The sequence below is a fragment of the Lactuca virosa genome, chromosome 7 (assembly GCF_052849685.1).
Source record: "Lactuca virosa cultivar CGN04683 chromosome 7, Lactuca_virosa_CGN04683_v6, whole genome shotgun sequence".
NCBI classification, from domain to species: Eukaryota; Viridiplantae; Streptophyta; class Magnoliopsida; order Asterales; family Asteraceae; genus Lactuca; species Lactuca virosa.
Window position 1 is genome coordinate 87,881,990 of NC_136432.1, and position 72,089 is coordinate 87,954,078.

The 72,089-nt window shown below is 38.7% G+C and overlaps 2 protein-coding genes across 5 annotated transcripts; both read left to right on the forward strand.

Moving 5' to 3' along the window:
- The first annotated feature begins 25,470 nt into the window (after positions 1 to 25,470).
- On the forward strand, positions 25,471 to 26,060 carry LOC145126895 (uncharacterized). The gene is made up of 2 exons (XM_079062175.1): positions 25,471 to 25,561; positions 25,636 to 26,060. The coding sequence occupies exons 1-2, from the start codon at positions 25,471 to 25,473 to the stop codon at positions 26,058 to 26,060; spliced, it is 516 nt and encodes a 171-aa protein (XP_078918301.1).
- A 1,862-nt stretch (positions 26,061 to 27,922) lies between these two features.
- LOC145123627 (uncharacterized) lies at positions 27,923 to 29,637 on the forward strand. Of its 4 annotated transcripts, XM_079058829.1 has the most exons (6): positions 27,923 to 28,051; positions 28,145 to 28,224; positions 28,456 to 28,721; positions 29,096 to 29,183; positions 29,267 to 29,333; positions 29,404 to 29,637. In XM_079058829.1, the coding sequence occupies exons 2-6, from the start codon at positions 28,169 to 28,171 to the stop codon at positions 29,455 to 29,457; spliced, it is 531 nt and encodes a 176-aa protein (XP_078914955.1). In that variant the 5' UTR covers positions 27,923 to 28,051; positions 28,145 to 28,168; the 3' UTR covers positions 29,458 to 29,637. The 4 variants fall into 4 exon arrangements, 3 of the variants coding, with proteins under 3 accessions (XP_078914955.1, XP_078914954.1, XP_078914956.1); XR_013715216.1 differs by having other exon boundaries at positions 27,923 to 28,224; positions 28,451 to 28,721; XM_079058828.1 differs by having other exon boundaries at positions 27,923 to 28,224.
- The last annotated feature ends 42,452 nt before the right edge of the window (positions 29,638 to 72,089 follow it).

Genomic DNA, 72,089 nt, shown 5'->3' on the forward strand with positions numbered 1-72,089 from the left:
AATTGGTACGGTACACGGTTCGGGAAAAAAATACCTGGTACCGTACCAATTCCACCCCTAATATGAAAACCATCAATATCCAAGTCTCTAGGAGGTTCTTGAATATTCCAATTAATCCTAATGATTAATTAATATTCAACATCTTTAATTAATTTTATTAGTTTAATTAATTTATCAGAATGATTTCTGATCAATTTATTAATTCCTTAATAAATTAACATATTAGTTATCTCCTTTTCCTTATGCTATTTGGGTCATAAGGCCAACCCAAAAATACTCTATTATTATTAGAAATATTACCAATACAGTTAATGTGTAACATCTAAAACATCACAAAAATTTTAAACTTTTCAAACAACTCACAATCATAAAATGTTTACAAATCATTATTTCCAAAGTGTTTCTCAATATCAGAGTAACCCAAAATCATAAGGCCATAAACAAGAGCATGTGTACAGTCACACCTTCACCTTTCCGCGATCAGCAGAAGTATCTGAAACAATAAACTAAAACCGTAAGCCAAAGCTTAGTGAGTTTCCCCCAAAGTACCACCACACAAAATACATAACATAAATGAACAAACATGTTGGGTCCAATCAGTCATCAGACTGGAATACCCACAGGCCCACAACCATCGGGCTGGATTACCCTCGACCCTCAGTACGAGTCTAGCATGCTAATCGGGCCCTTGGCTCGTATCTGGAATGCTGCCGAGCCCTCAGTATGAGTCAAGCATGCTAATGGGGCCCTTAACTCATATTTGGATTGCTCCCGGGTTTGTTGGGTACAACACAAAGCAGTACAACCTCAACCCAACACAATATGTCGACATATACACAACAGATAAACATATAATCAGTCAATAGGCAAATCTACAGATCAGTACTGCATAACAACATCCTATAAACTAGGATACATATCTAATAAATCACTACATCATAGCAATATATAGTAAACCAGGATATCAATCCAATGGGCCGGCCTTGGTGCCTTCGACCCAAAAGTATAGTGAGGAAAACTCACCTCACAGTCTGCCGAAAATTTGAACGGTAAACTGCTCAAAATACTTGTTCTACAGGTCACCTATTCAACAGATAGAGACCAAGACTCAAATATTGCTCAAAATACCCAAAATACCCTTAATTCAAAATTGGTCAACCTTGGTCAAAGTCAAAGTCAACGACTTAACACAGCCGAGTTGACTCAGGCTTCATACATGGGGCGTACAAGCGTCCGAGGCATCGGGGCCATATCTGCGTACGCGCAGCGTACCCTGCGATACGCCCAACATACGCAGTTGCACACCTATTAGCCCATTCAGCTCTTATTTCTTCGACTTAATGCTTCCAAATACAGATCCAAGGCTAAAATATCCTCAAGAGTCATAAAGTTTCCAACTTTATGACTTTGCATGTCCATTAAGTGCTTAAAACACAAAAAATCAACATCTTAATGCATTGAGACCTTCTATAGCATGCATGGAGCAAAACTAACCATCAAGACCAAATTTTTATGACTTAAACCCCCTCATAAGGTCTGAAAGGACGCCTTATTGGGTCAAGAACATGCCATGATCAAGAATCACCATTTTTGGGACAAAAAGTGTCTTAAAGGAAGAAATTTCTAGATCTACAAGATGGAGTGATCAAGATGCAAACTTTATACTTCTTGGAGGTTGCTAATAAGAAGGAAATCCCATATCCAAGATGCTTCCAAGCTCCAATCTCTTCTCACCACCTTCCTCTTCTTCAAGAACACTTACAAACACTCTAATGGACTCAAAATACACTCTTCTCACTTAGGGTTTGCTTAGGGATCGTTTTCACAGAGGGAAGCTGATGAAGAAATGAGACATGAGGCTATAATGAGGTTTAAACATGGACCAAACCATAAAAATTAGGGTTTGCACATTCCTTACATACGCCCCACGTACGAGGTGTACGCCCAACGTATTAGGGAGCACCATAGTACGCTTAACGTACACAACGTACGCTCAACGTACTACACTTGGGCAAAATCACCATATTGCCACTATGGGCCATTTTGCAATCCTTTTCAATCCCAAGGCCCAAGATGCAATATTATTCAAACATAGGGTCAAAATTAGAAGTACCTCATCATTGGGATGTTACAATTCCCCCTCACTTGAACTAGACTTCGTCCTCAAAGTCAGCTGTGGCGAATAACTCAGGATAATGCTCCCGCATCTCAGCCTCCGACTCCCAGATCTACTTGGAGCCTCTCCAATGTTGCCACCAAACCTTTACCAAAGGTATCTCCTTGTTGCACAAGACATTCATATTTCTCTCTAATATAGCCACCAGCCTCTCAATATAATTCAGGCGCTCATCGATGTGAATATCATCCAAAGGGACCACTACCTCGTCGTCTAACACACACTTTCGCAACTGCGAAACATTGAAAGTGATGTGGATCGGGGTGTACTCACTCGACAAATCTAACCGGTAGGCCACCCTGCCTACCCTAGCGATCATATAGAACGATCCAATATACTTGGGACCCAACTTTCCCCTCTTCCTGAAGCGTATCACACCATTGCAGGGTGAGACCTTCAGCAGCACCATATCGCCGACCTGGAACTCCAACTCTGATCGACGTCGGTCGGTATAACTCTTATGTTGACTCTGAGTTGTTTGCAATCTCTTCCTGGTCTGTTGGATGAGCTCTGTAGTCTGGAGGACTACCTCAGTCCTCCCCATGAATCTGTGACCAACCTCCCCCAACAAACTGGGGTACGACATCTCCAACCATACAGAAGCTCGAAGGGTGGTGCACCAATGCTGGAGTGATAGTTGTTGTTGTAGGAAAACTCCACAAGAGGTAGATAGGAATCCCAAATCCCATCAAAATATATGACACAATCCCACAACATATCCTTAAGTGTCTGGATAGTCCGCTCACTCTGGTCGTCGGTCTACGGATGATAAGTAGTGTTGAAATGTAGCCTCATACCTAGTTCCTCGTGGAACTTCTGCCAGAATTAGGAAGTGAATCGAACATCTCGATCTGATATAATGGAGACCGGAACCCCATGACGAGCAACAATCTCCTGTACATACACATCGGATAATTTCTCGGCTGAGGAGCTCTCACGGATGGCCAAAAAAGTGGACACTCTTGGTCAATCGATCCACGATGACCCATATAACATCAAAACCCTTTGCAATCCTCGGTAGCTTGGTGATAAAATCCATGGTGATCTGTTCCCACTTCCACATGTGAACTTACAAAGGTTGTAGTTTTCCATTCCGCCTCTCGTGCTCGGCCTTGACCATCTTACAGGTCAAGCGCCTCTCAACGTACCAAGCTATCTCCTGCTTCATACACGACCACCAGTAACTTAGTCTCAAATCCCGATACATCTTGGTGGCTCTTGGGTGTATTGAAAAGTGAGACTTATATGCCTACTCCAAAACCATCTGCTTGACTCTGCCAGAAACCAGAACCTAACCCGATCACACCGGGTCAACAATCCTCGACTATCGGTGACAAATCTGCCGATTTTGCCCATGATCCTCTCCTGTTTCAATTTCTCCTTCTTGAATCCTTCTGCCTGTGCCCCTCTGATCAAACCGAAAAATGGAGAATCAATAGATATCCTTATACACATACCCCCAGTCGAAGATCCAGCCGACTTGTGGCTCAAAGCATCCGTGACCACATTCTCTTTACCCAGATGGTAAAGGATATCGCAATCATAATCCTTGACCATGTCAAGCCACCTGCGTTGTCTCATGTTCAGGTTCGGCTGGTCCATAAGATATCGTAAACTCTTGTGATCCATGTAAATAGTACACAAGACCCCATACAAGTAGTTCCACCAAATCTTGAGGGCAAAAACTACTGCCCCCAACTCCCGATCATGGGTAGGATATCATGCCTCGTCCGGCTTCAGCTGGCAAGAAGCATACGCAAATACTCGCCCTCTCTACATAAGAACCGCCCCCAAACATGTGATGGATGCATCACAAAATACAACGAAATCCTCGATACCCTTTGGAAGGGTCAACACCGGGGCCTCACATAACCTCTGTCGCAGTGTCTCAAACGTCGATTGTTGCTTCGGGCCCCATCATAAATCCACTCCCTTCCTCATCAGATGAGTGAGGGTTACAACAATCTTGGAGAAATCCTGGATAAATCTTTGATAATATCCTACTAAACCCAAAAAAACTAATGATCTTTGAGGGAGACTTCAGAATTTCCCACTGCATCACAGCCTCAATCTTGGCCGGAGCGACCAAAATCCTGTTTTGGTTAACGAGATGCCCCAGGAACTCGACCTCTCGTAACCAAAACTCACACTTCGAGAACTTGGCATACAACCGTTCTCGCCTCAACACCCCCAAAAGTTCTCAAAGGTGCTCCTTATTTTGCTCTCTGGTCTTGGAATACACCAAGACATCGTCAATAAAAACAATAACGATCGAGCATCGGCCTGCACACCCGATTCATCAAATCCATAAACACTGCAGGTGCATTGGTGATCCCAAATGGCATCACCCCGAACTTGTAATTCCCATAATGAGTCTGAAATGCAGTCTTCTCCACATCCTCCTCTCTAACCCTCACCTGATGATAACCTAACCTCAGATCAATCTTAGAGAACCAAGATGCTCCCTGCAATTGATCAAATAGGTCATCAATTCGCGGAAGGGGATAATGGTTCTTCACCATCAACTTATTCAACTCCCGATAATCAATGCACATCCAGTGTGAACCATCCTTCTTCTTGACAAATAATATCGGTGCTCCACATGGCGAACTGCTCGGTCGGATGAACTATTTGCCTAACAGCTCCTGAAGCTGAGAGGACAACTCCTACATCTCAGGCGATGCTAAACGGTACGACGCCTTGGCAATCGGAGCCACACCTGGCACATGTCAATCCTGAACTCAACCTACCTCTCGGGAGGCAGACCGGGTAACTCCTCCAGAAACACATCCGCAAACTCCCTGACAACTGGCACATCCAAAACCGATGTCTGCTCCCCAACCCATGTATCAACCACATAGGCAGGATAGCCATACAACCATGCTGAATATATTGTCGGGCCCCAGCCGCCGAATAAAAACTTGATTCAATCATGGTACCCTTCTCCATAGATAATCATTTCTCCCCCACTTGGGGTTCGAACCACCACTTTCTAACCCTCACAGTTTATCATATCACCAAATCTGCTTAGCCAATCCATCCCTACTATAAATCATACGTCCCCCGTGGGGATAATAATCAAATCAATCAGATAGGCACCCCAAAGATTACCAAGACACAACCCTGACCCATTACGGCCTATAGATGCTAGCATAATGATTCTAACAAGCTACTACATTAATGGCTATCCATTCAAAAATTAAACCGAGGATTAGAATTCCATACCTGTAATTTCTTGCGCTTCAACCTTGACCTCCTACAGGATGGCGGACATCTGGGCTTGCACTCCCTCCGCTACCCATGTAGGATAGTCAGGTTTGATATGACCCGACTGGTGACAGTGGAAACACTTCCGATCCTTCTTGCGGTAGAGAAAGACATGCCCTCTCTTTCCATACTTATAGCATTTAAACTTGTGACAATGAAACCTGTGGGTTTCCCTACACTTCCTGCATATATCATAGCTCCTCTTTCCTAGCCGTGTCCCCTCATCAACACCCCCCAACAATCATCTCAGCAGCACCTCTCGCAGTCAACAAAGTTGCAGTTCGTTCCTCGAACTTGGCAATTAACCTACCAGTGATCCGATCCATTATAACAGACAATTCTTCCTGCAATATCTGTGAAACGTCAATGGTAATCATTTCCTGAATTTGATCAACAGTCAACCCCTACCTATCCTGGCCATCAGCTCCAGATCTCGAACCAGATACTCTCGTAAACTCCATACTAAAAATGAATCAAGAGCGTCAGAAATGACACACCAAATATTTCTACAATCACATGACGAGACTACCCCTTGGGGTGTGTAACTTCCTTTCTACGCGCATGGGTCATGTGCTTTCAGTAGTACATGCCCATACTGTTGGATTAGGTGTCTAAGCCCATAACTATAATTGATATGTACTTGACCCGAAAGTAGCATGGTCCATTTGGGTTGCAATTCACTGGAACAATTTGATAGGATGGATATTTTAGAAAGAGTTTATTTGTGCTTAATTAAAATATTATAAGAATAATATATTAATTAAGAAATCATATTATTTAGTTAGTATTGATCAAGAATTAATTTAGTGATAAAAAAAGACTGATTAAATATACGGGGACTGATTATGTAAATTAGTGATACATATGGTTTGGGCTATTGATCCATGATGGGCTAAGTTTATGTGAGAATCCATAACGAGTTAGTCCATATGAATTATTGGATCATACGCTAAGTGTATGAATTAGGGTTTACAAGTGACCCTTGGAATTCTACACCAATTATATGTAACCCCTTAGCCAAAATCGACACACTAGTATTCTAAGAGAACCCTAGCCACCGATTTTGGTGGTTCATAACCTCTCTCACAAGCCTCCTTTTTTTTTGGTGTGTTGTGAAACATTTGAGGCATCACACTTGGGGTGATAAGCTCTTAAAGGCCAAATTCAAACAAGCTACAACAAGAGGTAATCTTCCAACTAGTTTTTATGTTGTATATCTTCATTTGTATGCTAGTTATAGGTTTCATGCTTTAGATGATTTTGTTGCATGTATAATTATAGAAAACTTAGATCTAAAGCATTAGGGTTGTATGTGCACCATAGGGATGTTAGAGTACATAAAACCCAACAGTGGTATCAGAGCCATGAGTTGTTTTCTGTTATATTGATGCATGACTAATTGTTCAAAGTTGAAGCAAGTCAAAAACTTCACTCTGACAGAAGGACTCGACGAGTCCATACATGAACTCGACGAGTCCATACATGAACTCGACGAGTCCATAAGCTGACTCGACGAGTCGGACACTCTGTTTGCAGTTTTTCGGTTTTTTTTGGCCTGTTTTGGATTAGGATCATTACCACAAACTATTTTGGTTCATAAAATTTGATTTTGTTGATATGGTAATGATTATCCCCATCCAATAACATGATGATTGCCAAATTTTAATATAATCACTTGATTTTGTGAAAAACTAATTATTTGTAAAGTTTGAATCATTTTGCTACAAGAGTTGAATTAGATCAATTTAGTAAAAGATAAAATGATATGATTATTTTATTAGTTTAAAATTTGATATAAATGTTTTGAAGAATTACAAAACTTGTCATCAAGTTTTGGAACTCAAAAGTTGTTTTAAGGAGTTACAAAAAAATATTAGTTAAATTGATCTAAATGTTTTTGAAGAAGTTTCATAACTTGTCCTCAAGTTATGGAACTTGAAAAGTCTCATTCATAAAACAAATTAACTCCTTAAGTTATGAAATTCAAAAGTCTTGAAAGATTACAAAGCTTGCCATCAAGTTTAGGAATCTAAAAGGTTTTGAAGAGTTTCAAAAACTTGCCCTCAAGTTTTGGAACTTACAATTTGATTAAAAGTTTTAATTGTGAAATATTAAATTTTAAACCTTTTGGCTTCATAACTTAAATTTAGTCTTAAAAGTTTAATTATGGTTTTGTTGATAATTAATTAAATATTAACTCAAAAAGTATTAATAAATCCATAATTATATGGTTTGAGTTTAACTAAATTAAAAGTTTAGTTTAATTAATAGATTAAACCACCTAGTATTTTAAAATGTATAAAATACACCCTTATACTATATAACATTAAAACTCAAATATATTATGTATGTATAAGTTAAAAGGGTCAGTCTTACCGTTAGTAGGCCTCATTCACGAAACTGGTCTATAAGGGGTGTTTAAGGAAGCGACCTGTAAAATGACCGTCATTGGGTATTCATTCTTACCCACCGCACCCTTGACCAATGGTGGGTCGTTAGCCGAACGGGTTTGACAGGACATTTAAATCATCATTAAAAGTATAATGAAATATAAAGTAACTAAACCTTTTATATATTCCCAATCTTAGTTACTTTAGGAAAAATGTGAATTTGATGCTAACCCATGAAATTGCACATTGCACCTTATTGGTCAGTTAGTGGAGTGTGTGTGGTTAACCGGCACACTAATGTGGACTAATGAAGGATGGCAATGGGTTTCTCGTAAATTATCATTGATCGATGGAGCGTGTGTGGTTAACCGACACATTGATTAGGGGATTAATGACATCGAGAGTACCAAGCTAATTTGCATGGTTATTCACACCTTGTTTGTGATCCTCGGTATCCCAGTCACAAACTGGGCATAATCGAGATTAAACATGCCATTGAAAAGTTCAATGAATCTCAAAAGAATCTAGGAATTTCAATTCATTTAAAACCTAATATTCATTTTCGTTTTTCATGGTGGAAATTGGTAAATCGTCATTTACCTACCTTCAAATATTTTTCAATTGGATTACGGCATCCCTTTTCCGAATTGTAGAATATTGTGTTGGGTCCTAGCCTTAATATTTCATTTTGGGTGTTATATTAAGGACTTAAATCAACTAAACTTGAATTTCTCCCTTGTAGATGTCTATTACTGATAACTATGGTCTTCCCGAATCTTTTGGAAAAAGCTTTCCACATGAAGATGATATTCCTCAATATCATACTTCACTTTCTCCACCTCCTCCAATAATTCTCCCTGACCCACATGTTCAAAGACTTGAAAAGCTCAATATCACTCAAGCCCTTTTGGCAAGCAAACATGAAGATGGAAAGTATGTGTGTGCACATATTTTGGAGATGAAGTCACATATTGACAGGCTGGAAATGTTAAGAGTCGTTGTCTTGAGAAAGTTGGTTGTTGACTTGGTTCTTCAATCACTTCCTAAGTCATATAGTGTGTTCATTAAAGATTACTATATGACAGACCACGACGTGACCCTTATCGATCTTACCTATTTGCTAATTGCTGCTGAATCAACAATGATTTGGTGCACTGATAAAGCAAATCTAATTGGAAGATCTACTTCTCACACTTCCATGGACATTGACAATGGAAACATTGGAAGTCCATAAAAGTCTTTTCTTCCCAATGGAAAGGAATCTGCCAAGGTCAAACCGTTTGACCAGATGGTAAAGAGAAAGGATAAGTTTGAGATTGTCTCGGGTACCATTTCAAAAGAGTCTGTTTGTTTCTATTGCCAAGAGAAGGGGCATTGGTTGCAAAGCTGTCTTATCTACCTGAAGGATCATAAGGATGGTAAAGTCAGAGTGTATAACTCTGCTTCAGGTAAGTCCACTATCTAACTCTGTTAAGTTTCTATTTGTAGATTCTTAATACATGATGTGATAAGATCACATTTTGATGTTTTGTAGGATCGAAGAAGAAAAAGGAAGCTTAAAGGAAGAGTAAGTTGAGTCTGATCGCGAAGAGATGGATTCGATCGCATGGTTCGATGAACAGAATTGTGAGCTGCTATTTAGGAGTTATGATAGATTTCTTAGAAATATGTAGTAACATAGTTTTCATTTGTAATTGCATTGTAAGGACAAGATTTTACGCAATTTTATAAATAAAGAAAATTTTGATTTTATCATGTTTCATATTTCCTTACAATTGCATTTGTGAAAATTGATGTTTGCATGTATCTATTCTTTAGCAATAAAATGGATTTGATTCTATCATTTGTGGTAGTGTCAGAGATTTACCAAATAAGGAAAGACTTTCATCGCCCAAGTTTCAATTGGACAGAAACGTGGAATCATGCGACTTCTATTGTATGATGAATGAGAACCTTCGTCTTTGGAAAATTAAGACTAATTCCTCGTTCACATGTATATGTGAGTCAAGTGAAGGACTATGGGATCGGGTACACTTGGTTGTGTACTGGTCAAGGAATGTTTCTTGACAAGAGAATCTTATATGTCAAGAGGTCAGTGGGAGTCTTAAAGATCTTGAAAAGGTTCAAGAACTAATCAAGAATAAACCTATTATTTATCACTAGCACATGACTTAAGGTTTACAACCTATCGTGTTGACATATTCTTGTTTCTGTGCCTATTCCTGTTAGTTTGACTATGCATGTGAGTTATATGAATTCTCATTTGAATGCATAAGGCAAAGAACCTTGATCAATGGAATGTACATTGATTTGTATAGGTGAGCTGCTCAACAACATGGAAGCAATGGTAGGACCCTTGTGCTACTAGATGGCAGGAAATTAAGATTGAACTAGTTCAGTCCATATCAGTTTGGATTTGTCACAAACCTTGTCTTGTGATTATGGTTTTGACAAATTCACATGGATAGGAACACATACATCATAAAATCTAAGTGTCATAAGGTTTCTCTCCAATTCATGAAAATGATTGTGAGGAAACGCTTTCACTAAGTAGATTTTAAAGAGTTAGCAATTGTGATATTTGCATTCTCAAATTCGGTTATGATTACGACATCCTTCTTCATAGTTTGAATTGTGAGAAATGGAAAATACTTTGAACATTCGGGACTTACTATCGTAAGTTCTGAAATAGTTTAGACACACATATGAGCTTTCTAATAAAAGGTGTGTGAGCTTAGATAAAGGCTTATCGAAGCATCTCGTATTAGAAATCTAAACTTTGGTAAGAAAGTCAATAAGTATTGATTTCTAGAAGTCCAACTGATTTTTGGATACACGTCAAAGCTAATGGGAGCATAAACGTTATGCTAGTAACAAAATAATTATTATGATAGTGGGAGCATAATTATTATGGTAAGTGTTGCGAGTTAGCAATGTTATTTATAGGAAACAAAGTTGTAATTTGCAAAGTTGCAAATGTTGAAAAGTTGTTTCACTATAGTAAGGGAGAGGATACTTATACTTTATTTCAAATCTAAAAGTTTAGATTAAAGTATTAATCAAAATTAGTCATGGATATATATGAATACCATGTTAAAAATATTTCTACATTGGAAATTATATATATGGAAATATTATAGCAAAAGACTGGTCAAGTATCATGTCTTTATGTAAGACATTATGAATCGTGTCCCATATGCTTCGGATATAGAATCGATTGCATATGCTATAATATTCACGTGTTCTAATTTTCCAAATGCCTAGGGATTAAGAGGGAAAAAGGACTAGAACCGGATATGACTAAAGTGGTTAAACAACTGTCAAGGACAATCTAAGGTTCGCTAAGGATTGGTCGCTTGTGGGCAGTTGGAAGAATAGTAATGGATGGACCATATTGACATTATTCTGAATAGATATGATTTTATTAGTAATGAGTTGTCATATAGCGAATATGGAAATATTTCCATAATGGGAGTTGGATATTAAGAATCCATGTGTAGTTTAGAAACTTTTATGCAAGAAGGATGTTCACAGGAATGTACTTTGAATGCAATACTTCTTATCTATGGAATTGTCTTGCAACAATCTCCAGTGGAATACTTTGTAATTTCATTGTCCAAGTCTCTGTGACTTTGGTACATTGACATTACAAAAGGATCATTGCATGATAGTTTAGAATCTAACACATTCTAATAGTGGCAAGAATTGGTATTCTTACACTTGTGATAAGGATTTGGAATTGTGAAATGAGAGTCATTGAAAATGTTTACAATTGATTTATTTCGCAAAGTAATGATCATAGGTAAACATAGTGTGCATGCTTGGAGCATGGGATGACTATTGTTTTAATTCAAGTATTAAGTTGATTAATCGAAACATTATACAATGAATAATGTGTAATCAATATGGTGATTAAATAAAATGTGTTTTATTTATATTCAAAAGTTTTGAGACCATATTGGATTCGATTATTCTTGTGTTTCATTTTGCATGTTTTACTTCCCAAATAACTAGGTTATTCAAACTTCCACAGTCAATCATACTTTGGAAGTAAGTAATGAGGTAAGACTGTCATGAATCCGACTGTAGATTGTCTAAGTGCTTAGACATAGCACAAGTTTGCTGTAGTGTTCATGAGTACTCCTGTAATAAGATTTGAGTATTGGATTAAAACCACGCTCATCAGAATCACTTCATGGATTTTATCATGAGTAATTGTGAGACGATAATATCTTATATTCTTCAAACGGAGATATATACTTGTAGTTTACAAGTCGGTTGCACATTAATGATATGTAAACACACCAGTAACTTGGTGTTATAAAACGTATCGTTATGTGTGATTTGATGAGTAAATAGAGCAAGCATATGAGTCGAAGTTTATATGTTACTTTTACCCTAAGAGGGATAAAAGCGATATCGATGGGCCCCTTGATGATTTAGTGATGACACCTTAAGTGCTTGGCCAAGCCTGTGCTAAATTGATGTGTTCAATTGTAGTCTGTTGTCAGTCGTCATAAATCGGAAATCAGGAAACAACACATGAACAGAGAGAATGATTATAATCCATGTCTCAGTTCATACGATATCTTGTAGAATGGAGGAATATATGATCCATTATCTAATGGACGCGTCAGAGTTCGACAACGACTTTAAAGAGCTACGATTGCTAACCGGATTTTGAAGTTGCATTTGCAATTATAGTCATTAGACTTATCCAAGTAGGAGATTGTTGGATTAGGTGTCTAAGCCCATAACTATAGTTACTATGTAATTGACCCGAAAGTAGCATGGTCCATTTGGGTTGCAATTCACTGGAACAATTTGATAGGATGGATATTTGAGAAATAGATTATTTGTGCTTAATTAATATATTATAAGAATCATATATTAATTGAGAAATCATATTATTTAATTAGTATTGATCAAGAATTAATTTGGAATTAATTTAGTGATCAAAAGAGACTGATTAAATATACGGGGACTGATTATGTAAATCAGTGATACATATGGTTTGAGCTATTGATCCATGATGGGCTAAGTTTATGTGAGAATCCATAACGAGTTAGTCCATATGAATTATTGGATCATAAGCTAAGTGTATGAATTAGGGTTTACAAGTGACCCTTGGAATTCTACACTATATATATGTAACCCCTTAGCCAAAATCGACACACTAGTATTCTAAGAGAACCCTAGTCGATTTTGGTGGTTTATAACCTCTCTCACAAGCCTCCTTTTGTTCTTGGTGTGTTGTGAAACATTTGAGGCATCACACTTGGGGTGCTAAGCTCTTAAAGGCCAAATTCAAACAAGCTACAACAAGAGGTAATCTTCCAACTAGTTTTTATGTCGTATATCTTCATTTGTATGCTAGTTATAGGTTTCATGCTTTGGATGATTTTGTTGCATGTATAATTAGAGAAAACTTAGATCCAAAGCATTAGGGTTGTATGTGCACCATAGGGATCTTAGAGTACATAAAACCCAACACATACTACCTTTCACACCTACCCATATTTGTTTCAAGGATCATCATTATCACCCAAAACAATTTCAACAACTAGGATACGTATACATCCTATCCTCACTCTCTCTCTCGTAAGTTACTAATCATTCCAAAACTAGCCTGCTACATCCAAACCCACTCATAATGGTACTCCCAAAACTTTCTAAAAAAACACAACATGAGCACTACATACTCCCTAGCATACCTCACCCTGCCATCAATTGTCGAACGACCCCCATTGGTGTCGGTTAACTACTGCATTAATACATTCACATGCTACATAACTTAAATAATCTTAGATTAAAAGATTCAACCGTACAACGGTTGGACTCATACAAGAGTTGCGCAATAGGACCAAATCCCTTATTCTAAAATTATTTAACCCATGCAACATGTAACTTAACGTATTAAATTAATAGTTAATTCACACCCGAAAGAGTCCTACAACAATAAGCAAGAAACCCTATAGGAAATAAGGAATCATACATCAGACAATTCTATCATGCAACTCCTGAAGATCCCTATCCTACTACTAGCATGTTGTTTTAACATAAACATAATATCAAATAACAGTGTGGTAACTTGGGGTATACTTTCTTGCTCCGACTGATCGTACACATCACATCCTTCCTTGGTTATTTTGAAAACAATTTAAAAACTTTTGCAGTTCCCTAGTTTGAGTCTAGATTCACACGAATGTTCATCATATTCTCTCAAACCAAGGCTCTGATACCAACTTGTAACATTACAAAAATCACAATAAATTTAAATTTTTCAAAATCAATCATTAATCAATATTGTTTACAAAAATAGACATTGTTCCAAAAGCATTATTTCAAATCAGAGTTTTCCCATGACCCAGTGACATAAAACAAGGAGTTGTGTACGATCACACCTTCGCCTTCTCACGATCCTCGGAAGTACCCGAAACCATAAACTAAAGCTGTAAGCCAAAGCTTAGCAAGTTCCCCTAAAGTACCAAACGCACAATATATAACAACATATATTGGTTCCTCAGTCTATGTTTAGAATACCCCTGTAAGGTCCTCATCATAAGTCTGTATTACCCCTGAGCCTTCAGTGCGAGTCTGACATGCCTATCGGGCCCTCAGCTCGTATCTGGAATGCTCTGGAGCCCTCAATATGAGTCTAGCATGCCAATAGGGCCCTCAGATCATATCTGGAATGCTCCAAGGTTTGTTGGCTACATCACAAAGTAGTACAACCTCAACCCAACACAATATGTCGACATATGAAACAAATAAACTTAAACATAAAACCAACAAATACATATAATTATGCTGGTCTACTACTCGGCCATATACCAGTATATCACTATCCTATAACTACAATATATAAACTAGTGGGCCGACATTGGTGCCTTCGACCCACAGTACAGTGAGGAAAACTCATCTCATGGTCTGACGAATAGTTAAACAATACAGTGCTCCGAATATCGGCTCTACAGATCACCTATTCAACAGATAGAGATCAAGGCTTAACTATAACTAAAAATACCCAAAATACCCTTAAGTCAAACTTAGTTAACCCCATGGTTGTAGAACTCGCTACTTGGTACATGTTCGGCCGACTACCGAGTAGTGAGTACTCAAGAGTACTCGGATTCAGTAATACATATAGAAATATTTTTAGAGAATTATATATGTCAAAATCATAAGCTAAAACCATAAGTTGATTGAAATATATAACAAAATTAAATACATGTGAGTACACAAAAACTGAAAACACACAATGGTCTCACTTCATGAATAATTACTGAAAATTTAAGATATATATGTAATAATAATCACATGTGTGTGTGTTAAATAATAAATCATTAAGTATATTATACATATTAATCATCGAGTTGGCTGAGTTTTACAACACTGCTCGCTTCAGTAAGAGGCCGACCGGGGAGTACTCGGATTTTGTAATTCGCCTCGGTAAGGGGCTAAGTAGGGAGTACTCGGATGAGTAATCAGCTAGCTCGGCGAGTTTTACAGCACTGGTCAAACCTGGTCAAAGTCAAAGTTAATAGTCAAGGTCCAAAAGTCGATCTTTTTTCCCAGCGGAGTACCCCCCACGTACCAAGAGAGTACGCCCAGCGTACTCTGATGTTGACCAAAAATGGGGTGTTGACCGTGTACACACAACATACCATCAGGTACGCCCAACGTATGCAGCCCAATCCCAAAACTACATTAAGAGCTAATTCCATTAACCCCTCACGTCCAAAACTCAGATCCAAGCCCAAAATACCACTAAGAGTCATAAAGTTTCCAAATTTATGACTTTTCATGCCCATTAAGTGCTTAATACACAAAATCCCAACTTCTTAACACCTTAAGATCTTCTAGAGCATGCATGGGGAAAAACTAAGCATCAAGACCACATTTTTATGACTCAAGACCCCTCATTAGGTCTGAAAGGACGACTTATTCGACTAAGAGCATGTCATGCTCAAGAATCATCATAGTTGGGACCAAAAATGCCCTAAATGAAGAAATGGATAGATCTATAAGATAATATGATCAAGTTATGAGCTTTTTACCTCCTGGAGGTTGCTAGCAAGGAGAGAATCCCATATCCAAGTTGCTTCCAAGCTCTAAAGTATTCCCACCACCTTCTTCTTCTTCAAGAATACCACCAAAACACAAAGATGAGCTCAATATGCACTCTTCTCACTTAGGGTTAGCTAGAGGTACGTTTTCTCAGGTGGAGGCTGATGGGGGAATGAGAAATGATAAGTAAATGATGATTATATATGGACCAAATACAACAAAATTAAGGTTTGAGGATCCATCATGTACGCCCTGCGTATTCGGTGTACGCCCATCGTACTAAGGTTCCCCTCCAGTACGCCCAGCATACACAACGTATGCCTAACGTACTAACTCTCTGGCCAAATCACCAAAATGCTACTATTGGCCATTTAATCAATCTTTCTCATGAAAAAGGGTCAAAATGAAATATTCCTTCATATATAGGGTTAAAATTGAAAAACCTCATCATCGGGATGTTACCCCAACAAAAGGGCTAAACCCTCAACTCCTAGACATCGAGCTCCTAGTGTCTCACCTGATCCACCATCTAGTGCCTCACCTAAAGCTTCTATTACTGCTGACGATTTAGCACTAGAGATGTAAAAAGCTCTATGACATTTGAATCAAGGGCCTACAATTCCTCAATGTTTAGAGAAGTTAGAGTTGCTCGGGTTAGGCCCAATAGACCCTCTATGATTTGTTGCTTATCATATTTTTAGAGGGACCATGAATATAAGAGAGATGTGGGTATATTTGCCCAATGATCCACATATATTAAGAGGATGGATCGAGATGACTGCTACAAGTTTAGGAGTTTTATAGGATGGAAAGATTGTCCGTTAGGTTTACATATTTATGTTGTTTAGGTTTTAATTTCATGTGTTGGAACTATATGGTTATGTTTTTTGGTTATTTGGTACTTGAATGTTATTTATGCTATTTGGTACTTGAATTTTATGTTATTTGGTACTTGAGTTTTATGTTATGTTATTTGTGTTGGATTAGTGTCTAAGTCCGTAACTATATTTGGTATGTACTTGACCCGATTGTGCATGGTCCTTTTGGGTTGCCTTCACCAAAGCAACTTGACAAGGTAATTTAAGGAAAGAGAGAGGATATTATGGTTTATTAATATATTATAAGAATAATATATTAAAGGAGAAATCATATTTGTTTAATTAGTATTAGTCATGAATTAATTAAGAATTAATTTGGTGACTAAAAGAAATTAATTAAATAAAGGGGCTTAAACTGTCAAATGTGTGATAGTTGAGTTTTGGGCTGAGAAACCTAATGGGCTAAGGGGGAACAAAATTATGATGAAGGATCATCATATTTTCGTCCAAGGCCTTATTCCAGAAGGTTCCTTGGGCTGTTTGGTGACTAAGCTGTCCATTAGGGTTTAGACTGAAACCCTAGCAGCCTACAATATAAATAGAGACCCTTGCTTGCAATTTTCGGCCACTTGCTTCCAAGAGAAACCCTAGGGCCGAAAATTAGCATCCTCCCTCCTCTCTCATAATTGCCTTCTTGCTTCTTGGTGTTTGTGAGCCATTAGAGGCACTACATTTGTGGTGCTTGCTTTCAAGAGTCTAAGAGATCAAGGAAATTAGTTGTTATTGCAATACAACAAAAAAGGTATGTGTTCTACCCTTCTATATGATTTTCGAAAATAGTAGAAGCATGCTAGGGTTCCTTATGTGTTCATAAAGTTGTATGTCTTATAGTGAAAACATAGATCCAATTAGGGTTGCATGCACACATAGGATTGTTTGTACAAAACCTATCAGTGGTATCAGAGCCTTTGGTTTTGTTTTCAATTGGATTTGATACATAATATGAACTTGACAAATTAGGGTTTATAGCTAGTAAACCCTAAGGCTTGGTAATTTTCGCAATTAGGGTTGCAAAACCCTAGTTGGCGATTTTTGATAGGGTTCTTAAACCTTTTTCCTTTGCCTCCATATTTTCGAAATTAGGGTTGGGTAACCCTAGGGTTTTTCGAAAATCATATGTCCCCAAGATAAGATCCCAAAATTTTAGGGATATGGATAATGCCATCTTTGTAATTATCAATTTAATTGTTTAAACTAGATAATTAAAGATTTTGAATTATCCCTTTCCATAATTTTCGAAATCTAGGGGATAAAGGGATTAGGATAAAGTAATTGTTTAATTTAAAGATAATCCTTCAAGATTTAATAGTTTAAATTAATTGTTTAATTTTGGATAATTATTAAATCAAAGTTTTGGTGTTTAAAATTTTAAAATTAAATAGTTTTAATTTTCGAAAATTTTAAATATGATTAAAACACTAGTATTTTGAAATGTTTAAAATACACCCTTATATAATTATTATAAGATTAATTATTATATATGTATAAGAATAAGCTAGTCTTATCGCTAGTAGGCCTCATTCACGAAGCCGGTCTATAAGGTGGGTATAAGGTTGCTGCCTATAAAATGGCGCTGAATGGGTGTACACTCACACCCACCGCTTGCTTGACTGGTGGATGGTCGTTAGCCGAACGGATAGGATAGGGCACTTAATTCCTCATTATAAGTATAATGGAAATAATAAAGTAACTACAATGTTTTATAAATTCCCAATCTTAGTTACTTTAGGGTAAAATGTGAAAATGATGCTATTCCATGGAATTACACTTTGTACCCTTGTCAAATGTTAGTGGAGCGTGCGTGGCTTACCGGCACACTAATTTGGGATTGACATTGGTGGCAAAGGGTGGCTCGATGTTTATCATAGATCAATGGAGCGTGCGTGGCTAACCGGCACATTGATTAGGTGATAGAGACATTGAGTGCACCATGTTGATTCGCATGGTTATTCACAACTTGTTTGCGATCCTCGGCATCCCAGTCGCAAATTTGAAGTGTATATCGAGATTTAAACATGCCATTGAAATGTTCAATGAATCTTAAAAGAAATCTAGGAATTTTCAAATACATTTAAAACTTAATCTCTTTTCGTTTTTCATGGTGAAAATTAGTGAATCGTCATTCACTTACCTTCAAATTATTTACTTTTAGATTACGACATCCCTTTTCTAAGTTGTAAATAATGTTGTTGGATCCTAGCCCCAATTTCTCATTTGGGTGTTAATTGGGGATTCATTTCTAATCAAACTTTGTTCCTTTCTGTTTCAGATGTCTAACGCAAACGCAAACAACAACGCTTCTGGATCATTCTCGCTGATGAACCTATGTCAAAAGGTGACATTTAATGGGTCGAATTTCAATGAGTGGATGAGATACATTTGCATGATAACTCGCTACGAGGACAAAGAATATGTCCTCGATGAGAAACTAGAAAAGATCAACCCAGAAGTTGCTACTCCTGAAGAAATGGCCGCCTTTGAGGCCCACGAGCGTGATGCTACGAAAGTTCATTGCATCATGCTGGAAACCATGAACCTCGAACTCCGAAAGTCCTATGAGGACATGTATCCATATGAGATGCATCAATATTTGCTGGACAGGTACCACCAAAGCGCGAGGCAAGAGCGCTATGAGATCATTACCAACATGATCACCGCTAGGATGAGGAGTGGAGAATCCCTAACCGCTCATTTGCAGAGGATGAAAAGGTATGTTGATCGTCTTCTCAAACTTAATGTTAAGTTTGATGAGGATTTGGCTATCGACATCATCCTCCACTCCTTGCCTTCCTGCTACAACCAGTTCAGAATGACCTACCATATGAACAAGGAAGAGGTCACCCTGAGTAAACTTCAAGGGCTCCTGAGGACTGCTGAGAGCAACCTCAAGGACAAATCTATTGCATCATCCTCTATTTTAGCTGCTCCTGTGTTGGCAATTGGCCAAGGAAAGGGTAAAAAGAGGAAGGCTCCTTCTAAGAGCCACCAAAAGGGTAAGACCCAAGATGGTTCCTCTTCTAGTGGGACCAAAGCAGGTTCTGTTAAGCCCTCTTCTGACCCCAAGGAAGCAGAGTGCTTCTATTGCCACCAGAAGGGCCACTGGAAACGAAGCTGCCCTAAATATCTGCAAGATATTAAGGATGGGAAGATAAAGCCCACCTTTGCAGGTATGTATTCAATTAAATCTAATAACTCATCACTTGCTACTTCATGGGTCCTTGATACTGGATGTGGTTTCCACATTTGTTCTGATTTACAGGGGCTAAGAGAAAGTAGGGAAGTGGAGCATGGGAGAATAAACTTGATCATGGGAAACAAAAGATCATCACCAGTCACCAAGATCAGAGTTTATTCCTTAGTGTTGAGTAATGGGTTAGGGCTAGATTTAAATAATTGTTGTTATTCGCCAGATATGGCAAGGAACATCATTTCTTTTCATGGATTATATAGACAAGGTTTCAGATATTCATTTGATAATAGCAATGGTTCTATTAATGTTTATTTGAATGGTGTTTTTTATTTCAATGCATTACCTTGTAATGGGATTTATGAATCTGTGTTGATTGTAGATAATTTAGGAAATGATGTCTTGAATATTGATTCGTCCAATAGTTTGGACAAAGCATGCTTGTGGCATTGTCGCCTTGGCCATGTTAACAAGAAACACATAGCCCAACTCTAAAAGGATGGAGTCTTGGAGTCATTCGACCTTAGGGACGATGACGTGTGTGAATCTTGTTTACTTGGGAAGATGACCAAGTCACCCTTTACTGGCACATGTGAAAGGGGTGAGAGTGTATTGGATCTCATACATACTGATGTATGTGGACCCTTTAGATCCACCACAAGGGACGCTTGTCGCTTCTACGTAACTTTTACAGATGATTATAGCAGATATGAATATATCTACTTAATCAAGCAAAAGTAGGAAACCTTTGACAGGAAAATCAAGATGCTTCGATCTGATCGAGGGGGAGAGTATCTAAGTCTTGAGTTTCACGACTATCTAAAAGAATGCAGAATAGTTTCGCAATTGACGCCTCCTAGAACGCCACAATTGAATGGTGTGGCTGAGAGAGGTAATCGAACCTTGTTGGACATGGTTCATTTTATGATGAGTCGTGCTTCGTTATCAATCTCATTCTGGGGGTATGCCTTAGAGACAGCCGCCCATATCCTTAACTTAGTTCCCACCAAGAAGGTTGCCAAAACACCTCACGAGATGTGGACAGGGAAAGCTCCCTCGTTAGCACATATCAAGGTTTGGGGTTGTGAAGCTTTCGTAAGACGAGAGACTCACGACAAGCTAGAACCTCGTAGTGAGAAGTGTTATTTCATCGGCTATCCACATAAGTCTTTTGGCTATCTCTTCTATAGACCAAGTGACAATGTTGTCTTTGTTGCTAGGAGAGGGGTTTTCAAAGAAAGAGAACTCATAAGTCAAGGAGACAGTGGGAGTCAGATTGACCTTGAAGAGCTTCAAGAGTCAGGAGATGAAGGAACCTCTGACACTGGTGTTCAACCTGAGGAGGAAACTCCAGTTGAACCAATTGACCAGTCCTTACCTCTTAGATGTTCGAGTAGAGTTAGTGTTCCACCCCAGTTGTATGGCTTCCATATTACTACTGAAGGGGATACTTTTATTAGTGATATTACACTAATAAATCTGGACGAACCTAATAGCTACAAGGAAGCCATGGCAGGCCCGGAGTCTGCTAAATGGAAAGAGGCAATGGACAGCGAGATTCAGTCCATGTATGACAATCAAGTTTGGAATTTGGTTGATAATGTACCAGGTCGTAAGACAGTCGGGTGCAAGTGGATCTTCAAGAAGAAGACGGACATGGATGGGAAAGTGCACACTTATAAAGCGCGATTGGTCGCGAAGGGCTTTACTCAAACTCCTGGAGTTGACTATGATGAGACCTTCTCGCCAGTTGCTAAGATAAAGTCTATTAGGGTAATGCTCGCAATAGCTGCGTTTCATGACTATGAAATATGGCAGATGGACGTTAAAACTGCTTTCCTTAATGGGAAGTGGGCTGAGGATGTTTACATGAATCAGCCAGAGGGCTTTGTCAATGCGAAGCATCCCAATAGAGTGTGCAAGCTTGAGAAATCCATTTATGGATTAAATCAAGCGTCTCGCAGATGGAATCTTTGTTTTGACGAGAAGGTCAAAGAGTTTGGTTTTCTACGAAGCGAAGATGAGTCATGTGTGTATGTCAAGGACAGTGGGAGTATAGTGAGCTTCCTCGTATTGTATGTCGATGACATACTACTCATAGGAAACGACATCCCAACCTTGCAGGAGGTCAAGTCCTGGCTTGGGAAATGTTTCGCTATGAAGGACCTCGGAGAGGATGCATATATTCTGGGAATAAGGATAGTGAGAAACAGAAGTAAGAGACTGATAGGACTCAGTCAGGATACATACTTGGAAAAGGTACTAAAGCGTTTTAGTATGGAGAATTCCAAGAAAGGGGAGTTGCCAATTCAATGCAATACCAAACTGAGTAAGACTCAGAGCCCGAGTACAGAGGCAGAGATAGCTGATATGAGCCGAGTACCTTACGCTTCCGCAGTTGGCTCGATTATGTACGCTATGACCTGTACTCGCCCTGATGTGGCCTTCGCTTTGAGCATGGTCAGCAGATATCAAGGGAACCCTGGTAGAGCACATTGGATTGCTGTCAAGAATATTCTTAAGTACCTACGAAGGACCAAGGAATGGTTTCTAGTCCTCGGTGGGAGTGATGACTTAAGGGTACGAGGGTACAGTGACGCTAGTTTTCAGACGGATCGGGATAATTACCGATCGCAGTCGGGCTGGGTCTTTACCCTGAACGGAGGAGCAGTGACTTGGAAAAGTTCCAAGCAAGAGACCGTAGCTGATTCAACGTGCGAATCTGAGTACATTGCGGCAAGCGAGGCGTCAAAGGAGGCCATATGGTTGAAGAACTTCATAGGAGACCTTGGAGTTGTGCCATCCATAAAGGAGCCCATGGAAATTTTCTGTGATAATGAAGGAGCGGTTGCCTTGACCAAGGAACCAAGGGATCATGGCAGATCTCGACATATCGACAGGAAATACCATTTTATTAGACATCGGGTAGAAGAGGGACTCCTCGTTGTGAAGAGGGTATCGTCAGAAGATAAGCCAGCAGATCCCCTTACGAAGGGACTGAGTAGGGTCAAGCATTTGCAGCACGCTAGGAGCGCTGGGCTAAAGGACGACATTAGTTTAGATTAGATAGGTAGGAAACTTGTAATGGATAATTTTGTATTCAACATTTGATGATTAAATAAATGTGTGTTATAAGAAAGGTTACTATCTTGTGTTGATTATTTATCTATTGTTTCTATTTTGCATGTTTTGACTTCCTGAATAATAAAATTATTCGAACGGTTCACAATCGCTCATATGTTGGAAGTAGATATGAAAGAAGATTGTCATGAATTTGTTTGTAGATTGTCTAAAAGGTTTTAGACATAGCAAAGGTTTGCTACAAAGTTTATGAGTGCTTATGAAATATGATTTGAGCATTGGAATAAACCCGCACTTGCAAGTATCACTTCATGAAAGTTATCACAAGTGATCGCAAGATGATAATATCATATAATCTTTAAACCTAGAGATATGGTTATTGTTTGCTAGTTGATTATGCATTGATAATACGAAAACGCATCAGTAACTTGATGTTATAAAACGTATTATTGTGTGTAACTTAGCTAGTGGATAATAAGAGCATATAAGTCGAAGTTTATCTGTTCCTTTTATTCTAAGAGGATAAAAGCGATATCTTGGCCACTCGATGATTTGGTTTGACTTATGTGCCGGGCCCGGTCAAGATGAAGTTGATGTGTTCAACTGAGTTCTATGTCGAACAAATCAGAGATCGAGGAACAAATGCTGAACAACTAGTATTGTCAACATGATATCTAGAACAGAGGATTGTACGATCCCTTATCTGAAGGACAGATTACTGATCAGAGTTGACAGCGGCTATTGAAAGCTACGATTGCTAATCGGATCCTGAAGTCATATGTGAGATATAGTTACTAGACTTATCCAAGTGGGAGACTGGTGGATTAGTGTCTAAGTCTGTAACGATATTTGGTATGCACTTGACCCGATTGTGCATGGTCCTTTTGGGTTGCCTTCACCAAAGCAACTTGACAAGGTAATTTAAGGAAAGAGAGAGGATATTATGGTTTATTAATATATTATAAGAATAATATATTAAAGGATAAATCATATTTGTTTAATTAGTATTAGTCATGAATTAATTAAGAATTAATTTGATGACTAAAAGAAATTAATTAAATAAAGGGGCTTAAACTGTCAAATGTGTGATAGTTGAGTTTTGGGCTGAGAAACCTAATGGGCTAAGGGGGAACGAAATTATGATGAAGGATCATCATATTTTCGTCCAAGGCCTTATTCCAGAAGGTTCCTTGGGTTGCTTGGTGACTAAGCTGTCCATTAGGGTTTAGACTGAAAACCTAGCAGCCTACATTATAAATAGAGACCCTTGCTTGCAATTTTCGGCCACTTGCTTCCAAGAGAAACCCTAGGGCCGAAAATTAGCATCCTCCCTCCTCTCTCATAATTGCCTTCTTGCTTCTTGGTGTTTGTGAGCCATTAGAGGCACTACATTTGTGGTGCTTGCTTTCAAGAGTCTAAGAGATCAAGGAAATTAGTTGTTATTGCAATACAACAACAAAGGTATGTGTTCTACCCTTCTATATGATTTTCGAAAATAGTAGAAGCATGCTAGGGTTCCTTATGTGTTCATAAAGTTGTATGTCTTATAGTGAAAACATAGATCCAATTAGGGTTGCATGCACACATAGGATTGTTGGTATAAAACCTATCAATTTGGTACTTGAATGTTATGTTATTTGGTACTTGAGTTTTATGTTATGTTATTTGGTACTTGAGTTTTACGTTTTGTTATTTGGTACTTGATTTTTATGTTTTTTATTTGGTACTTGAGTTTTATGTTTTGTTATTTGGTACTTGATTTTTATGTTTTTTTATTTGGTACTTGTGTTGGTTAATAGGTTCCTAATGGACCACGACAAAAAGATACTTCTCATAATTCAAATGTACTTGTACGTTCGCTACTTTTGGAAGAGGGGTGTGAAACGAGTGCGAGACAACGATTCGGAAATGACGAGACATGAATTCACGTTAGAGTTACTTCACTGTAATCCTCTACAATGTGTTGAAGTACTACGCATGTCCCGTGAATCATTTGTCTGAGTATGTGCTCATTTTAGAGTAAATTACGCGTTAAAGGATAGCAAACATGTATCAGTTGAGGAAAAGATGGCGATGTTTTTGATGATGATCGGTCATAACCAACATTATGTGATTATCAAGCGAAGATTTCAACACTCAAAGCAAATAATTTATAATTTTTTTCATGAAGTGTTGGACAAAATGCTGATTTTCGCACATGACATTATAGTACCAACTTCTTTTAATCTGAATCCAAACATTCTGGGGCATAATAGGAGGCTATGCCAGGTTTTCAAAGGAGCAGTTGGTGCACTTGATGGCACTTTGATACACGATGTTGTCCCTGCAAACAAACGAGATTTATATTGAAGTAGGGGAAAAGGCGATTGTTACTAAAACGTATTGGCAATTTGTGACTCCAACATGATGTTTACGTTTGTTATGACTGGTTGGGAAGGAATATCACATGATTCTAGAATATTATCAGAAGCATTAGCAAATCCACATGCACCATTCCCGTTTTCACCACCAGGTAAATTTATGGTTAATGAAATAGTTTTATCTTAGTTTGAAAACTGGATGATTTTTTTTTTTGCATTTTTGCAGATAAATATTATCTTTGTGATGCCGCCTATGCAAACATTCGAGGTTTTATGGCATCGTATCGTAATGTGAGGTACTGGCTTGGAGATTTCTGTCGAAGACATGCATTAACCAATAAAGAAAAATTTAACCATGCATATGCAAAAATTCTAAATGTCATTGAGCGTGATTTTGGTGTCTTGAAAGCACGATTCCCTATATCGAAGAGGATGACACCATTCTTGTTGGTTACACAACGAAACATTACCCTTGCATGTTTCCCACTTCATAATTTTATAAGAAGAGAGGGACTACATGATGAGTATTTTGCACAATATGACGAACCAAATGTCGTGGTTCGGAATAAAAATGTAGGCGTTGATGATGATGAAGATGAGATTCCAACACATGGTACTGCAGCGGACCGTGAATATATGACCCTGTTATGAGATGAAATTGCCGAGTAATTGATGCAAAATATGGAATGAGAATTATTAAAGTTTTGTTGTATGAATTTTATTTCAAAATGTTATTGTATGACTAATTTGATTGTATTAATTTTATTTCAATGTTTTAAGACTATAATTATTAAATTTTTTGTAGTGAAAAACTAATTTCAGTTTATTAAATCAATTTATTTTAATATTTTAATATCTGCAACAACCTGCAGATGTTAAAAAACAAACACGCTTCTTATTACAGTCTGCAGCCGTTTGGTCAACCTCTTCTGCTGCAGAGGGTTGCAGAGGTGGTCCACAGACTTCATGAATTTTTGCTTCAAAAAAACAAACAAAAACTTACTTGTGATGTTGAGTTGGTTATTTATTTGTATTATGTATATATCGACATATTTGTATCGGGCTAATGAGTTCGAGCTTTGTGTGGAAGGCCAAAATGCGGGAAAAATAGCTTTATGCTGAGGGCCAAGGGGTGAGTTGATGACAAGAACAACATAAAGCATTGTGAGTCTAGACACTCACAAGGAGGCGAGCTGATGGCAAGATCAACTAAAGTGTTGTAAGCCTAGATACTCGATACTGTTCAAGCGGACCGGTTTTTAGCACAAAGAGCCTTGATTGTATACTTGTATGTGTATTGTTGTATGTGGTATCTTTGGGAACTCACTAAGCTTTGGATTATAGTTGTTGATTAACTATTTTTTAGATATTTCATTAGACTGGGAGGAATGACAAGGCTTGACTGCACACGCGCGTTGACATCATGTTTGAGATTTTCACATGTTTTATTTATACTCTGATTTGAATAGTTGAGTTTTGATTATCAAACAATGGTTTTTCTTATAAATAAATGTATATTTGAATGAAATGTTATCTTTTAAAAATAAAAAATTTGGTTAAAAAAATCGGGTTGATACATATGTTACTATTTTATTTATAATAAATACAAGAGTTCTAATATTCTAATATGAATCATTACAAAAATATTAATTTAAGTATCTACTTGTTATTGGTGTGGCCTTATAAGATCATATGTTATTGACGATATCGTTTTTATGATCATTATTGAGCATATAGAACGAATAGATAATGTGAATGACCCACCACTATTCAAGGTTTCATTGCATGTAAATTTACCGGGGAAGACTTTGCATTGTTAATTGTGGGGTTTATGTGAGCACCAGTTAGCTTGTTGCACGAACACCATTTCAATGCATCAATTGCCAAACAACACTAAAAGGACGTGAAACTGCTAAAGATAAAACCTCTTCTTCAAGATCTCTTTATTGAAATTTGACGGATTAGAGCCAAGAAAGAGAGAGATATGAAAACTATTTCCAACATTGGTGAAGAAAACAAGAAAGTGGGTGTTAAAATATGAGAGAAAAAGTAAGTTGTTAAAATATGAGACAAACAACAACTGGTAGTAGTGTCGGTGAACTCGTTGTTCGTGATAAAGAGATAAAGAAGGATGGAGGAAGAAACGTTGGGTGGATGGGGTTAGGATCGTTTTTCAATTTAACATTACTAAAGATTATAAAAGAAAAAAAAAAGAAAAAAAATATATAAGAAAGGGCAAAGTAGTAAAGGACATAGGGGTTGAGACTGTAATTTGTTAAAACCATATGGATGCAAAACTATGAACTTGACTCAGGGACCAAATTAAAGGGATCAAAAATTTGAATCAGTTTTTTAACTCAGGGACCAAAACTTAAAACTATGAACTTGACTCAGTTTTTTAACTCAGGGACCAAAACTATGAACTTGACCAAATTAAAGGGATCAAAAATTTAATCGACTCTATCTTTTACAAACATAGGACCAATTTAAAAAAGAAAAGAAAAAAAAAAAGGTCTTGCGGTTGCCACTCGTCAATCTTCTTTCAACAAACATATCAAATCCCCAATTTTTTTTCCCAAACAACACAGTCTGTCTCACCGATATCGATCTTCCCAAATCCCAACCGACTGCCTCTCACCATTGTGCGTATTAAGAGCTCACAGTTTGCTCGTTTTTCATACAAATTTGGAGCTTCACTGATTTTGCAAAATGAGCGTTTCGATTTTGTGATCTAGGTTGAATCTCTATGTATTTGAAGGATGATTTTGCGGAGTTCTTTCACCAGTTGGATGAATCGTTTACTTGATTGCATGGGGTAAGTACTCGATTCCTGTTTCCCCTTCTCTTATTTCAGCCCAAATGTTCCAAAGACACACTTATTTATGATTATGTTAAAATTCATGACAGTGATATGCATAATTATTGGTATTAAGTTCGCAACAGAAACCGATTTTTACATTTGCATTACAAATCGATGTCTTCGACTTCAAATGTCAAATTGTATCTATTTTCTTTGTTTTAAGCGTAATTGTTTGTAACAGAGCAGTCTTTGCTGTTTCTGCTGTTCCAAATCGAGGCCAGTTATTGCTGTCGATGAACCATCAAAGGGGCTTAGAATTCAAGGACGAACAGTGACAAAACCTAGTCTCTCAGATGAGTTTTGGAGCACAACCACATGCGATTTAGATCATGGTGCTGCAATTCAGTCGCAGAAAACCACTTCATCTATCAGTATCAGTACATCGACTCATAGTCTCAGCCACTTTGGTGGCACTGGAAGCAACATCATCGAGCCTGAATTCATAAATCATGGCAAGTTTCTTACTTTTCTGGATTTATTATACTAAAAAGACATTGTAATGGGTACAGAAATTAATCTACAATGCTATGTCTTTCACTCATCATAAAGTATGATGTAGTTATTGATATTTTCTCACAAATTTTCAAATTTTTGTAACAAATTCCAGTCGAAAAAGAAAAACAAAAAGTATTCTTATTGAATGAAGTGGCTATTTATAGCCATTACGTAACAACCTACCAGATCAGGAAACGAAAGTAAAGACCAATTCAGCTAAATTAAAATCTTTAAAAAACAGGAATTATTAAAACAATCTACCAAACATTTTCTCCATTATTTTTAGTATAAAATTCCTAATTGTAATTCATTATGCCATTTCTGAAAACAGGACTACTTCGGTGGACTCAATTGAGACTTCAATGGGTTGACCATAAAAAGTCAAAGAACAGAACAAAAGCTCAAGAACCCGTTTTAAGGTTTTAAATTGAGACTTCAATGGTTTTTCTTTCTTTTTCTCAAATATATTTTAAACATTATTTATCGATTTTGTTTGTTAAAGAAGGAAGGTGACATACGAAAGCCTACTTGGCACTAGCAAAAACTTCCCTCGGTCCATTCCTCTATCCGTAAGTCACTATTTTCACTACTTTTGTAAATTTCCAAATATGCCCCTAAACTATGGAAATCCACCTTTAGGAAATGGTTGGATTCTTGGTGGACATATGGGAACGCGAAGGATTGAATGAGTAAAATGTAAGTTGATTTGATGTATGCAAATCTTTTTTTTTTTTGAATTTTAGCAAATTAAATTTGAGAAAATGGAAGAGAAAAAAGAGGTAAATTTGAATGTAATTTGTAAATAAGTGTTATTGTAATGATTTTCCTTTTACATTGAGAAGTGTTAAGGTATAGAATTATAGATTACCATTACCTAATAGTTTATATTTATTTTTCATCTTTATATCACAAGAAATAAATGGGTGTTGCTAAATAATAAGTAAACCTCTTATGTGGGTATAAGTATAAACTACCTAATAAAATGAATTAGTTGTTAACGATAAAAAAAAAAGTGAACAAGAAATGTAAGTTATACGAAAAATAATCATGTAGTTTCACTTTTTGTGGAAAATAAGATATGTGCATAGTATGATTTTGGTAAATAGATGGAGTAAAGCTTTATATATAATTAAGATATTTGTTAAAAAAAAAATATGAAATAGATATTGATGTGTGAGTGAAATCACATATAAAAAATGTTGATATTGCACTTATGTCAGAACAATTATAAAAACGGATATGATATAATTGAAAACCCAATAACATTACAATGATGTGGATGCTTTATATAGTATGGTTTTTATTAGTGAAACAAGATGTAGTTGTTTTGTAAAGAAATAACTATAAAAATTAACTTGATGAATGATAGGTTTACACCATAATAATTCAATATCACAATTATTTGATTAGATAGAACATTTTTATGATATCAATTGATAAAATCTAAAATAAAAACTTATTATACTATAAGACGACAGGTGTCGTTATTGTTATCGTTAATCTTTAAATTCATTGAGAAACAACATAATAATTCGATATCACAATTATTTGATTAGATAGGACTTTTTTATGATGTCAATTGATAAAATCTAAAATAAAAGCTTATTATACTATAAGAGTAAGAGGATGGGTGTCGTTATTGTTATCGTTAATCTTTAAATTCATTGAGAAACAAGTGAGTTTTTGCGAGTAAAACTGATCAAAAACAAAGTGCAACTTGGAAGAGGAGAATGACCAAATTAAGTTCATATTGGAAATATTATATTTTATATATAGAACAAAATTATGATATTCATTGTACATTTCATTTAACCAAATTTCCAACATAAAAGCACCCATCCACCCTACCCCCCACCTACCTCTCTCATGACATAATAATTAATAGTATATTTTTCTTTTAAATTATTACGTGTCTATTTCAAAGGTTTGCCGTTTAAGCAATTAACCATTTGGACCATTGGCCGTTATTCGGAGTTAAAATAAATCTTTGTTATAAGAGTACCATATATTGATTTAAAATGAAATTAATTCGAACAATGAATACTTGAGAGTTAAAAATACAAATATGTTTGATAGTTATAAAGATGAATAACTAAGGGATAATGTCGTTATAAGTTACAATCTATCGGTTTAAGTTTTAAATGGCCCTTGTTTTTTTTTTTTTTTTTTTTTTTTTTTTTTTTTTGTGTGTGTGTGTGTGCATTATAAGGGTGTAATGTTTTAAAATACTTCTAAAGTTCTAAACAAGGTATTGGTTCCATTTTCAACAGGTTAGCAGGTTCTCTTAGTGGCATATCTATAGATGATGTGGAATGAATTGTTCACATATACGCCAGATATATGTGGATAAATTGCCACAATGTTTAGCTTGTTAAATAATCTAATGACAATGGTTTCAAATGCACACTTTGAGAATAATGTTCCCCTTGAAGGGAATTTCCATCGCGAATGATTCAATCCAGTTACGCCTATTGTAAAACATTGGATCACCACGCAAGAATGTTGTTGTTTTCATCCTAGGATCCTTCAAAAGCCAACAAGCTCCAGGTACAAGAAGACACTGTCATTTGCAAATGCCCTCACTTAATTAAGAAAGAGATTCATATATACTTAAAATTTTGCTCGCATATTCTTTAACTATGCAAACTCCTTCATAAGCTTCGACCAACATGATTTCTTAAAATTTTCTTCCGGTTTTGAAAGGGTTGCGATCACAAATCCCTTAAAAAGCTACAGTAAAACCCTAATGGCAAAATGTTTGCTTATGTATGCTATTTTGGTGGTTAAGTAGTTGTTGGCAAGTATTTTTCTTTTCTAGATACGAGTTGGAGTTTGTTAGTCTGAGTATTTGTTGTTGGTTGATATTGCCTAAATTAGTCATATATTTTGGGGTAATTATCTTAATATTTAGTGCTTAATTGATATAATTAAAGATAAAAGATTCTTAAAATGCTTTGAGCTGAATAATCATAGGAAAATTCGTGGCTTGGAACAAAAGGAAAATGTTAGAGTGGAAAGGACTAAAAAACGAAGAACGACCAAAACAACCTTGAAAAATGTATTGTGTCCGCTAACGTGTCAAAAATTATGGATCGTGATGATGACAAGATCGAGATCGACTCAGGTGGAAGATTAGGCTTAGCGACGAGAACACTTACCCTTCGTGCCACTACGTCGTTGATTCTATAAATATATGATTTTACAAACCTGAATTGGTATGCAACCAAGAGAAACCTTTGGTATGAAGATAAAAGTCGTCCAAAATCCTTTTGGTCGATTTGAAGGCCGAAGAACACGATATGAGCATCGTTTTGAAGATCGAAGCTTGAAAATGTTATTTACTCATTCGGTCTGTCTTAGATATCATGTTTAGCTATAAATCAATGATTGTTTTTTGGTTTTAGTAGAGATTATGGGCTAAACTGTTTTACTTTTGCTAAGATGTAGATGATTCCTAAATATTATGGTTTGATTTGTTAGATAGATTTATAAAGTTTGATTATTTATTACGTATGATTGTTCGTTTACATCATGTAATAAAGTTTCGATTTTTATTATCTATATATAAGTTTATTATAGTTTAGAGGATCCATCTATACATATGAACTTGTATCTTAATTGTTTTTTTTTTACCATAAACCGTTAGGGATAGAGATATACCAAATCCTAGGGTTAGATAATATAATTGTTAACTTGAATATATAAGAAAATATTAGATATCCATGTTAAGCTAGATTAATTGTCATGATCATTAATAAGAAATCTCTAGATCAATTCATTCATAATTTAAGTATTTAATTAGTTATTTAGTTAGCTATTCGAATGATCATTGTGTTAGTTGCTTTATAATTAATTCTATTAGTTCATCGGATCAAGATAACTAGTTGTTAAAATAATTGGCAATCAACTGAATAAATCAATTGCACTCTAATAAACAAACCACGGTAAAATAGGAGGATTCAGAATCTAAATGGAAGTACTTTAAACCGATTGTCTAAATCAAGTTCTTTGTGTTTGTTTGGTTATAATTCAAGTTTAATTAATTTAACCCCCTCCCCCCTACTTAATTGTTTTTAGGATAATTAACTGCTCTTATATCTAAATTAAATCATATCTGTTCCCCAAGAATTCAACACCCTTACTTATCAAAACTATATTATACTTGATCTCGTACATTGCTTGTAACATGTATTGATTTAGCTGTGATAAATTAGGATTTTATAAATTTAAAACTTGATAGAATTTTATATACATAAAAATACAGAACATTAGTAAATTATTTTTTGGTCATAAAGACATTGTTAACGTATCCATATAGGAATACGTCAAAGATAACAGGACGATTATCTTAAGGACGACCTAGCTAACGGTCGTTACCCGATGTAAGTGCTAGGCCCGGGACCTCGCCCTTGCTTCCTCGTACTTCGGCCCAGACGATCTAACGCCAAGGCCTATAACATGCCAAAATAGTACCAGCTACTCCCCAGAATGATAGGTGTAGCGCTCGAGACGTTGCTTTCCACTGACTTTACACCAATAACAGATAAACACTAATGGAGCACGACCCACCAATAGGACGCCTCTGCGTCCTACCGGTCCAAGCGAGACAAAAGGTGTTGTCGGGGACATGCTCCCCAGACGACATGTATAAAAGGACCCTTATTCTCTAGAAGAAGGGATCACCTCTCTCTTTATCTTAATCTAAAACCCTAATTCTCTCATACAACTACTGACTAGACCGTCAGAATCTCGTTCCGGGACCCCCTCCTGGACGATGACTAACGTCGGCTCTTTCTTTGTTGTGATTCTCGGGCTTAACTCAGGCGAAACCACCACAGGCGGCGTTAAGCTCAAAGAGTTATCAAAACATTTGGCGCTATCCGGGCATGTACTCAGATTTACACAACCTTAAAACGACCCTAGACGGCGACAATGACGGGAAAGGCACCTACGACGTCCGGCAGGGGGAAACGAGTCCACACAGATCAATGTTATCGCTCGATGGTACATAACCATCTGCCTCAGACGGACAAGCCACCACCCACATGCCAGAAACACAGACGTTAAGTCCAATAACGGGAAACACAACTACAACAATCGCCGTCCTATGACGATTATCACCCATCACAACAGAGCAATCGGTTGCAACTGCAACCGTAGCGTCTCAGTCAACAACGATTCAGCTATCACAACTGACAACTTTCCAGTCGCAAGTATCGACCCAACGGTCACAGTGGTCGACTCAGCTGTCGCAGCCGGTGGTCTCTCGGCCACAATCGCTACCGTAGAAAAAAGGGGCGACCATTTGGTTCCCACAGACCATGTCGTCTTCTACGCAATCTGTAAAGTCAAGATACCCATTTTCTCTGGTGGTAGGTGTTGGGTTAGGTGTCTAAGCCCATAATTATAATTGGTATGAACTTGATTTGATAGTAGCATGGTCCTTTTGGGTTGCCTTCACTTTAGCAACTTGACAGGATGATTTATGGTGAGAGAGGTTAATAAATGATTTATTAATATATTATGGAAATAATATATTAATTAGAAATCATATTATTTAATTAGTATTTGATCAGAAATTAATTTGGAATTAATTTTGGGATTAAAGGAGCTGATTAAAAGAACAGGGGCTGTTTTGCAAATCATTGATAGTTGCAAAACTGGACTGTTGGACTCCTTTGGTATGGAGTGGACGAAATCTATAGGGAGGCCCTATAGAATTTCGTCCAAGGCTTCTAGGATAGGAGGTCCATGGACTGCTTAGGGCCTAAGCAAGAGATTAGGGTTTCCACCTAAAAACCCTAACAGCCTCAGCTATTTAAAGACACATATACATGAGTTTTTTAGCCAATGCTTAGAGCATAGAAACCCTAGCCGAAATTCTGCAATATCCCTCCTCTCTCCTTATCATCCTCTTGCTACAATTGTTTGTGAGCCATTAGAGGTGCAACATTTGGGGAACTAAGTTTTCAAAGGTCAAGATCAAGCTACGAAGTCTTTTTATTGCTATATAACAAGCAAAGTAATCTACATAACCCTTTTTCATATGTGAATTTCGAATTATATATGCTAGATCTAGGGTTATTGCTTTGGAATTTCTTTTGCATGTTCAATTAGTAAAAAACTTAGATCCAAAGCAATTAGGGTTGCATGATCGAGATTAAACATGCCATTGAGAAAGTTAATCTCAAAGAATCTAGGAATTTCAATTCATTTAAAACTTAATACCCCTTTTTGTTTTTCATGGTGGAAATTGGTAAATCGTCATTTACCTACCTTCAAATATTCTACAATTGGATTACGACATCCTTCTTCCGAATTGTAGAATATTGTGTTGGGTCCTAGCCTTAATATTTCATTTGGGTGTTATATTAATGACTTAAATCAACTAACTTGAATTTCTCCCCTTATAGATGTCTAGGTCAGACAACTATGGTCTGCCTTATCCTGTTGGAAAAAGCTTTCCACATGAAGATGATATTCCACAATATCATACTTCACTTCCTCCACCTCCTCCAATAGTTCTCCCTAACCCACATGTTCATCGACTTGAAAAGTTAAAGGTCACTCAAACTCTATTGGCAAGCAAACACCAAGATGGAAGGTTTGTGTGTGCACATGTCTTGGAGATGAAGTCACACATTGACAGGCTGTGAATGTTAGGAGTCGTTGTGTCAAGGAAGTTGACTGTTGACTTGGTTCTTCAATCACTTCCTAATTCATATAGTGAGTTCATTAAAGATTACTATATGACAGACCGCGACGTGATCCTTATCGATCTTACTTATTTGCTAATTGCTGCTGAATCTATAATGATTTGGCACACTGGTAAAGCAAACTTGATTGGAAAATCTACTTCCCAAATTTCCATGGACATTGACAATGGCGACATTGGAAGTCCAGAAAAGCTTTCTCTTCCCAATGGAAAGGCCAAGGTCAAACCGTTTGACCAAGTGGTAAAGAGAAAGGCTAAGTCTGTAATTGTCCCGTGTACCATTCCAGGAGAGTCTGTTTGTTTCTATTGCCAAGAGAAGGGGCATTGAATGCGAAGCTGCCATATTTACCTGAAAGATCACAAGGATGCTAAAGTCAAAGTGTTTGACTCTGCTTCAGTTGAGTCCACTATCTAACTCTATTAAGTTCCTATTTATAGATTCTTGATACATGATGTGATAAGAGTACATTTTGATGTTTTGAAGGATCGAAGAAGAGAAAGGAAGCTTAAGGAAAGAGCAGGTTGAGTCTGATCGTGAACAGATGGATTTCGATCGCATGATTCGATGATCAGAATTTTGAGCTGCTGCTTAGGAGTTATGATAGATTGCTTAGGAATATTTAGCAACATAGTTTTCATATGTATTTGCATTGTAAGGACAAGTTTTTCGCATTTTCTAAATAAAAAAATTGATTTTATCTTATTTTATATTTCCTTGCAATGGCATTTGTGAAAATTGATGTTTGTATGTTTCTATTTTTAGCAATATGGATTTGATTATTTCGTTTGTTGTAGTGTCTAAACTTACCAAATAAGGAAAGATTCTCATCACCAAAGTTTCAATTGGACAGAAACTTGGAATCATGCGACTTGTATTGTATGATGAATGAGAACCTTCATCTTTGGGAAATTAAGACTAATTCCTTGTTCACATATAGATGTGAGTCAAGTGAAGGACTAGGGGATCTAGTACACTTTGTTGTGCACTGGTCAGGTCCACCACAAAGAACGATAAGACTATTTGTCATGATTTACTAAAAGCCTAGTGAATATGATTATGCTTACAAGATTAAGTATAATTCTGAATCATTGAAAAAGTTTCAATGTATAGCAGAACGAATAAGAAGAATCAATTAGGCAGAAAGATAAAAGTTTCTCCAATCTGAATGGAAAGGAGAGTACTTATATATCGTGTTTTATGATCATCTTAGTGATTATGAAACCATATCACAACTGATCCTCTAAGGACACCTTGGTGCATTTGTGTGACCAAGAAGAGAAATCGTGAATTGTTGAAATTGTTAAATCAAGAAGATAAACCATGCTTCGTTCCAAAATTGAGTCTTAGAGTCATACTCCAAGATTGTACATTGAGTGACATATCTTAAGTAGGCTTATAACACATCATGAAATGTGGAGTAGAAAAGTTTTCTTACTCATGCACATTTGTAATTGGTAGTTGTGATGTTTTAGATAAGAGAAAGACCAACTAAGACCAATTATATGAAGTGTCATTCTTGATAAGAATCCGCACTAACTCTTGAATATTTGTTTGTCAAGGAATGGTTCTTAACAAGAGAATCTTATATGTCAAGACGTCAGTGGGAGTCTTAAAAGATCTTGAAAAGTTCAAGAACTAACCTATCGATTATCGCTAGCACACGACTTGAAGTTTGTAACCTGTCGCTTTGACATATTCTTGTTTCTGTGCTCATTCCAGTTAAAATTGACTATGCATGTGAATTATATGAGTTCTCAATTGTTTGCATAAGGCAAAGCACCTTGATCAGTGAAAGTTCATTAATCAGTAAGGGTGAGCTGCTTGACAACTTGGAAGACATGGTAGGCCCTTGTACTGCCAAGTGGCAAGAAATATTGATTGAACAAGTTCAGTCCATATGAGTTTGAATCTGTCATAGACCTTATCTAATGATAATGGTTGGAAATGACAGATTCACATGGATATGAACACATACACCATAAAATCTAAGTGTCATAAGGTTTCTCTCCAGTTCATGAAAATGATTGTGAGGAAATGCTTTCACTAAGTAGATTTTGAGAAGATAACATTTGTGTTAATTGCGTTCTCAAATTCGATTATGATTACGACATCCCTCTTCATAGTTCGAATTGTGAGAAATGGAAAATAGTTTGAACATTCGGAACTTATTGTTGTAAGTTCTGAATAGTTTAGACACACATATGATCTTTCTAATAAAATTTGTATGAGCTTAGATAAAGGCTTATCGAAGCATCTCGTATCAGAAAGAAAGACAATAAGTATTGATTTCTAGAAGTCTAGCTGATTTCTGAGTGCATGTCAAAGCTAGTGGGAGCATAAGTGTTATGCTAGTAAGAATATAATTATCATGATAGTAGGAGCATGATTATTATGTGAAGTGTTGCAAGCTAGCAATACTAGTTATAGGAAATAAAGGTTACAAATTTGCAAAGTTGCAAAATTTGAAAAGTTGTTTTCGCTATAATAAGGGATAGGATACTTATACTTTATTTCGAATCTAAAAATTTAGATTGAAGTATTAATCAAACTTAGTCATGGATATATATGAATACCATGTTGAAATATTTCAACATTGGAAATTCTATATATGGAAGTATTATAGCAAAAGACTGGTGAAGTATCATGTCTTTATGTAAGACATTATGAATCGTGTCCCATATGCTTCGGATATAGGATCGATTGCATATGTTGTAATATTCACGTGTTCTAATATTCCAAATTCCTTGGGCATTAAGAGGGAAAAAGGACTAGAACCGGATATGACTAAACTTATTAAACAAATGTCAAGGACGATCTGAGGTTCGCTAAGGATTGGTTGCTTAAGGATAGTTGGAAGTATAGTAATGGATGAACCATATTGACATTATTATGTATAGACATGATTCTATTAATAATGAGTTGTCATATGGAAATTATGGAAAAGTTTCCATAATGGGAGTTGGGTATCAATAATTTATGAGTAAGTTAGAAACTTTTATGCAAGAAGGATGTTCAAAGGAATGTGCTTTGAATATGAGACTTCGTATCTATGGAATTGTCTTGTAACAATTTCCAATGGAAAGTTTTGTAATTGGCAAAGTCTCTGTGGCTTGTGTACATAGTTGTTACAAAAGGATCACTGCATATAAGCTTAGGATGTAACGGATTAAAGTAAGTGGCAAGGACTTGGTATTCTTACACTTACGATAAGGATTTGGAATTGTGAAATGAGTGTCATTGGAAATGTTTACAATTGATCTATTTCACAAAGTAAGGATCATAGGTAAACATAGTGTGCATGCTTGGAGCATGGGATGACTATTGTTTTAATTCAAGTATTAAGTTGATCAGTCGAAACATTATACAATGAATAATATGTAATCGATATGGTAATTAAATAAAAGGTGTTTTATTTATATTCAAAAGTTTTGAGACCATATTGGATTCGATTATTGTTGTGTTTCACTTCGCATGTTTTGACTTCCCAAATAATAAGATTATTCAAACCATCCACAGTCGATCATACTTTGGAAGTAGTTATTGAGGCAAGACTGTCATGAATTCGTCTGTAGATTGTCTAAGTGTTAGACATAACACAAGTTTGCTGCAGTATTCATGAGTACTCCTGTAATAAGATTTGAGTATTGGATTAAACCCAAGCTCATCTGAATCACTTCATGGATTTTATCACGAGTGATTGTGAGACGATAATATATTATATATTCTTCAAACGGAGAGATATGAGTTGCAGTTTGCAAGTCGGTTGCACATTGATGATGGGTAAACACACCAGTAACTTGGTGTTATAAAATGTATCGTTGTGTGTGATTTGATGAGTAAATAGAGCAAGCATATGAATCGAAGCTTATCCGTTCCTTTTACCCTGAGAGGGATAAAAATGATATATGTGGGTACCTCGATGATTTAGTGATGACACCCTAAGCGCTTGGCCAATCCCGGACTAATTTGATTTGTTCAATTAGTCGGTCGTCATAAATCGGAAATCGGGAAACAACACATGGACAGAGAGAATGATTATAATCCATGACTCATGTCCATACGATATCTAGAATGGAAGAATATATGATCCCTTATCTAATGGATGCATCATTGACTAGGTCAGAGTTCGACAACGGCTTTTGAGAGCTACGATTGTTAGTCGGGTTTTGAAGTCGTACTTGCAGTTATTGTTATTAGACTTATCCAAGTGGGAGACTATTGGATTAGGTGTCTAAGCCCATAACTATAATTGGTATGTACTTGACCCGAGAGTAGCATGGTCCATTTCGGGTTGCCTTCACCAGAACAATTTGACAGGATGGATATTTGAGAAAGAGGTTATTTGTGATTTATTAATGTATTATAAGTATAATATATTAATTGATAAATCATATTATTTAATTAATATTGGTCAATAGTTAATTTGGAATTAATTTAGTGATCAAAAGAGATTAAATAAATTAAGGGGACTGATTAAGTAAATCAGTAATACATATAGTTTGGGCCAATGATCCTTGATTGATTAGTGATGGACTAAGTTTATATGAGAGTCCAAGAAATGTTAGTCCATAAGGCTTATCATATGGATTATTGGATTAAAGGCCCAAGGAATGAATTAGGGTTTACAAGTTGAAACCATAGGAATTCCACACTATAAAAGTAACCCCTTAGCTCCAAATTCAAGACCCCAAGGGTTCTAAGAGAACCCTAGCCGATTTTGGTGGTTCTAGCCTCTCTCTCAAAGTCCTCCATTTGTTCATGATGTTTGTGACTTGTTTGAGGCATCACACTTGAGGTGCTAAGCTCTTGAAAGGCCAACAACTACAAGCTACAAATAAGAGGTATTCTTCTAACTAGTTTTATGATTCTTGTACCAAATTTATATGCTAGATAGGTTTCATGCTTTGGATAATTTTTGTTGCATGTATAACTAGAGAAAACTTAGATCCAAAGCATTAGAGTTGTATGTGCACCATAGGAGTGTTATAGTACATAAAACCCAACAACTCTCCCTCACACCGGTTAGCCACGACAGGAAGGAAAGCATCACACGAACAATCGAGTTCTCAGTAATACGTTTCCCAGCGAAACAAAACATATTGCTCAGGCGACCGACGCTTTTCCAATTGTAGATCATACCATCAACCATCCATGGTACCGTTTAGTTCAGCACGCATACTGGTTCAGCCACAATTATTGCTAGTAACCTAAGCCCACATATCTGCCACTAGATTATTGCAGCCCCGGAGCTAGTTCGAGCCCGAAAAAATTTGAAAGAGGGCTGCCGTACAGAAAAGCACGTGATCCACCCAGATTACCCAAAGCAAGCGATACGGGTGGGTGCCGACCTATCGGCGAAAACTAAAACCAAGCTAATTGCACTCTTGAAACAATTCTCCAACGTATTTTCCTGAAAACCCACAGACATGACGGCGGTAGACCATAGGGTCATCGAACATAGCTTGAACATTTTTTCGGGAAGTGTCCCAATCAAACAAAAAAAAGAGAGGGCAAGTGGGCGACAGGAGCAAAGCAATCAATGAGGAAGTCGCAAAGCTGGTAGGTGCAGGCATTCTCCGGGAAGCAATTTTTCCTACCTGGATAGCTAACATCTTGATGGAAAAGAAACACGATGGGTCATGGTGAATGTGCATCGATTAATCCGACCTAAACAATGCCTTCCGAAAAGATCATTACCGCCTCGCAGAGATAGACCAAAAGGTTGAATCCTTGGAAGGCTTTCAGCTTAAGTGCTTCTTCGATGCTTAGAAAGGCTATCACCAAGTCCAAATGAGCAGAGAAGACGAGAAAAATATAGCATTCCACGCCAATCGTGGCACGTTCTGTTACCAAAAAATGCCATTTGGTCACAAAAACATTGGTGCAATGGAGCAGCGCCTGATGGACAAAGTCTTCACCGACCAAATCGGCATGAACGTCGAGGTTTACGTTGACGACATGGTTACAAAAAGCTGTCATGAAGCAACATTACTTGGAGACATTAAGGAAACCTTCCGGACCCTGGCACAAGTACAAATGAAACTCAATCCAGGAAAGTGTACCTTTGGAGTAGAAGAGGGCCAATTCATTGGTTAACGGATAACCAAAGAAGGGAGCGCACCAAACCACGCCAAAGTTCAGGAGTTCCTCGAATCCAAGGCCCCCACAACCTGAAGGGGGTTCAGGATATCAACGGGAGATTAACAGCGCTTGGCAGGTTTCTCACCAAGTCATCCGAAAAAGCTCTCCTACTCTTCCACAAACTGAAGGTTGCATCAACAAAAACAAATTCAAATGGACAACAGAAGTCGATTGAGCCCTAGAACATCTGAAGGAGGCCATGAAACAGCTCCCAGCCATGGCAAGCCTCCTTCCAGGAGAGACCCTACAGATGTACCTGGTAGCATCCGGTGAAGCCATATCATCGGTACTGACAGTCGAAAGGGACCAGAAGCAACTGTCGATACACTTCGTAGGCAGAGCATTACAAGCCCAGAGCTAAATTACCCGATTATAGAGAAATTAGTTCTCGCACTGATCTATGCAACCAGAGGCCTCCGACGCTAATTCTACGCCCACAAGGTCAAGGTTCTCACCAGCTTCCCAATAAAGCTAATCCTTCTAAGACCAGAAAATTCTGGACAATTGGCAAAGTGGTCCATCGAGCTAGGAGAGAATGATACAGATTACCGACCACAATTTGGCATCAAAGCTCAAGCTCTAGCAAAATTCCTGGTAGAAATCCCCGATATGCTCAAAGAGGTGCCGACGACTGTATCGATAGATCCCTCGGACCCCGAAGCGAACAAGGAGGTGTAGGAGGTGCATACTAACGGCGCTGCACGCAAGGAAGGATCCGACGCGGGTCTGATCCTCAAAAACCCCGATGGTGTTGAAATCACGTATGCTCTAAGATTCGACTTCTAGGTCTCCAACAACGAGGCCAAATATGAAGCACTTTTCGCGGGCCTTCACCTAGCGCGAGAGTGATGTGTTTTGAGCATATCTACATTCCTATGTGATCATGCAACCCTAATTGATTTGGATCTAATTTTTTTCTCTATTGAACATACAAATATGAACACCAAAGAAATAACCCTAGATCTTGTAAAATTCACATATATATTAAGGTTAGAAGATTACCTCACTTTTTATATTGTAATAACAAGAACAATCCTTGCTTGATCTTGACTTCTGAAAGCGTAGTGCCCCAAGTGTTGCACCTATAATGGAGTCACAAACACTCAATGCAAAGGATGATGATGGAGAGAAGAGGAAATCGGCCAGGGTTCTTCCAAAGATAAGAGTGGCCGAAAATCCAAGCAAGAGGGTCTTTAAATAGCTGTGGCTGCTAGGGTTTTCAGGTGGAAACCCTAATACCTTGCTTAGGCACCAAGCAGCCCATGAACACTCCTTTTAGAAGCCCTTGGACGAAATCCATTGGGCCTCCCAATAGGATTTCGTCCACTCCATACCAAAAGAGTCCAGCAGCCTAGTTTTGCAACTATCAATGATTTGCAAAACAGCCCCTCCATTATTAATCAGTTCCTTTAATCCCAAAATTAATATCAAATTAATTTCTAATTAATTACTAATTAATAATACGATTTCCAAATAATATATTAATCTTATAATATATTAATAAAATCATTCTGAGTACCAATTTATTATTCATATAATAAATCCTACTCTCTCTCTCTCTCTTTCTCTCTCCTAGTTATCCTGTCAAGTTGCATGAGTGAAGGCAACCAAAAAGGACCATGCTACATATCAAATCAAGTACATACCAATTATAGTTTTGGGCTTAGACACCTAATCCAACAGTCTCCCACTTGGATAAGTCTAATAACTATTATTGCAAGTATGACTTCAGAATCTGACTAACAATCGTAGCTTTCAAAAGCCGTTGTCGAACTCTGATCTTATCAGTAACACGTCGTTTAGATAAGTGATCAAATATATTCCTCCGTTCTACAAGATATTGTATGGACACAAGACATGGATTATAATCATTCTCTCTGTCCAAGGTTTGTTTCCCGAATTCCGATTTATGATGACTGACTAATTGAACAAATCAAATTAGTCCAGGATTGGCCAAGCGCTTAGGTTGTTATCACTAAATCAACGTCAGGAAACCAGATATATCTCGAGGGTTCGCTACTACTACAAGTTTCTTGGTCTCATCTCAGCCTTCCTTGATTTGAGTACGGATCCTCTGCTTTCAGTAGTACGGGCCCATACTACCTTCCACATCTATCCGTACTTTCCTCAAGAACTACCTTGACTCCACTAAGTCCCTTTTACTACCACTGCTCTCTGCTACACTCATCCTAGGCTTGCCCTAGGGTAATCACCAACCCACTCTCCGCTATCAGCTGCACAAGAAGTCCCGGCTACCTCCCCTAACTAGCCCGTGAATACTATTACATATCACTAAGACTAGATAATTCTTCGAATGAGAGATCCTACCCAACAACGGTTGGACTCAGACAAGAGCTGCGCAATAGAGCTAGACCTAACCTTCTGAAATTATTTAATCCTTACTATATGTAACGTAACATATTCATTTACTAGTTAGTGAAAGATAAGTAAGACTCCTAAAGCACAAAGCAAGCAGCATTCGAGCATCGAGTACACATAATCAAGCATATACTACTCTGGCTATCATACTGACAATTCTGTACTAGCATGCAGTTTTCATAGAGCTGAAACACATATAACAGGCACATAAGGCATCCTTCCTAGATCCTTAGTCCTAATCTAGCATGCTGTTCTAATAAAGCTGATAATCATAACATAGCATAAATTCGTATGGATAATTTGGGAGTACTTACTTGAGCTCGGCTGATTGCATGCACCACACCCTTTTCTCTTTTCAAAATTTTTTTTCGCTTTTTCTAAAACTCTTTTCTCTATACTTTTTCTAAAATTGTTTTCTTTTCTCAAAATCTTTTGTAAACATGGTTTTTCTCTTGAAAATTTTATACCACTTCCTTAGTTTGAGTTCAGACACACCCGAGAGTGTGCCCGAATCCCTCAAACCAAGGCTCTGATACCAACTTGTAACATCCCAAAAATACAACCCAAAAATTTTTGTTTGAAAACTTTACTAAACCATAATATCAAATATTAAAAGATAAAACCATGAATCATGTATCTCAAAATGTCATAATAAATTTATCAAATCGAAACTAGTGTCAAGATCATATCAAAATATCAGAGTCTAACTCCCAGGCTAAAACTGTGGTGTGTGCCATGCCATCATCCCGAGCCCTTCCCTTTGCTAGCTGAAGTACCTGAAACCAAAACTGAAACTGTAAGCACGAAGCTTAGTGAGCTCCCCCAAACTACCACATACCATCCAATAACATATAAAGCACATACTGGGCCTCGCCCACTGCATCGGGCCGAAGTCCGGAACTGACTAGGGCCTTGCCCACTGCATCGGACCAAAGTCCGGAACTGACTAGGGCCTTGTCCACTGCATCAGACCGAAGTCTGGAACTACTAGGGACTTGCCCACTGCATCGGACCGAAGTCCGGAACTACTAGGGCCTTGCCCACTGCATCGGACCGAAGTCCGGAACTGCATCGGACCGAAGTCCGGAACTGCATAGGACCGAAGTCCGGAACTGACTGAACATAGCATAACATAATCATAACATATAATATGAACACATATACTGCATACTGCATCGGACCATAGTCCGGAACACATAACACATACCATGAATGTATCACAAAGACACCAAGCATACTGAACTACTGCATCAGACTGTAGTCCGAAACTACTGCTAACTAGATGGACCGTCATTGTAGCCGTAGACCCATTCCTACTGGAAGGAAACTCACCTCCTAAGGCTGACTGCTGAAATGCTGCTCGGGAACTGTCTGACTGCTGCTCCGGTAACTCCCCGGCTACAATTCCTAAAAGACACTTAATCAGACACTGATAACTAATCTTAGGGTAAAATGACTATTATACCCCATGTTCAAAGTCAACAATCCGTTGACCTGACTCGCCAAGTTGGGCCGCCAACTCGTCGAGTCCCTATCTTTCCTTCTACTCCCCCTCCCGACTCTACTCGTCGAGTTTAGCGAAGACTCGACGAGTTATCCTTCTATAATAACATCAAGTCAACCTTTATCTGACTCGCTGAGTTGTATAAACAACTCGTCGAGTCCTCCTTCATCATATGAACACGTCCAGTCTGTGACTCGCCGAGTTATATGAACAACTCGTCGAGTTTGTTCTTACGGGTAAGGAGATTGCCTTGGACTCGTCGAGTCTGTTCTTACGGTCAGGGCGTAGACTCACCGAGTCCCTCTACACTCAGATCCATGTCTTAACTCACTGAGTCTATACTCCACTCACTAACGGACTCGCTACTATTGAACAGGGAATCTAAGACTCGCGACCGGGACTCGAAGAGCGACTCGTCGAGTCCTTTGCATGCAGTTTCTATTCAGCCGATTCTAATCAGTTTCAGTGCATCCAATACATAGATATGGGTTTCTGGGATAATCTGAACACGTAAAGTTGCTAACTTTACGTGTATCCATGATGCATTGAAGCAATAACACTCAAACTTGGCCATAATGGGGGTTACTTGTCTAGAACAAGGCCATGGCTGCCAAAAGGTGGCGTTCTTGAGCTCCTGTAACTCAAGAGGGGCTAGATTCGAGATATGGCTTGATTACAAAGCTTCATCACTAGGGATTTGGGGATTTTGAGCTCAAAACCACCAATTTGGGGACAAACTAGATCTAGCAATACAATAACCAAGATGAAAGCTTTATTACCAGAAAGGATGGCCAAAGAGGAGTATAATCTGGATCTACTTCTTCTTCCTTGAGTTCTTCTACCTTCTCCTTCTTCTTCTGGCTCAACAATGCACCAAGATTCCTTTACAAGGGAAAAAAATCACTCACACACACTTTAAGGAGGCTAGGGTTTCGGGAATAAGTCTCTGAGAGGTGAAGGAGGCTGGTTTGGGGCTATAATGGTGTTTAAATAGGGTACACTCCTAAAGTTAGGGCCACTGACTCGTCGAGTAGCTTCTAAACTAAAAATAAAAATAATGTTTTAAATGCATACCAGGAACGGGGCGTTACAACTCTCCCCCACTTATCTTAGACTTCGTCCTCGAAGTCTGCTGCTGCTGAATCTAAAAATAACTCCAGATAAAGCTCCTTCATCTCCTCCTCGGTCTCCCATGTCCATTCCGAACCCTTCCGGTGCTGCCACTGCACCTTCACTAGCTGAACCACCTTGTTCCTCAAGGTCTTCGTCTTCTGATCCAAGATCGCAACTGGTCTCTTGATGTAATTCAGGCTGCTGTCAACCTGAATATCCTCCAAGGGTACAACTGTTGACTCGTCCGCCAAACACTTCCGTAACTGAGACACATGGAAAGTGTTGTGGATCTGGCTAAGCTCTACTGGAAGATCTAACCGATAAGCAACCCGACCCACCCGGGCCAAAACCCTAAAAGGACCAATGAATCTGGGGCCCAGCTTGCCCCTCTTCCGGAACCTGATGACACCCTTCCAGGGTGACACCTTCAGGAGGACCATATCGCCTACCTGGAACTCAAAATCAGAACGCCTCCTATCGGCGTAACTCTTTTGCCGACTCTGAGCGGTCTGGAGCCGGCTACGGACCTGCTGTATCAACTCTTTGGTCTTAAGCACCACCTCAGTGCTCCCCATGACTCTCTGACCGACCTCACCCCAACAGATTGGGGTCCTACACTTCCTCCCGTAGAGCATCTCAAAGGGAGGTCGGTCTATACAGGAGTGGTAACTGTTGTTATACGAAAATTCCGCTAATGGAAGGTACGTATCCCAACTGCCACCAAAATCTAGGACACATGCCCGAAGCATGTCCTCGATAGTCTGAATCGTCCTCTCGCTCTGCCCGTCCGTCTGAGGGTGGAAAGCGGTGCTGAAAAGGAGACGAGTCCCCATCTCGTCATGGAACCGCTTCCAAAACCTGGAAGTAAACCGGACGTCTCGATCCGATACTACTGAAACAGGCACTCCATGACGTGCCACAACCTCTCGCACGTAAATATCGGCTAACTTCTCGGCCGATATACTCTCCTGGATCGGTACGAAATGCGCGCTCTTGGTCAACCGATCCACTATGACCCAAATTGAATCAACTCCACGTGCAGTCCTGGGAAGCTTAGTAACAAAATCCATAGTGATATCCTCCCATTTCCACAGGGGAATGTCTAATGGCTGCATCTTGCTGTGGGGTCTCTGGTGCTCTGCCTTGACCTTCCTGAAGGTCAGGCGTCTCTCCACGTACCAAGCCACGTCCCGCTTCATGCAGGGCCACCAATAATCAGGTCGAAGATCTCTGTACATCTTCGTCGCCCCTGGGTGGATGGAGAACCGAGACTTGTGGGCCTCATCCATCAACACCTGCCGTACTCCTCCCCAGTACGACACCCAAACTCTCCCATGAAGGGTCAACAATCCTCGACTGTCATAATTGAAAGAAGCTACTCGGCCCACGATCCTCTCGCACTTCTGTCTTTCCTCTTTTAGGTCCTCAACCCGTGTCTCTCTAATCTGCTCCAATAATGGAGTAATCACTGTCATCCTCAGACATACATCTCTGATCGGGGCCGTCATCGCCTTGCGGCTCAGGGCGTCGGCCACTACGTTCGCCTTGCCCGGATGATACAGGATCTCACAATCATAGTCCTTAACCACATCTAACCACCGACGCTGCCTCATGTTTAGATTCGGCTGATCCATAAGGTACCTCAGACTATTGTGATCCGTGTAAATGGTACAACGGACCCCATAGAGGTAATAGCTCCAAGTCTTGAGGGCGAACACCACTGCCCCAGCTCTAAATCGTGTGCTGGATAGTTAGCCTCGTGAGGCTTCAACTGTCTACAGGCATACGCTATCACATGCCCTCGCTGCATCAACACTGCTCCCATACCTGTGATTGAAGCATCACAGTAGACTACGAAGTCATCCACTCCCTCTCGCAGGGTAAGAATTGATGCCTCGCACAATCTCTGCCTGAGGGTCTCAAATGCTGCCTGCTGCTCAAGCCCCCAGCGAAATGCCACCGACTTCCTGGTCAGTCGAGTGAGCGGAACTGCTATCTTGGAGAAATCCTGGATGAATCTCCTGTAGTACCCTGCCAAACCTAGAAAGCTCTGAATCTCAGATGGAGACCTCGGGACCTCCCACTGCATCACGACCTCTATCTTGGCCGGATCTACTAGTATACCCTTCTGGTTGACGAGGTGTCCAAGGAACTGCACCTCGCGCAACCAGAACTCACACTTGGAGAACTTTGCAAAAAGTTTCTCCCTCCTCAGTGTCTCTAGCACCTCCCTTAGGTGCTCCTCGTGCTGCTCCTGAGTCTTGGAATAGACCAAGATGTTGTCAATGAACACTATCACAGACCGATCTAACATCGGTCTGCATACGCGGTTCATGAGATCCATGAACGCGACTGGTGCGTTGGTGAGCCCAAATGGCATCACCACGACCTCATAATGACCATAGCGGGTCCTAAAAGCGGTCTTCTACACGTCCTCACCTCTGACCCGCATCTGATGATAACTGGAGCGCAAATCAATCTTGGAGAACCAAGATGCTCCCTGGAGCTGATCAAACAAGTCATCTATCCTCGGAAGTGGGTAACGGTTCTTCACCGTCACCTTGTTCAACTCCCGGTAATCTATACACATACGGTGTGACCCGTCCTTCTTCTTCACAAACAGGATCGGGGCTCCCCATGGTGAACTGCTCGGTCTGATAAACCCCTTGTCTAGCAGCTCCTGCAACTGCGTAGACAACTCCTGCATCTCCGGAGGAGCCAATCGGTATGGTGCCTTGGCTATTGGAGCCGCACCAGGAACCAGGTCAATCCTAAACTCAACCTGTCTCTCAGGAGGTATCCCAGGCAAATCCTCTGGAAATACATCCGGGTACTCGCGTACTACCGGTACATCATCAACTGTCGCCTTGCCCTTCTCCCGGGCATCTAAAACATAGGCGACGTATCCCGCACAACCCTGCTGAAAGTAGCGTCTCGCTCTCGCTGCTGAACACAGAATCGGTCCGCTCTGTGGCCTCTCGCCCTGAATTACTAACTCTCCCCCACTAGGAGTGCGAACCCTCACTAACAGCAGTTCACAATCAATCACTGCCCCATTGGGGATCAACCAATCCATACCCACTATGACCTTATTCCCTCGCAGGGGAATAGGAACCAGATCTACTGAAAACTGCTCATCAAATAACCGCAGCGAACACCCCCTATGTACCCTTGCGACCTTGACGGTCCTGTCATCAGCTATCTCAACCTCAAGTGGACGGTCCAGCTCCCCCGGAGCTCTTCTAAGAACGACCCTGAATAGGAGTTGGACCGTCCACTTGAGGTTGAGATAAGAGGAAAATACAGAGATAAGAGGAAAATACATACCCGTCACCACATCAGGAGTCGCCCGCGCCTCCTCTGCTGTCATCTGGAAAGCTCTACTCTTCGCCACTGGCGTCTACGTCCGACCCTGACGGCCGTCTGTAATCCTCAAGGTAGCAGGGGCAAGTGCTGCCACCTTCCCTGTTGCTGCTAAACTCGGGCACTGGGACTTTTTATGTCCCCTCTGATTGCAATGGCGGCAAATCAGATCAGCTGCTGTGGTGGTGGTGGTGGCTGTACAATCTCTACTCATATGCCCGGTCCGACCGCACTTGTAGCAGCCGGAGATCCTGCCTTGCACGCCCCATCGTGCAATCTCCCACACTTGCCACACCTACTATGGCTCTGTTGTCCTCTGGATCTGTGATCCGATACCTTGGGCTTTTTGCTCGAACTCCCTGTGCTAGATGCCGCCTCTGGCTTCCTCTTCTTCTCCATCTCCAAATCTATCTCTCTCTCACGAGCCCTCGCAATCATGTCATCCATCGTTTTACAGCTGGACCGGCTCACAAACTGTCTGATGTCACTCCTCAACATCTCATGATAACGAGCCTTTTTCATCTCCTCATCAGCCGCATACTGAGGAACGAGAAGAGCCCTCTCCCTGGACTTGGCGGTAATCTCTGCCACAGTCTCAGTAGTCTGAGTAAGATCCTGAAACTCCCTTGCTAACTGCTGCACCTCGATAACCGGTGCAAACTCGGCTATGAACCTGGTAGTGAAATCAATCCAGGTCATCGCATCGAGAGCTGCGTCATCTCCCATGACATGTCCGATCTCCTCCCACCAATCTCGTTCCCTGTACTTTAGGAGACAGGATGCTAGTCTGACCTTGTCCCCCTCGGGACATCTGTTGGTGCGGAATGCATTGGCGACATCCGCCAACCACCTGGTACTCGCAATGGTGTCTTGCTCCCCATGGTAGTCAGGAGCTCCACATGCTCTGACCTCCCTGAAAGTGAGGGTGCGCGACCCCATCATGGCCGCCACCTCAGCACGGAATGTGCTCAACTTCTCGTCCATCAGCTCCAAAATACCCTCCTTGATCGAACCGAAGATCACAGGAGTCTGCTCGAGTATGATGCGAGTAACCTCTGAGGAGAGAAACTCCCTAGTCTTCTCATCCACATGCTCGGCCCCCGAGCTTGATCCCGATCCCTCACCGGCACCTGAACTGCCGACTGCTGGTCTAGGGCGTAAAACCACCATTCTGAAAACACATAATGACAACGTCAGGAAACCAGATATATATCGAGGGATCGCTACTACTACAAGTTTCTTGGTCTCATCTCAGCCTTCCTTGATTCGAGTACGGATCCTCTGCTTTCAGTAGTACGGGCCCATACTACCTTCCACATTTATCCGTACTTTCCTCAAGAACTGCCTTGACTCCACCAAGTCCCTTTTACTACCACTGCTCTCTGCTACACTCATCCTAGGCTTGCCCTAGGGTAATCACCAACCCACTCTCCGCTATCAGCTGCACAAGAAGTCCCGGCTACCTCCCCTTAACTAGCTCGTGAATACTATTACATATCACTAAGACTAGATAATTCTTCGAATGAGAGATCCCACCCTACAACGGTTGGACTCAGACAAGAGCTGCGCAATAGAGCTAGACCTAACCTTATGAAATTATTTAATCCTCACTATATGAAACGTAACATATTCATTTACTAGTTAGTGAAAGATAAGTAAGACTCCTAAAAGCACAAAGCAAGCAGCATTCGAGCATCGAGTACACATAATCAAGCATATACTACTCTGGCTATCATACTGACAATTCTGTACTAGCATGCAGTTTTCATAGAGCTGAAACACATATAACAGGCACATAAGGCATCCTTCCTAGATCCTTAGTCCTAATCTAGCATGCTGTTCTAATAAAGCTGATAATCATAACATAGCATAAACTCGTATGGATAATTTGGGAGTACTTACTTGAGCTCGGCTGATTGCATGCACCACACCCTTTTCTCTTTTCAAAATTCTTTTCGCTTTTTCTAAAACTCTTTTCTCTATACTTTTTCTAAAATTGTTTTCTTTTCTCAAAATCTTTTGTAAACATGGTTTTTCTCTTGAAAATTTTATACCACTTCCTTAGTTTGAGTTCAGACACACCCGAGAGTGTGCCCGAATCCCTCAAACCAAGGCTCTGATACCAACTTGTAACATCCCAAAAATACAACACAAAAATTTTTGTTTGAAAACTTTACTAAACCATAATATTAAATATTAAAAGATAAAACCACGAATCATGTATCTCAAAATGTCATAATAAATTTATCAAATCGAAACTAGTGTCAAGATCATATCAAAATATCAGAGTCTAACTCCCAGGCTAAAACTGTGGTGTGTGCCATGCCATCATCCCGAGCCCTTCCCTTTGCTAGCTGAAGTACCTGAAACCAAACCTGAAACTGTAAGCACGAAGCTTAGTGAGCTCCCCCAAACTACCACATACCATCCAATAACATATAAAGCACATATTGGGCCTCGCCCACTGTATCGGGCCGAAGTCTGGAACTGACTAGGGCCTTGCCCACTGCATCAGACCGAAGTCCGGAACTGACTAGGGCCTTGCCCACTGCATCAGGCCAAAGTCCGAAACTACTAGGTCCTTGCCCACTGCATCGGACCGAAGTCCGGAACTACTAGGGCCTTGCCCACTGCATCGGACCGAAGTCCGGAACTGTATCGGACCGAAGTCCGGAAGTGACTGAACATAGCATAACATAATCATAGCATATAATATGAACACATATACTGCATACTGCATCAGACCATAGTCCGGAACACATAACACATACCATGCATGTATCACAAAGACACCAAGCATACTGAACTACTGCATCGGACTGTAGTCCGGAAATACTGATAACTAGACGGGCCGGCATTGTGGCCATAGACCCATTCCTACTGGAAGGAAACTCTTCGAATGTTTTGTAATGTATTTTACTAAGGCGCTTTTATTCGAAGCATTAGTGTCTATGCCTTAGTATATTTTTTGTACGCTTTCGGTTCCCTATAAATAGGGATATTTACTAGAGTTAGATAAGAGTTTTTACAGACCTGTCTTTGTACTCTGTAAACATTCGAAAGCGTAATAGAGATGAAACAAGATCATATTTACATCTGGTGTTCAATCTAGCATTCTTAATTGATTTCATACTCTGATTTGTTTTATACTTGATTCTTTGATTCATCAATTGGTATCAGAGCAGGAATCACATCTGTGATCTGATTTTCATCCATTCAAAAAGTTTTTGAATCAAATTTTTGGTTCGAAAGTTTCCGCACTTTTTGATCGTGAAAAATTTGTCTAGATCTTAGTCTGTGATTTGATTCTGCATTTGAATTGTTGAATCGAGTGTTCTTCTAGCAATTCCGATTTGATTCAACTAGTTTGTTTTCAAATTTCCAAATCCTCTTAAGAATTTTCAAAATCAACTTCTGTACAACAATGGCGAGTTTCAATCTCAATTCGATGACCTCGTTTCCTCATCTGTTAGGATCATCAACCAAAATTCCAATGCTAATCCCTGAATACTATGATCAGTGCGCTGATCGTATGCAAGATTATCTGAATGGTCTTGATGAAGAATTATGGTCATGTATCACTGGAAATGTTAATGTTCCAGTGACTGTTCAAGCAGTTGGTTCATCTACTACAAGTTCTGTTGTTAATAATCAAACTGATCGTCTGAAGAAACTGGAGAAGAGGTGTATAAGAGAATTGCGAGGAGCTTTACCTCAAGTTGTGTACAATTATCTAAGGAGTTGTACAACTGCAAAGGAGATCTGGAACAATCTGAAAGATAAGTTTCAAGGAAGTGAGAAGACGAAAATCAATTCAGTCAAACAGTGTTTGGTTGAACTGAAAGATTTCAAACAAAAAGAAGGTGAAACAATTGAAGTCTACTATGATCGACTGAACGAGTTAATCTATCGTTGTAATCGCTATGGAATTACCAGGACTTCAATGGAATTCAATCTCATTTTTGTGATGGGTCTTCGAAAAGAATGGAGAAGCGTAAGTATGATGGTGAAGAATCAGCAAAGTTTTCATACATCAACTCTCAATGATTTGTACAATCAGTTGAAGACACACGAAACTGAGGTAAATGAAATTGCCGAGGAGACGAAGCTGAATTTGGGAGGTCCATTGGCACTTGTGTCAAAGATATCTGAGAAAGAAGCTGAAAACGGTGATTCTGAGGAAGAAGAAGGATTCATCATGAATTCGGATGATGAGGCGATAGCTTTTTACTCAAATAATCGTGTTAAGAAGTTTTTCAAAAAGCCGTTCAATCCGAAGACTAAGCTTGCTGAGGTAAAAGGAAATGCTGTGAGTAAAACTGTTGTTGAGGAGAAAAAGAAAATTGAGAAGAAAGATTCGAAAATGTCTGAAGGAAAAATCGAGAAAAAGCTGAAAGGTGATGCTGGTGTAGATTGTCATTATTGCAACGGAGCTAATCATCTTGCGAATGATTGTATGCTTCGAAAGAAGGATGAGAGGAAGAATAAAGTTAAAGATGAGGCGTATTATGCAGAGAAGCTTGAGGAGGTTCGTGTAAAAGCCAAAAACTTGTCATTGGTTGCAAAAGGTGAACATGAGGATGAAGATGGAACGTATCAAATCTGGTCATCCGGATCAGACGATGAAGAAATGAGGAATCCAACACATGGAGCAATGTATGCGAAAATAGAGGAGGACTCAGATGACGAGGAATTCGAAGTAAAAGGACGATGCTTCGTATCCAAGACAGCAGACAAATCCCCAATGACAACAAAGGTACGTAAAATTCTCGAATCTTTTAATATTCCTACACATGCTTATGATTCTGAACTAATATCTTTTGATGAGACGGTTACTTATTTTGATTCAATTGTTGTGTCTGCTAGCAATGAGGCCAACAAGTTGTCAATGGAGTTGTTAGAGACCAAAAAGCGATTAGAAATGAAAATAAGTAAAATTGATTGTTTGGAATTACAAATAACAAATATTATGTGTGATAGGGATACTTTATCAAGTGATGTCAAACTTTTGCTAGCACAAAGAAACATTTATTGTAATGCTGCTAAAAGACTTTATGGAAAATTAACTGATTTACATCATTCATGTGAAATAAGTAAAGAGCAACATAGAAAATTACTACCTTTTCTAGCATACGAAAGAGCTAAGGTAGATAATATTTCGTATGATTGTGAGAAAATTATAGCTGATTTTGATAAAGTTCCTGATGATAGATATAAATATGGGATTGTCAAAATTGATGAATGTCTTGATGCGAATGAATTAGTTAACATAGTGAATGATACTTTGACTAAATCTGAACAAATTCAAATTTTGAAAAAGACTGAGAATTCAACATCTGATTCTCAATCTAATTTTGCTGATATTGAAGATAATTCTGACAATATTAGTGAAATTAGTGAACTTGAGGATATTGATTGTTCCCAGTTGTCTGTTGTTAATGTTGCATCAACATTTAAAGGAAAAGAAAAAGTTAAGGATTTGATGTAAAAGAAAGAAACTGATATACCTTCAACTTCGAAAATTTGTGATATGAACTTCGTGGATATCAAAGACAGTCAAACTGATGATAGCGATGATGAAGATGAAGAGAAAATTTCAAAGGAAAAGAACTCTTCAAAGGAAGAAGAAACTCCACGAATAGTGGTTGATCAGGTGTATGGTGATACACAAAAGTTCGAACAAGTAAAGACTGAAAAAGGTGAACATTACCTTGAAACAAATACTATGATTTATCCAAATTTCAAGTGTACAGATGATGTCATTTTTCCAAATCAAGTTTTCGTAACAACTGGAAATGTTGAGAATATCAAACCAGAATTAAAGAAATTAGTTGAGGACGATAATTCAAAATCAACTGATGAAGGTTTTTTCGCAAATCAAAGCACAGTTGAAAACAACTTAACAAAGAATTCGTACATGTTTCAACGTCAAAAACCACAAAGAAAATGGGTTGAAAAATCAAAAATTGAAAAAGAGAATTCAAAACAAGTTGTAAAGGAAAATGAAAAAGTTGTCAAACTAAACTCCAAGGAATTCAAAGATCAAATTGATAAATTTTTGAAGGAAAACAACATTTCAAAAAGACAAGCAAGAAAGAAAATATTTTGGCAAAATGTTGAGTCTCAAAAGATGTCTGAATCACAATCACCCAAAAATGTTTTCAAAGCTAAAAATTCCTCTTTTTCAACAAAACCTCAACATTCATCTCAATCAAATCATTCAAAGTCTGAAGTGAATAAACAACCAAGGTTTTCGAAAGTTTCAGAAACTAATATTCCAAGAAAATTTTCAAATAACTCAAATCCAAATCAAAAATTTCTTCAACGTCAACATTTTAAATCAACAGTTGATACATCATATGCTCAATCTTTTATAACAAAGCCAAAAGTTGATTTTGTTCCTCAAAAGCCAAATTTTCCTAATCAAACAAAGAAAGAAACTATGAAAATTTCATGAGAAAAAGGAATGACTTCAAGGAAGAACATTGATCATTGGCTTGAAGGCAAAGGAAAGATGTATCGGTCGAATACATTTTCAAAGGAGAAAATTCACGAAGCATATGAGAAGTATGTGAATACTTCATCAAACGACAGTTCATCTTCTAAGGATTCGAACATATCAATCAAAGCTTGGAAACCAGTAATAAAAGCAAAGAATGTTTATTCACAAACTCAGAATTCGAAGGGTAATGTCAGTGAACATTCGAAACCATCAAAAACTTATGTTTCGGTTCCTTTAAATGAAGATGTAAACTTACTTGATAGTCTCAAAACTAAAGTTTGTGATTGGGTTAAAAGTTCTTCATTACATTCGAAATTGAAATCTAATTTCCAAGGACCCAAAAAGCCTTGGGTACCTAAAATTTTCCACTGATTGTAGGTACTATGTGACGAGCAATATGATAATAAATGGTACATCGATAGTGGTTGCTCTCGTCACATGACTAGGAAGAAGGAGAATTTACGTGATTTTCGAAGTCTAAAAAATGCTGGATTTGTGAAGTTTGGGAACAATAAAAAATGTCAAGTCAAAGGATATGGGAAGATCACGAACGGACAATTCACAGTGAATCGTGTGGCGTATGTTGAAGGTCTTCAACATAACTTGATAAGTGTTTCCCAACTTGTTGTGGGCACTGGCAATCAAGTTCTTTTTAACGAAGAAGGAAGTGTTATTTCGAATGTCAACACAAAAGAAGTGTTACTGAAATCCAAAAGGAAAGGTGACATGTTCACTTTGGACATCAATCCGATAGTAGGGAAACCTGCTATATGTCTTCTTTCGAAAGCAACATCAGACTTAAGTTGGCTTTGGCATCGAAGACTCTCTCATCTCAATTTTCTAAACATCAATAAACTAGTGGTAAAAGATTTGGTAAGAGGTTTATCTGTACTTAAATTTGACAATGATTCTTTATGTGTAGCTTGTGAAGTTGGAAAGCAACATAAACAAGGTCATCCAATTACGATAGATTCGAAAATTGTTGAACCTTTGGAGCTCTTACATATTGATTTGTGTGGTCCTTCAACCGTTTCAACTCTCAACAAGAAAAGGTACATTTTAGTTATTGTTGATGACTTTTCCAAATTTACGTGGGTTTATTTTCCCAGGCTTAAATCCGAAGTTGCACACATCAGGATTGACTTTATCAAAAAGATGGAAACAACATTGAAGAAGATTGTTCGAAAAATTAAGAGTGATCATGGAACTTAATTTAAGAACAAGGTCCTTGATTCATTTTTGGTGGACAAAGGGATTTCGCATAACTTTTCATCTCCATACACACCACAACAAAATGGTGTTGTTGAACGAAGAAATAGGTCTCTATGCGAAGCGGCAAGGACTATGTTGGCATATGCGAATCTTACAATATCTTTGGGCTGAAGCAGTATCCATCGCATGTTTCACTCAAAACAGATCTTTCATTTATCGTCGTTTTAACATTACTCCATATGAAATTCTCAACAATCGAAAACCTAACGTCAAATTTTTTCATGTTTTCGGATGCAGGTGCTTCATTATGAATCTCAAGGATAATCTTACGAAATTTCAAGCAAAAGCAGATGAAGGGATTTTCTTGGGATATTCGCATAATTCAGTCGCATATCTTGTGTTGAACAAAAGAACACGAAAAGTTGAAGAGACGTTTAATCTTACATTTGATGATTACTACATTAAACAAACTACATTGCAGTTTGAAAATCATCCTATTCTGAATAACATACAAGATGAATCTGAATCCTCACAAACCTTAGATATTGATTATGATTTAATTTTTGGAATTTCAGATCATGCTGTTGATGCTGAAATAAATGCAAATGATAATCATCTCTCTGAACTAACAAAGCTTACTGATGAATCACGTCAACTTCTCCAGAGAAAGGCGAAAGTATGCAAAACAATCCAGTGGAGGGGGAGCAATTGGATTCGAACACTCTAGTTGAGGAAGAGCATTCTTTCGAGGGGGAGAATGGAAGAGTGAATGCTAATGTTAAGGGGGAGCATGATGTTGAGAGAGAGCATAATGTTGAGGGGGAGCATTTAGAAAACATTGAGAATAATAATGATTTTGATGATGTTTGTTCGATTGCAGGTTCAGAGAATGATGATATATACGAAGATGCACCTTTGGAATTTGATCCAGCATATCCGTCAATGGAAAAATGGACAAGAGATCATCCGAAGAATCAAGTAATTGGGAATCCACAAGAGGGTGTTTTAACAAGAGCTCAAGTTCGTGCAAAGAATGAGGTATTGAATACTCATCAAGAATTTTGTATGTTCAATGTTTTCATCTCTAAAATTGAACCAAAAACAGTTAAGGTTGCAATGGAACACTCAGATTAGGTTGTTGCAATGCAATCTGAATTGTCTGAATTTGAACGAAACAAGGTTTGGAGATTAATTCCTAAACCTGAAAATGTTTCGATTGTCGGGTTAAAATGGATTTTTAAAAATAAAACCGACAAATATGGAAATATTGTTCGAAACTAAGACAGACTTGTTGTTAAAGGATATTCACAACAAGAAGGAATCGACTATGAAGAAACTTTTGCCCCTGTCGCAAGACTCGAGGCGGTTCGTATATTTCTGGCTTATGTAGCTCACAAAGACTTTGATGTTTATCAAATGGACGTGAAATGTGCATTTTTAAATGGAGAGCTTGAAGAAACAGTTTACGTGGAACAGCCCCCAGGTTTTATTAACGAAGAATATCCAGATCATGTTTATATTTTAGATAAGGCAGTTTATGGTTTGAAACAGGCACCAAGAGCATGGTATGCAACTCTTACTTCATTTTTGAAACAATCTAAATTTAAACAAGGATCTGTTGACCCCACGTTATTTCGAAAGAAAGTTGGGAATCATCTAATGCTTGTTCAAATTTATGTTGATGATATTATTTTTGGCTCAACTGACCCTGCTTTATCTAGAGAATTCGAATATTTGATGAAAGGTAAGTTTGAAATGAGCATGATGGGAAAAATCAATAATTTTCTTGGACTGAATATTCGTCAAATCAGAGAAGGGATTTTTATTAATCAAGAAAAATATATGAAGAATCTGCTAGAAAAGTTTGGATTGACGAATAGCACAAAGTTACGAGTTCCAATGGCAACTGGCATAAAGTTGACACCTTCATTAGATAAACCTGCAGTTGACATAACTCTTTATAGGAGCATGATTGGTTCATTACTTTATCTTACAACAAGTAGACCTGGTATCATGTTTTCTGTGTGTAATTGTGCAAGGTATCAGTATAATCCACGAGAACCACATCTCACTGCTGTGAAGAATATATTTCGTTATCTTAAAGGAACAATTTCGTTAGGATTGTGGTATCCTTCAAAAACTGGGTTCTTTGTACAAGCATATTCGGATGCAGAATTGGGTGGGTGTAATCTTGATCGCAAAAGCACAAGTGGTGGATGTCAATTTCTAGATGGCAAATTGGTGAGCTGGCAATCGAAAAAGCAAACATGTGTATCAATTTCAACAGCTGAAGCAGAATATGTGGCTGTTGCTGCTTGCACTTCACAAATTATATGGATTCAAAGTCAATTGCGTGATTATGCAATCAATATGAAAAAGATTCCATTATATTGTGATTCTCAAAGTGCAATAAGAATTTGTCATAATCCTGTGCGGCATTCGAAGACTAAACATATAGCACTTCGTTATCATTTCATCAAGGATCACGTGGAGGATGGGAATATTGAAGTACATTTCGTGAAAACAATTGATCAGTTAGCTGATATTTTCACGAAACCTTTAGATGAAAAATCCCTTGTGAAAATTATAGAAGGACTTGGAATGATCGATGGAAATTCTGTTCCATATGAAAAAGGAGAATGATGAATGACCAGGAATGCATCAGAGGCGCTGAATGAAAGACAAAGCAATAACCGTCAGCATTCAGAGGTTACTGTTCATAGTCAACGCTTCGACCCCTTCGAATTCTTAAATTTGTCACTTATTTTAAGGGTTCATTCAGAGGTTACTGTTCATAGTCAACGCTTCGACCCCTTCGAATTCGTACATTTGTCACTTATAAGGGGATGATAAAATTTTGTATTTTTGCAACAAGTACAGTTTATTTAATTTTCGAAAAATCAAAAATCCAAAAAGATTTTCTTTTGTTTTGTCATTCAATTTTCGAAAAATCAAAAATCCAAAAAGATTTTCTTTTGTTTTGTCATTCAATTTTCGAAAAATCAAAAATCCAAAAAGATTTTCTTTTGTTTTGTCATTTAATTTTTGAAAACTTAAAAATCCAAAAAGATTTTTGTTTCTTCTGTCTCTACTTTCAAAAAAGTCAAAACAACAAAAATATTTTGATTCTTATTTCTTTTTAGTATTTTGTTGCAGAACATCATGAAGATATAAAGTGGATTATGCTTGCAGATCTAGGGTCAGGTACATTTTTTTCGTATGAATCAATACATTTTTCATCACTTGAACTAGCTGAGTTGTCCCTAGAAGCATGCTGCTGCATGTTCTCCAAAAGCCTCCAATGACTCAATGTGTGTGTACGAAAGCCTTAATGAAATTATTCATACGAAAATTTCTTCCCAATCAGGCTTATATTCACATTAGTCTCTGAGCTACCTGACTCTTCTCAAAATGAGTTAAGAGTTTTCTGTTTGGTCCAAATATAACAGAGGTACTTTTCGTGTCTTACATCAATCTTTTTCACCTATAAAGTTCTTACACGATCACACACGAAGACATATGTCCGAGAGGTCTCTGATCAAACCCATCGAGACTTAGACATATCAAAAATCTGTGTTTATGATCTGACATCATGAGACCGTGATGAAAGTGAAACCCAATTTTCAATATACTTTTAAGGAATTGACGGGGAACAATGTTCCAGATTTTCACGAAACATTTGTTTCAGTACCAAAATTCGAAACTCCAAATCATATTCATTTAAAATGAGTGGTCTTGATCAAATATTCGAAAACCATGATGTTTGTTACCCAACAAGATCCAGCACAAATTTTTTTCTTAAATATGATTTTCGTGTGAGTTTCATTCGAAAGTCCATGTCACTTAAAATTTTTCAAAACACACTTGTCACTGACTACACTGGTTAAACAAGTAATTTCTGTTACAATTTCTCACCTTATGTTTAGGATGATATGTAACGAAATTTTTTTCCTACCCACGAAGCATTATAAAAGAAGCCCTTCGATACTTATCAACAAGTACTCGATTGTAATTCACGGGAACATACACAATCTTTTGATCATTTTTCTTAATGATTAACAAAGCAATCTTTGCCCGGGATTTCATCTGCTTTTGTGTCAAATTGAAATTTTGACATCACAATATCCCAAATTTTTCTTATCTTTGTTTCTTGTCTACATTCTTTGGAACACTGCACTCACGAAATCCTTGAGGTTCTGAGTAATACCAACTCAGGCTGATGATTTCGAACATCTGGCATATGACTTCGCTTTTCATCCCAAAAGTGAAAGAGCCTTGCTTCCATACGAAGGGTCCTGACGGTTACAATCATCTTGGGGATAACAATAAAGGCTGTCTATAAATGACGTATGGTATTCTGTCCGATTTTCAAGGAGATGTGACAGCTACTTTTTGACGCATGGCTACTTTTACGCAGTAATGGTCCGATTTTCAAGGTGCCACGTCGGATATCATTAAATATCTATCCTGATTCAAATTCAAACTTCAGGGTTACATATAAAAGGGGATTCAATGGTTCATTATCAGTTTACGCGATCAAAAAGAAAAATTCCCAAATTCTCTTATCATCAAAGTCTTGAAACCCTAACAATGGCGACTTCTGTTCCTGTTGATTCTCATACCACTGAAGATGCCTCTTCATTACCAATAATGAAGATTCAAGCAACAAACTATTACTTGGAGGGTGATGTTTCTCAATACCCGGAAGAATTGAAGATGCTAATCGTTGCCTTGAAGAACTCTGTTTTGTCTAAGGCGATGTTCAGTTCATTCTCTGTTCCAATGTCATGGCTTTCTCAAGCAGGATCAACTACTACTTACAACAAAGCTTCTGATACGATTACTTTTCATCTGGTGAACGACAAAAAGGTCAGGCTATCTAAGAAACTCTTTTGCCAAATTCTTAAAATTCCGAATTCACCTCCATATGTTGCTTTCACATTCCCTCAAATTGTCAATATGTTTAATGAGATGGGATATCAGCCTCCACTATCAAAGATCAGTGATTTTAAGAAATCTGGTCTTCCACGACTATGGAATTTCTTATTTGGAATTTTTCTAAGATGTTTAACTGGGAGAACAGTTGGTCTTGATAAAGGAAGAATGGAGGTTTATGCAATGGTTGTTGGAATCTATTATGATCTTCAAGTGGATTATTCTACACAATTATGGAAGGAATTCCAAAAGGGTGTAGAACACACGAATGCTATTCATGGTATTTCGTGTGCAAGATACTGGAGCTTGATTTTGCAATACTTTTACAACAAGGACGGGATTTTGGTACCCAATGATGAAGAAAAAGCCGTTTTTCAATCGTACCACTATCCGAAGGATGTCACAGATAGTGCTGAAGTTTTTCCATCAGTTGCTCGTATTCCCGATGCAATGCTTAAAAGAGTTGATCCTTCGAATTCTGTCTTGGTGGCATATTTGAAGACCATTGATTCTACAATCGAAACTGGCATACTATTGGGAAGAGATGATAAGAAATCCAAGAAGACGAAGAAGACTGAAACAGAGTTAAAATCTTCGAAATCTCCAAAGAAGAAGCCTCAAACAGTTGAAGTGTCTGTTGCTGAGACTCAATTGATTGAGCCTATTATTGAAGAAACACAAGAGCATGTAGTCATTCCTTCGAAGACTGGTATGTTTCGAAGAATAAAAATGAAGTCAACCCATAAAAGCAAGTCTCCTACACATAAAGTGGTTCGAAAACCTCAAATCACTCATCAAGGTGTTTTAATTAGAGAAGTGCCAGCACCTGTTTCTCCGGTGTCCAAGAAACGAAGGGCTGAGGATATGGCAAAACATTTGTCAAAGAAGAAGAAGAAGAAGACCCGAAAACTCGTGATTTCTACTGAGTCAACAGAAGATGATGGTGAAAGAATTCCAGAAACACCAGAGTTAACTCCTCACGCAGGAAGCTCAACTCCTGAGCAGACAGTCGTCATACCACCCGAAGATTCGGTTACCAAATCAGTTTCTGAGGTGGTACGAACTTCAGGCATCCCTGCAAACGTATCTGATACGGATGCAAATGTCAATATGGGTGATGGAGATGCGAAGAATGAAGCTCAAGGTCACTCTACTTCTGCTCCCTTCGAAAGTATTGTTTCTTAACCACCATCCATTATTCCCACTACCTCAACCACTGATTCCCCTACATTCGAAAACATTATCAATCAACCCTTCACTTCTATTTTTTCTTCTCAATCTACTGATACACCCAACCCTAATTCAACCGTTCAAGAAACCATTCTTATGGAGACAGAAACTGATACTGAGGGGTTTGGAGGTATGTTTGAAGAATTAGAATTTCATGAAGAGGAAGAGGCATTTCCAGATCATATGTTGCTGACCATGAAGCAATTTAAAATTCTGAATCAGAAGTTGAATTCTATAATTCAATCTCAAGCTGATCTGGGGGGTGGTTCGTCTGTTTCAAGTTTGGAGGTTGATTCATTGTTGAAAATGTTCGAAGCCAGAATTGTAAGTAAAGTATCGAGGATGATTAAAGACTCTGAATCTCGAATTTTGGAGAAGGTTGATCATAATGATCAAAATAATGAATTTCGGATCAATTCTCAAAATTCAAAGTTTACCGGTGATGTGAAAGAATTGAAGAATGTCACAAAGGAACGACATGTTCTTTTTGTTCAAGAAGTGAAGAAAGTAAGGGAGGATGTCAATTTGCAAATTCGTGAACTCCGCGAAGATATGCAAAAAGAAATTGGAAATTTTCAACAAGATTATGCTTCTCTGAATCAGAAGGTTGATATCATTTGTGACGCAGTCACACGATTTGTTAAATTGTATGAAAATTTGAGTCCACAACTAACTCAACTTTCAACATCCGAAAGTGCCAACTTTTTGGAAGTGATCACTTTGATAAAAGAGTTAAAATATCTATCAGTCAAGCCGGTTTCTTCTTCTCTAATTTGTAACGACGTAAATTTCTAAAACAATTTTTCATTTTTAAAACATACTTTTATTCATAAGGTAATATCAAAACATAATGTATCCAATGTTATCATAACAAAACATATCCCAAAATCTCAAGACATAAACTCCATGAGTATGTACGTATCATGTCGGCGCCTTCCCGCGATCCTCGCTAGTACCTGAAACACATAACACAACAACTGTAAGCATAAATGCTTAGTGAGTTCCCCAAAATACCACATACAACACATACGCCACTCGAGGCTACAGTGCGACCCTCCGGTCGATGTGTCTCAGCGGAACCATCCAGTCCCATAGCTCGTTGGACCCTCTGGTCCGGTCATAGCTCGTTGGACCCTTCGGTCCGGTCTGTATCGTTGGACCCTTCGGTCCGGTCTATATCGTTGGACCCTCCGGTCCGGTCTATACAACACATAGCATACATATATCACAATGCACATAATCCCATACCTACTCATAGCACACAAGACCCTCCGGTCTACACAGATACCACTCTAGGTAATGTATAGTGAGAAGACTCACCTCGTACGAAGTCGGATAAACTCTCATGCTTGACGTCCCGACCTAGCCTCCTCCTATCATCCGAATAACATTCCTGATCAATACCCTCTCATAGCCTCATCTCTAAAGATTGGGTAGAAGGCCATTCTACCCCTCCCTGAACTCTCGTGAATCAACTTGACCAAAACCTTAAGGTCAACTGAAGTCAACGGTCAAACTTTGACCCGACTCGTCGAGTGCACATGGGCGACTCGGCGAGTCCATGCGGGTCCTCTGAATCCTTCTAGCCTCACTTGGCACGTCGAGTCATCCCTCCACTCGACGAGTTACACCTGTCACGAATCGCGGGGCAACCCCGACTCGACTCGTCGAGCACACTAATGGACTCGGCGAGTTCCTTCCATGGCAACACTCAAATGACCTTCTGAGGTCAGATCTGCTTCTCTAATCTATAGATCTGACCTTCCCAAGCATGATAATCACGTAAAGGTTCGAACTTTAGGCCCATGCCTCACACTATCACTTCTATATGCCAAAATGACCCTTAATATGATAACCTAAGCCCCAAACTCATAAAGGATTGCATAAAGCTGGAGAATAGGGACTCTCTGGACCTCTCAAGGTCCAAATCTGATGATATTGGCACAAGGGGACATCACATACACTAGATCTCTTACCAAAAAGAAGAGAAAAAGCCCTAGATTCATGAAATCTATTACTCAATGAAAATGGACATGAATCCTTACCTCCCACGGCAGCTCTGCACCAAATGATGGAAGATTTGAGTCCCACAAGACTGCCTAGCTCGAAATCCTCCCTTCCCTTTGCTAAAACACACCAAATAATGATGAATTAGCCCTCCTCTTGCACTAAAAACGTTCTCTCTGCTTTCTAGGGTTTCTCAGGGGTGTAATGGCCGCAAATGAAGGCCATAAAGGCCTTCAAATAAGGCACAAACCCCGAGATTTAGGGTTTCCGTCCACAGCGCAGACTCGTCGAGTCCACCCATCGACTCGTCGAGTCCCTTCATTAATCCATTCAGCAAAAACGCGATCTTACTCGACGAGTTCAGGCGTCAACTCATCGAGTCCCTCCTCAAAACTCAAAAAGAAATACCCAAATCGTCATGCCTGGAAATACGGATGTTACAATTCTCCCCCACTTGAAATAGATTTCGCCCTCGAAATCGCTCCTCACCCACATAGATGGAAACCAAACACTCGAAAAGCACCACTGAGAGGTTCTCACACCAAAACGATATCCTTCCCCATGAATACCTGGATCTGACCAGGAACTCCAATTTTGGAACAAAACCGGCCCCTCTGTTGCTAAAATACCCCTTCCTGGCCTTCCCAGAATCGGGAAACTCTAGTGGCCTGGCCGGCCGTCGGACCCTTCACTCACGCTATCACCATGATATTCGCTCTTCGAACACTGATCCCTGATAACTCCCTGCTCCTCTGATTCTCACAAGACAAAATCCGACAATCGGCTACCGATCGCTCATACCAACGTACCAAAACAGTCTGAATCACGCCCCAAGGAACGAAAGGGTTTACATTCCACCAGGGCTCATCCACTGAACTACTATCATAATCCATCCGAACAATAAACTTTCAACATCCTGTTCTCTGACACAAGAGAATCCTGCTCGCTCAGAAGTCCTCAGACATCTAAAATCATAAGCCTCAGCTGCATCCCTCGTATCCCTTTTTAACACTGAGTACCAGGTCTGATCTCGACCCAACAGTTGAACCTCCAGGGTCATCCGTTGCATTATCCCAACCGTCTCCATGGTTTCCTTCTTACTATAACCACATCGGACCAATGTGACACACAAGTAACGAAGTTCGCTTAACCCTAAGCGAATGCTACCTTCCCAACTGGAGATCGACTCAACCCCGACCTCTGTCATCTGTTACTCATTGTTCCATGCAACTTGCGGTACCTCCCGTACCCGAGTACTGACCCACACAGGTCTAAGACATCATATGACAACCAATAATCCTCAACATGGAACCCACCTCAGAATCCAGAATCTCATCTCGCCTATCCAACGCACCACCAGAGCCAAACTCAAACTCGAGAGTTTGGTCCGACCCAGAGTTGGAACCACTCGTCCCAACGAAGCACTCAACTCAGAACTCATTTCCCGCAACCCATGCGTACCTCACTTATCCCATTCTTTCGGATTGCAATGACCACACCTTAATCAGAACATAATGACTCCCTATCATGGAGGAGACCCCGGTCTCGCCCCTGGTCCGACCACCAGGTTCCCAAAAACTCAAAAATTAAGGCCACCCCATGCCTAAAACTCTTCTGCGCCATGCTCTGATCAACGAGTACTTTATCATGACAACTTCTCGCTGACTAGTGTGTACTACGTCTTCCCGTAGCGTCACATCAACCTCTCACTGACTGGTGAGTACTACGGCTTCCCTCGGTATCACCACAACCTCTCACTGACTGGTGAGTACTACGGCTTCCCGTAGCATCACAACAACCTCTGACTAGTAAGTACTACGGCTTCCCATAGCATCACAACAACCTCTGACTAGTGAGTACTACGCCTTCCCGTAGCATCACAACAACCTCTGACTAGTGAGTACTACGGCTTCCCGTAGCATCACAACATCCTCTGACTACTGAGTACTACGGCTTCCCGTAGCATCACAACATCCTCTGACTAGTGAGTACTACGGCTTCCCGTAGCATCACAACAACCTCTGACTAGTGAGTACTACGGCTTCCCGTAGCATCACAACAACCTCTGACTAGTGAGTACTACAACTTCCCGTAGCATCACAACATCCTCTGACTACTGAGTACTACGGCTTCCCGTAGCATCACAACAACCTCTGACTAGTGAGTACTACGGCTTCCCGTAGCATCACAACAACCTCTCACTGACTCACAATCCGCGGATCAATCATAGATAGGTGCATGCACTTACCCAAATTATGCATCACTATATCTGGCGGCAATCGTCATAACAAAACACCCTTCCCTGCTACGATCCATATTCTTGGATAATCTCACTTGTTGTCATTAACCGAAGGGCTCCCACTGGAATCATCGATGCTTGACCCACCACTTGTCGTCTCCACTCAAGACTCAAAATTATCCGAAATCCAATGCATTAAATTCGGATACCTCGATACACCACATAGGACCTCACGACGTCTCGTCTCATCCACTGATCTTCCTGTTCCACAACCGGAAATTGGTTGTCTAATCAACTTCTGCCCTTTCCAAGCTGAATAACAGCCCCATCATTGAACCAGAATTTCTCACCCGCCGAACTCACCCTACGAGCCTTTTGGATAAGGTGTCTAAGTCCATAACTTATTTGGTATATACTTGACCCGACCCGGCATGGTCCATTTGGGTTGCACTTCACCCGAACTATTTATATGGATAACATTATGAGAAGAGTATATTTGCGGCCTACTAATATATTATAAGTTATAATATATTAGTATGAAATTGTATTATTTAAATTAGTATTGATCTTAAATTAATTATGAATTAATTTAGTGATCATAAGGTGACTAATTAAATAATGGGCTATTGTACTTATATAGTATGGGCTAACACTCATTAGGGAATGGGCTAAGCTTAAATGGGAGTCCATGGATGATCCATGGAGCTTTTAACCCATGGATCCTTGGAATAGGAAAAGACATGGGTTATTAGGGTTTGCATGGTTCATAACTCTAATCATCTACACTATATAAAGAGGCTTATGGTGCTTGAGAAGGGACTATGTGTGTGTGCATAAGGTGTGGCCGATTTCTAGAGTATTAGAGTGCTCTCTCATAAGTTTTCCAAGTTTGTGGTGATTTGTGATTTCCATTTGAGGCATTCACATTATTGGTGCTTGGCTCTCAAACTCTCAAGGAATCAACTCACTAACAAAGGTATGTAATTCTTCTAGTATCTTTTATGTTTAAAAGTACCTCATGTATGCTAGATAGGTTATGAACCTTGGAAATTTATTTTGCATGTATTTTCGACAAACATAGATCCAAGGTTTCTAGGGTTGCATGAACACCTTAGGAGTGTTAGTTTGCTCAAAACCCAACAGTGGTATCAGAGCCTAGGCTTGTTTGTTTGATACTTGATGCAAACTTGTTGAAAAACTCAAGTTTTCTGCATTCTGCAGCATGAACTCGCCGAGTCCATGGGGGGACTCGCCGAGTCCATGAGTAAATTCATCCTACTCGCCGAGTAGGTTCGTGCACTCGACGAGTAGGAGCCTCAGAATGCAGATTTTCGAGTTTTGCTGCTGGAAATGGACTAGAAACATTACCCTAAACTGTTTTGGTGTTATAAAACCTGTTTAGATGGTGTAATGTTTATGCTAATCCATTTACAATGGCTTATATCAAAATTGCATGATGATATGTGTTCATATGTTCTTGGAATTTTTGATATGATGTTCATGTTCTTATGAATTATTGTTAGATCATAGGAATTATTTGCTAAATTGTTTATTGATAATTCTTGATCATTTATGTGTTTTAATGGAGTCCATAATTTGTCCTCAAGTTATGGATTTCCAAAGGTCACTTTCATTTATGCACACTTAAAACAAATAAGTTACATGAAAATGAAGAGTCTTCATTTTATGAACCTTTAATTCATAAGTTATGAAATGAAAAGTTTTGAATAGTTTCAAAACTTGTCCTCAAGTTTTGGAATTTGTAAAGTTACACACACTTTAATATACTTTAATTCCAAACCCTTAGAGTTTTAAAAGTTAAAATTCAACCCTTATACTATTTATAACATTAATGGTTAATTATTATATATATGTATAAGATTAAGTCGTTTTACCGTTAGTAGGCCTCATTCACGAAGCCGGTCTATAAGGGGGGGTATAAGGTTGTTGCCTATAAAATGGCAACTTAATGGGTGTCCATTCTCACCCACCGCTTCCTTGATCGGTGGAGGGTCGTTAGCCGAACGGGTAGGACAATGACTTTAAATTCTCATTAAAAGTATAATGAATATTATAAAGTAACTAAACCTTTAATAAATTCCCAATCTTAGTTACTTTAGGAAAATGTGAATATGGTGCTAACCCATGAAATTCACACTTTGTACCTTACCAAGTCGTTGGTGGAGCGTGTGTTGTTAACCGGCACACTAACTTGGACTAGTAAGGATCACCAAGGGTGACTTAATGTTTATCATAGATCGGTGGAGCGTGTGTGGTTAACCGGCACATTGATTAGGTGATAATATTAAGGGTACCAAGTGAATTTGCATGGTTATTCACACCTTGTTTTGTGATCCTCGGCATCCCAGTCACAAAACTTGAAGGGCACAATCGAGATTGAAACATGCCATTGAAAAGTTCAATGAATCTCAAAAGAATCTAGGAATTTCAAAACCAATTAAACCTAATAATTCATTTCGTTTTCATGGTGGAAATTGGTGAATCGTCATTCACCTACCTTCAAATATATTATAGCTTAGATTACGGCATCCCTCTTCTAAGTTATAATATATTGTGTTGGATCCTAGCCTTAATATTACATTTGGGTGTATTATTAAGGATTCAATATATCTAATCTAAACTTGTTTTCTTCTTTTCAGATGTCTTCCAACAACAAAGCTTCGGACTCTAACCCTACTGGCTCCTTTTCCCTCATGAACCTTTGTGGGAGGGTCATCTTTGATGGTTCCAACTTCATGGATTGGATCCGGAACATCAGGATGGTCATTCGTTACAAGGACAAGGAATATGTCCTCGATAAGGAGCTAAAGGAGCTTGATGAGTCCACTGCTACTCCTGAGGAGGTCGCTGAGTATCAGGCACATGAAAGAGATGCCATCAAGGTGGCATGCATCATGATGGCCACCATGACAACTGAACTCCAAAAGTCCTATGAGGACTATTACCCTTTTGAGATGCATCAGGATCTGATGGAAATGTACTATCAGAGTGCTCGTCAAGAGCGGTATGAAATAATCTCCTCCATGATCACTACCCGTATGAAGGATAGCGAACCAATCACGAGCCACATGCAGAAAATGCAAAGGTATGTGGACCGTCTAATGAAACTGAATGTGAACTTCCCTGAGGAGTTGGCAATTAATATCATTTTGCACTCCTTGCCATCGTGTTATGATCAATTTCATATGACATACCACATGAACAAGGAGGAAGTCACACTCAGTAAGCTTCAAGGACTTCTGAAGACTGCCGAAAGTGGTCTTAAGAGTAAGTCGGTTACTACTCCTACTCCTACTACTACCCCTATTTTGGCTATCGGGCAAGGCAAAGGGAAGAAGAGGAAGCACCCTTCGAAGGGTACCAAGGGAAAGTCCCTTGAAGGCTCCTCATCTGGAACCAAAGGTGGTTTTATCACTCCTTCTGCCATCCCTAAGGATGCTGAATGCTTCTACTGTCAAAATAAGGGGCACTGGAAGCGAAACTGCCCAAAGTACTTGCAGGATGTCAAGGATGGGAAAGTGAAACAATCCCATGCATGTATTTACACTATATTGTCTAATAACTCACCATATTCTAATTCTTGGGTTCTTGATACAGGTTGTGGTATTCACATCTGTTGTGACATGCAGGGCCTAAGAAGAAGTGAGGATGTGGAGCACGGACAGATAAACTTAATCATGGGGAACAAGAAGGTTGCACCTGTTGCCAAGATTGGAGTTTATACTTTGTTGCTAGAAAGTGGGTTAAAGTTAGATTTGAATAAATGTGTGTACTCGTCTGAAATGGCGAGGAATATTATTTCCTTTCATGCTTTGTACAAACAAGGTTTTACCTTTTCTTTTGATAATGAAGTTGGTAGTATTAATGCTTTCTTTAATAATGTTCTTTATTTTAAAGCATTACCTTGTGATGGAGTGTATGAAGCTGTATTGGTTGTAGATAATTTAGGAAATAATGTATTAT

Bases quoted from the DNA above. Each gene is read 5' to 3' on its own strand.
- LOC145126895 (XM_079062175.1), top strand. From the start codon at position 25,471: ATGACTGGTTGGGAAGGAATATCACATGATTCTAGAATATTATCAGAA. The intron at 25,562-25,635 runs GTAAATTTATGG...GCATTTTTGCAG, and splicing joins ATTCCCGTTTTCACCACCAG to ATAAATATTATCTTTGTGAT.
- LOC145123627 (XM_079058828.1), top strand. From the start codon at position 28,169: ATGATTTTGCGGAGTTCTTTCACCAGTTGGATGAATCGTTTACTTGAT. The intron at 29,184-29,266 runs GTTTTAAATTGA...TGTTTGTTAAAG, and splicing joins GCTCAAGAACCCGTTTTAAG to AAGGAAGGTGACATACGAAA. The intron at 29,334-29,403 runs GTAAGTCACTAT...ATCCACCTTTAG, and splicing joins CTCGGTCCATTCCTCTATCC to GAAATGGTTGGATTCTTGGT.